At 40.9% G+C, this 63,662-nt stretch overlaps 1 protein-coding gene across 1 annotated transcript; it reads right to left on the bottom strand.

Annotated features, from left to right (window-relative positions):
* Nucleotides 1–30,524: 30,524 nt before the first annotated feature.
* On the bottom strand, nucleotides 30,525–59,571 carry LOC135987952 (tyrosine 3-monooxygenase-like). Its single transcript, XM_065633414.1, has 12 exons — nucleotides 59,374–59,571; nucleotides 58,314–58,488; nucleotides 55,873–55,961; nucleotides 53,631–53,698; nucleotides 52,688–52,738; nucleotides 48,588–48,733; nucleotides 43,596–43,731; nucleotides 42,875–42,944; nucleotides 41,119–41,175; nucleotides 37,929–38,024; nucleotides 32,272–32,405; nucleotides 30,525–30,684 (listed from the first exon to the last, which is right to left on the bottom strand). Exons 1-12 carry the CDS (start codon nucleotides 59,569–59,571, stop codon nucleotides 30,525–30,527), a joined length of 1,380 nt encoding a protein of 459 aa, XP_065489486.1.
* Between the last annotated feature and the right edge of the window lie 4,091 nt (nucleotides 59,572–63,662).

Below are 63,662 nucleotides of genomic sequence, written 5' to 3' on the forward strand. Positions count from 1 at the left end.
ATCTCTTCTTGCAGTACCCCAGAAATTCAGTTATTGCTCCTAGTCCTTCTGTGGATAGGAAATGACACATACTGGCTCAGAGATGCCTCTTCACCCTTATACAGTGTTCTGTATTTTTTGAGGGGCAATACTGATTGAAACAACTTTTGCCAAATGCTGAGCTTGAAAGGACCTCAGCATGTACCTGAGACTTTAATACCATGTGCTTTCCATTGGCTTAAATGGTTAGTTAGACATCTCTTGCCAGAGACAGGCTACTGGGCCAGGCAGAGCTTCTCTGAGCCTGTACAGGTGTCCTCATGTTTTTTAGGATGCTTATGTGAGACTCAGTCGCCTGAGAGGCAATATTTTGCTTTCCTTTGCGGCAAAATCATTTCAAAACCTCCAAGTCCAAAAGAAGAGGCGCTGCAATCCAGCATGGTATGGTCCTCCCACTGTGGGAAGCATGCCTGCCTGTCTCCCTGGACTATGATCTCAGAGGAATCTGGGGACTGGGAGCAGCTGCCTCATGCCAGAGGCCATATCCTGGCTCTGTGGTACTGGCTCTCAGTTCCAGCTGAGTTGAAAGTTTACCATATGCCCTAACTCCCGTAGGGATGGAGTCTTCTCTGTATGAGAAGCAAATTATTTTGGCTCCCCCTTATACTGAACTATACTGAATTCCTATCTTCGCCGCTTCATTTCAGGCCTTTCCTGTATGAGACCAGCCATAAATTATTCCCTAGGAATCCCTTTTTTTAACATATTTCTTCTTTTTGATTGTTATGGTATGTTTTACACAGAGATCCAGTTCCAATTTGAAGACTTGATCTGATAAATATTTCTTCCCCTCCTCAGCATTCAGTGACCCTACTACATATGTGTGTATGTATTTATTTATTCCTTGGCTTTGAGATATGATACTACATGGCCAGGGAAAAGATGTAAATAACGTGCCCAGAGGAAAAGAATGAAAAGAAAACCATAGGATTCTTTACTCAGGTTTTAGTGCCTTTTGAATAAAAATGGGGTTTGACATTTTTCACAATTTTTGGCTTGCTTTTCGTGGTAGTTTACAAAAAACATTTTGAGGTAAGTATTTCTTATAGAGCAGGACTGAAAACAACATCTCTGCATCAGGATAAGATGCTGGTAGTACTGTAGGAACAATATGCCTTTGAGATGATCCAGGAGATCTGCTAGGTTTTTCCCTTTCATCCTATCATTTTTTTTGATGACCCACACAGATAGGTACATGAAAGTTATCTTGGGCTCTGGTCTTCCATAGGCAGCATAATTTTCACCATCAGAATTACCTGCTCTATATGAAGCTATTCTGACCTGATAATTTTCTGCCTTACAAACCACAAAAATATCAGTCTTGCTGCTAGTGTCTGTGTCATTAAGTGCACTCGCAGATATTCCAAAAATAGGCAAATAGAGTTGTTTGCTTCCTCCACAGGCAATCCAAGTTGATTTTTAAACTGAGAGCAGTGGAGATGGAGTCCTGCAAAGACTATGTATTTTTTGATATGTCTAGCAATACTAGATTAGAGAGATGCAATTTCCTGTATTTAAAGTTTTAGCATGCTGAGTGGCGAAGTAATGACTATTTTCAATAACAGCACTTTTTTTTCCAGTGGCAGCTCTTTCCCTTTTCATACAGCAGCTGCTTCCTACAGGACAACTTTAAGGCTGCACATATTACAAAGAGGTATTGAAAGCCACAATGGCTGGATGCTCTTCAACTATGTCAGAAAAAAAGCCTACAGGCCTTGGCATGGGATCAGAAAGTGCAGACTGGTACACCTATTAGATCCAAAGCTGCAAGAGTCCGTCATCTCTGGGCTTTTGTTATTGATCTGTGCATTAGCAATAATTTCACATACATTCTGCCAATTCCCCAGGCTTCTTTGCTAGTAGGGTTCATTCCGCCAGATTTTTCGGCCTGTCTTCTGGACCCCTTCTCTGGGGGATCACTCCCACCTCCTTTATGTCAGAACGGATAACAAGGCACTTACCTCAGTAAGCCAGCAGAGTTTATGCAACATTTCCCAGCAGGCTTCGCTTTGGATAACGAGGCAGGTTGCGTTTGGCAAGGTCTAGTGGTCTGTGATATAGTCCTTTTAAAAGCTATGCTAAAATAGCATTTACAATGATACTGATTGTTGAGTTTGATTTCTCTGGTGCTGTTAACAGGGTTTTATTCTCCTTCAGTTTTTTTGTCTCTTAGCAATAGTATTCATTCATTTCATGAACTTATGAATACTCTTATGATCCTTTTGTGGCCAGCAACAATGTCTGGCACTAGAATGTTTGATTACGGACAGCAGAAGAGAAAGTGAAAAAGTAACCTCCCTATAGAAATTGTAGAGATTTCAAGGGAGAAGATGTATTGAATATACAGGTTACAGGAGAACCTTCCTGTGTAACTGGCTGGCTTCCCAAGCTTTTGCTATTGGTGTAGTATATAATAAATAGCATTATATCACCATTTACCTTCTTTCTGCTGATTTTTTTGAACAGTACCACAACATAATGATTGAAATTCTTGGAATCCTGCACTAGCTTTTTCAGGACCCGGTAGATTCTAGTTAAAATCCTTCTTTATTTTTTTTTTTTACTTTTCTATGCCATCAAGCATTTCAGCAGACCTATGGAACACATTCTAATGGCTTTCTTGACTTTTCCATTACATTTCATAGATGAGAGGAAAAAAGGGTGTTTTAAAAACACTAATCCCAGTCTTGAGGCAGAACTGGTTACGCCTGTTGACATTTTCAAATGTGGAGGTCCCCAAAGTTTAAGAGTTGCTTCCTGCCCTGCTATTTGAGATAGGACAAGGCAAACATGAGAGTTTTATGCTCATTTAATTAAAATATCATTCTAATAAATCCCAAAGCATCAGTGATATAGAGGCTGAATATATTCTTATGGAAGTAGGTGATTTCGTTTGCATGTTATCAATAGGAACTAAACTATGTCATTTTACACACTTCTAGCTAGATCCCCTTTTTATGGCAAGAGAACAAGCTCAGGTTTTTGATTAATGGGAAAGTCAATGAATAGTTTGGGGCAAACCTTAAAAGAGTGCCTGGAGATTAAGCTAATCCTGTGCATTGGGAGACTTAAAAGCTAATCTCCACTGATCAAATCTATGCTTAGGGGGTGACATGGTAAGTTTTCCCTGTACTACTTCCCGATAATGATCAAGCTTGGAGAAAATTTCCCATCTTTCCTAACTTACTTAGCAGATGCAGATGATCTCAGTGAAATCAGAGAGTCTCCTGGCTTCTTAACCAGGTATGTAGGAGCACGGCCTTGTGCATTAAAATCCAGTTGAAACACAGAAGGTTACGTTATGTAAAGGACTAAAGAAGAGAAAATGGTATCATGTCAAAAAAATGTTATTTTCATGGACCTCTCACAAAAAGTTTCACTGCCATTTAGGTCAACTCTTGTCACTCGAGGGTCCTGAGAGACAACATTTGCATGTTGTATTTATACAGGCCTCTGTTAAGACTAATAATTACACACAAGCCTCCTGGCACTGCATTTGCAATCACACATACCTTTCCTGTGCTTCTCTGTGTTGAAACCAGTTAAAGTCTGAATCTGGGACAGAATCATTGCCTTTCTTTGAATAACAACACAAGTTTCATTATTCATTTTTCATGACTAATTTATTCAGAACAGTAAGGATCTCCTTTTTTTCTTTTTCCTTTTTCTTTTTTTTTCCCCTTGGAAATTCCTAATCTGGAATAAAAAGAAGGAATTATGTAACGTTACATATTCTTTGCCCCATAGGTAGCGTGTGGCCTAAATGAAGCCTTCAAATCAGAGCTCCTACAGAAGGTGAACTTCATGCCTGAGGCTAGTCTCTTTTAGAAAGCTTAATTAAAAGTCAATGGAGTGATTAAAACTGCCTCTGATTTCACTGTACTTGGGATCAGGATGATGAATATACATTTCCATTGTAAATCCTTTTATATACATGTGTTTGTAGATATAGTGTCTTCTTTTGTAACACAGGAATACTCAAGTCACAGACATCTGTAACACAGACAGTAGACAAGACTACAAGTAGGCAACTAAACTAAAAAAAAAACAAAACCAAACCAAACCAACCAACCAAACAAAACACAAAAACCCCCAACCAAACAAACAAAAAAACCACAAAAACCCCCCACCAAAACCACATAGACAATATATTTCCATAAAGGCAAGATAAAGTTCAAAGGGAAAGCTGGACTCAGACATTCAGTTATAAGAGAGATTTATGACTGTACTGGAGAAATATTTAAATATGACAGTTCCTATGTTTATGACCAAAATGGCAACTTCTCAATGCAGATAAATAAAATGCATTTCAATATTCTTATGCTAGTTTATATGGGTTTATGCCAGAATTCATACTAATGATAAGGATTTGCTGGTGCAAATAACTAAAGATTAATCCAGATGTTTGTGTTGGTTCTTAGAGAAGTAGAAAGCAGATGTATTGAAAGCAGCAAAGCTGCTGTTGCTGGTTTCTTATCTTTAGTATTACATTTTGTAACGTGTGGTAGGGACGAAAGCAGTTCATAGAATGGATGAAAGCAGTTCACAGAATGGTCGAATGACATTTCAATGGTTGGTATAGAGCAGTTAGCAAGAAACAAACTTTGTGCTGGATGGTGGATTATCATAAAGCATCCAGTCTTTCTTCAGTGCTTTTGTAGAATTCTGTCTTTATTAAAAATCTGACTCTCCTTGTGTCTTTTTTTGTTGTTATAAGGGAAAACATGGTGGCTTTGCTGTTAAGACTTGCTTTTTTACCATATCTGAAAAAAAAAAAAAAGCTGTTGTTTTGCTTTGTGAACCTAAATGCCTTGTTACAGAGTAGGATGGAATGTGATCCCTTCAGCTGTACCATGGATTACAGGATAGTGTAGGGCAAAAAGTACTCTTAGTGCACAGAAGGACAACTACCACTCACACAGTGTAACTTCCTGGGAACCATGGAAGCAGGGGTCACCATTCAGTCCGATAACCAGTTTGTACTGCTGGATCAGATTTGCGTGAGAGAAATACCAACAGCAACTACAGGAGAAGATGAAGGACAGAGAGGAGGGAATGCAGTGAGAGGAGCACCAAAGCTTCACTCATTCTTCCAAAAGTTCCAAACCTCCTAATTTCCAACCTAAATTTAGTCCAAGCCAACTTGCAACCACTGATACTGTTATTGACTTTAGATTTTCAGTTTTCTTCTCTGTATTTATTTTCATACCTTCCCTTATGGCTGCTGAACTTCCAATCATTGGGACATCCAACAGCCCTTGTTTTGTTAGGCTAAACAACCTATTGGTTTAGGTCCTCTTCTGTGAGGCAGGCTGTGATCAGCTGTGTGGCCACTCTCTGTACCTGCTTCATTTTCAGTACATCTTTGTTGCACGTGGGTGGTCAGAATTGTATTGTATTCACAATGGAGGCTTGCCAAAGCTTTTTTGCAATGGCATTAATACTTCCCTTTCTTCAGCAAGACATGCTAGTCATAGCTGTCATCTTTGTTGCTACATTTCGTTAATGACTAATCATCAACCTTTTCCCTCTTCTCATGTCCTGTTAGACTTGTCCTTATAAAATCTATAGCTGTGTGCTGTAGCTAATAAGATGGATTTTGTTGCAAGGCTATGCTTGAATATTGCAATAGAAGTTTCAAATGATAAGTTCCTTCTGTTTGTATTTTTCTGGCAAAATTCACTGCTTGCTCTGACTCAGTAGCCAAAAGATTATTTTAATAGGTGTGGTGTTTATGGGTAAAGAGTCAAACAAGTGAGGCTGGTTTTGTGGGGTTTTCCCCCCTATTTTCATCCTTTCCTTTGATTGTGACAAAAGATCCAGGAGTAAGATGAGTAGAGTCAGCCATGGCAGATGGTCCCACTTCCACTCAATCTGGAGAGCAGAAAGAATTCATCAGCTGAGTAGCAGGACCACATTGTTTAGGTGACCTACCTAGGTCCTCACCTAGTGCGGTGGTGCCTCTTGGCAGCTGTGCACATGGTCATGGCTGGTGCTTGCTCAGCCCTGCCTGCCTTCCCCCACACCTACCTAAAGGAGCTGCCTGGGTCAGCAGCATTATTTTTAAACAGGCATCTGTGCTGTTCTTAAGGAATACAAAAAAAATCACAGGCATGGTGGAGCAGAAAAGCAGAATTTCAGTAGGGGTCTCCTCATTCTCTCACTAGCACACATCTTGATGCCCCCTGCTATTCCAAACCACCATCTGCTCCCTAAAGGGTCCAAATGCCCATCTCTCAAATTTACAGTTCCAGAATGCCTATGCAACCGCAGAGACCATAGAATCATAGAATGGTTTGGATTGGAAAGGACCTTTAAATGTCATCTAGTCTAATTCCTCTAATGTGGACCATGTGTTGATTCACCTTATCTCTGGGAAATGTATTTAAATCAGTCTGTGTTGTTCTCTATGTTGCAGTCATGATCATCACCGTAAGCCTGAGCTTGGAACATTTGAGTAATTGCTGCAAACATACCAATAGTTCCACTAAAACTGTGCTACCAGTATCTGGTTCCTGGTTAATATAATGCCCTGAGACTGTTTCCCTATATTTGCAGGGAAGAATTGTCCATGTTACTTGCAAGGATTCTGGAGAAACCGATCTTTTACAAGGAAAGTGGACATGGTGGAGAGACAGACTGCACCTTTTGTTAGTCTCTAAAGACACCCTCCTCTCTCCCTTAACCTCAGAACAATGGCAGGCATTTCCAGAGTGTACCCCAGTCTTTTTGTGTGTATCTTTCTCCAATGAAAGTATAGAAAAGTAAGAGGAAACATTAGGCCAGAATAACAGTCCACTAAGCCATCCCTGAGGACAGCAGAGGACCAGCACGTACTCCCCCCTACCATTGCCTAACTCTTCACTGGTTAGAAGATTATAAGAAACCTGGATAATCCTCTGTCCCTCTTCCAGTGTCTGGAGCTGAAAAGCCAGAGAAAATAAGCCCTAGTTGATGTTCTCAGAATGAATTACATGGAATCCATTAGCATTCATTAGAATTCCATCAGGAATTCATTAGGAAAAGAGTTTATCTCTTCAAAGCCTATTGATACATTAATGCTGCTACTATTACTACTGTAAGTATCATAGTTTATACAGTATCTGAAGGACACCTAAGGCTGATATAAAATATCTTGTATATTTTGGATAACACTTCATTCAACATTTCATGTAATGCATGTTCAATTTCCTTGGGCATTTGTTGTTGACATTGGTTATCTTTTCACTGTAGCCAAAGTTGTTCTTCAAGGTGTGATCCTCTGCCTTCCTCTCGTGATTACTTTGTTTTGCCTTCCAGTTTTTTTTTCCTATGGGTGGAAAATTCAGCCATTAACAGCATCTGACTCTTTTGCATTTAAGGCACAGGGCTCTCTTTAATGGTAAGAATACTGTGTTTGTGCAAAAGTAGCTTTACTGTGATGCTCACACTCCCATGACCCTACAGCACTTGAGATCAAGTCCCTCAGTGGTTTATCTGCCACTGGAAGGTCCCTGTATTACACCACTCATAGCTCCCAAAGGGCTGTTTCTCTAGCTGAGGAGCAATAAAAGTATTAGGTCTTTCCAGCTAAAACATCATTATCTCACTACCGTGTCCAAGGCAGGGAGGTGAGCAGAATGCTACTATATTCCAAAATTACCATCCTCCAAATCAGAGAAATTGTCCCAAAGGCTGTGAAGCCAGGTGTGAGGCATGTTTATGCCACTGGCCTGCTGCACGGTAGTCTTGTTGGAGCTGGCAGACTGGCCTGGACCATAAGTGTATTCCGAGAGGCAGGCAATTCAGAAACTCAGGAGCCACTTCTCTGTGTGCTGGCCACAATTTCTGCTTCCCCTGCCAATAAGCTTATGGTTTGGCATTTGTAGACACACCGCAGCTGTCCGGTTGATAAACTGACACACTCTGGGTGGCCCTCATCTCTTGAGATTTTACAACTGCTGTTTGCTCCACCAGACATGAATTGAAGTCTTCCAAACTCTCCCACAGAGACTTTCCTGGTACTCTGGTGTCAAGTTCAGAACAAGAATCTGGAGCAGACATTTTATTACTAATAACACTTGTTTTCCTGCACTGCTGCTCTCCTTCAGCTAACTGGTGCCTCTGGTGAACCCACACTTCTGTTCACTGGTTTGTCCTGCTCAGCAGTAGTCAGGAGGTATTTACAGTACCCTTCAATCCAGTAGCCCTCTATGCTTGAAGGAGAAAGGACTGTGTATGCTCTACAGTCAAACTCGGGATTACAGATCAAATGTATTGCTGGGCATGTACATTCATATGATCCTTGGGCCTCTTTCTGGTGTTTCCTGCATGCTCATTGTCCAGGTTAAAGAAACAGCTATCACCCACTTACATACAGTAAAACAGTGCTGAAAAATGCAATGTCCTTAGCAGAGATCTTGAGAAATACAGCTGCTGGACTGTCTGCATTTAAGCTGAATTTTGTAGTAGCTTACAGTGACTGATATGTGTCTTGGATCGCTCATATAATTCTTGCTTTACTCATGCATTACTCCTGGAATATGTAGCTACTTCATCTGGTAGAAAAGGAAAAGAAATTAACACCCATAGGAGATGATGTTTCAAGCACAAGGAACTGAAATAGTTTCAGTTTTTAGTGGCCGCTATCAAAATATTGTCAGTATTGTTCTTTTCTATCTCCCACATCATGGCATTCAGGTAACAGTGAAAATAGATTTACGGATAACTCTAATTTCATGCTAAATTGATACCATAGTAGAGCAACTGTTGGATTGCGGACAGAAGGAGAGGTATTCATTTCCGTTTGCTTCTGCAGTGGATTCATTGAAATGTGTTAGCTCAGCTGTGTGCATATATGCTGATGTAATCAAGCCAGGTGCATGCACAGGATTTTCTAACAGGAGGTGGAGATGAGTCTGGATCATGTAAAGAGGAGATGGAGAGCTGTGCAGGATGTTTAAAGGTCACAAGGATGCTTCACATTTTGTACCAGACATGTGAAGAGGGAAAATAGCACAGGGGCACAGAGTCCTTAGTACACTGAATGGCAAGAGAGGTACAAGTTTGGCATTTAAAGGTCCAGAGTTCCGGATCATTTATGGTGCAAGGGAGAGGGGAGGAGACTCTGCCCCTTTGTGAGTTTAGATAGAAAAGATTAGGGAACCTGGGTTACTTATAGCAAAGGCAGGGAACAGAGTAAGGATTATCTAGGGAACATTTTACTGTGCCACTTGAACCCAACTAGAGTTTTTAGTAGGCAAACATTTGCTTCCAGCAAAATGGACTCAGAAGCAGATCTCATAAAATATAGAAGGCTTTTTTCAGTTGGCCAAATACTACATTTTAGTTCAGTATGTTATTTTTCAAGGGAATGTGGTTTTTCTTTGCCTTCACAGAAGCACAGAGAGATATGGGGCAAGGGTGTACAGGAGGACACATGGATAAACAAGGCTGAGCTTGTAGAGAAAGCTCTCCAGCTTGATTTTTGCCACCAGAGACTTGTATACCATTAAATTTCCTAGATAGCCCCTCAGATTGTATAAGTGAAAAAGACATTACATAAACTGCCAGCATTTTTCTCTTTTTCTCTTTGAGAACCACCCTTGTGGGACGGTTGTAAGGAATTTAGTAGTGTTGGCTCTAATAAGTTTCTGTGGATAGTACTCTAAAAATGCAGACAGAAAAGGAAGAAATGCCTTTTTTCTGGTTTTGTTTTTAAACAGTTATAGGATTCTACAAAAGAGATACAATTATTTCAAAAGTTTTATAGGATACTGTGTAAAACCTTTCAATTTTCATTTCATCCTATTACACTTTTGGTATAGAGCAGGTGCCATCACGTATTTTCAGTGGAGGTGAATATGTGCTTTCAGGTCTCACCAAAAACTAATTGGATTATGTGCTTAATCCCAAGCCTTCCCCATCTCCCTATGTTCACCTTTTCTCCTAGATAACAACTGCTGTTTCTTAATACTGGCATCTCATGAATGGCTTCAGTTCCAATCTCAATGGCAATAGTCTGGGATAGAAGAAATCCTTTTTTTTCTATTATAGTTTCAGTAAAAGTTTCATCACCCATGAATACTTGCATGAAATCTAAATCCAGTTAGTTTAGTTTTCAGGTTACGTGGAGGTCTGAGATCAGTTTCTCCTGAAGAAGTGGAGTTTGACATACCAAGTAATGGGCATGAAAAGCACCACTCTCATTTATTTCAACCTAGAAGCTGCCACACTAGTGCCTGCCACTGACCACTGTAGAGGATGCAGGGCAATGCATGACCTCTCACAGAGCTCTGCCACCAGGTCATGTGGAAAAGCTTTGGCTCTTACCTGTCCCACATAATTTCTCTTTCTTGTTCCCTCATGGGGTTGCTCAAAATCAACTGGATTATGCAAAGAAAGCTGACGGAGGTCTCTGTTGGTAAATCCAGTCTTACAGGCCTTTGCATAATAACACCAGGATCAGACTTTCCATCTTCCAAGAAATTTGATAGTTAAAGATTATGACACCTTCGCAGAGTGACTTTTCCAGATCAGTGACCATTCCCTATGAAGGTTTCATCCGTCGCTGAATGTTCATGGTGACTTCAGAAACAATTTCTTGTATCCCTTTTTACCTATATCATTTTGGAATTACCAGTGTTTCTCCCAAGGTCAAATCTATACCAGCATTCATTTTCATGAGAATCACTAGTTACCTCTTAAAAAAATGACCTCACAAATGACAATATTTGTCAAAGGCATTTGGAGGAGAATGGTACCATAGACACATACACATACACTCTGCAGCTGGGAAAAAAAGAAAAAAGGCTCTTCTCAGAACTCCTCTTCATGTATATTTTTGTAGCCAAAAACTAGAGTGGGAAAGGAAAAGATAACATCTGAGTTGGGATGACCAAAGTACATAGAGAGAACAATTTAGTCTCTTAAAACAACGCAAGAAGTTAGATTCCAGTAGTAATTCAAGTGAAGGCAGGGGTTTGGGCCGTATCCAAATATCTATGCAGTCCCAGTGACCCAAATGATCACATGCAATATACCTCACTTCTTTATTTGCTTGTTTATTCTAAATGACTACAAGGGCACTTGATGTGATAAAATGTGGACAATGTCCTGAGTTCAGCTGGAGAGAGTTAGGATATTATCTTTCTGGAGCTTCTCCCTGCAGTAATGATGATACCTGTTTTGGGGTTAATTTTCTGTTGAATAAGCATGTCAGGTTTTAAAGCACTGGTCCAGAATGTAAACAAGTCAGTCTCTTTGGAGCCTGCCTTGGCAGCTCAGCCGAAGTTACTATTTGTATTAAAATATTTGCTAACCTATTCTTCATAAAGCTAGGTATGTTTCCATGAAAAGGAGAGGCAAGGTTGACATCTGTCCTCTTGCCAGCATAAGCAATCATGTTTCCTTGTTATCTCAGCTAGCACCCTCCCATGCTGATGCACTAAATAAGGGACTGTTGAAATTCTGGGCTGGAGCTGATTACATTTCAGCTCCATACACAACTCCAAGTATCTGTGCAAAAGGTAAGAGAAGTTCGGTCCCATCATTCCAGTGGCACCGAAATCAGAAGAAACCTTACTGCTGAGAGAAATCAGTGATAGAGAGGTCTGGAACATAAATTTTACATTAGGTAGAGATTTTTCACGTGGCTGACAAGCAATTTAAAGCACTAAGGAGAGTTCAAGAGGGAGTTAAGTGGTCCATGTAGATATACAGCTACTAGAATAATTTGGATGCATTTAGGATGCAGGATAGACAAAGAATTCATCTCATCCCCAAGCTGTTTGGAGCTGTGACTACATTTTGGTTTTCTCAGCTTGTACAGAGTTTTCTATAGCAAGACTAGTCCCAACTATAATAGATCATTGTAATAGCTCTGTTCTTGTTATGAGGTTGGGGAGTGGAAAGCAAGCAATCTAAACAATGTAAGACCACTGCAATTACTTCAATTGTTTTTATAGGTTACCCATAAAATTGTGGCCACTTTTCAGGCATAGAAAAAGGCATAGGCTCAGACTTAGATCTTCTAGCCCAAAGCATGCTCCTTGCACTTTCAGAACTACCATTGACTGCGGATAAAATTATCTAGGATCATCTAGATCAACTGCCATTGACCCAGGATAAAATGCAGAAAGTTCAGGATGATTATTTACGCTCCAAAATTAGATGAGGTGTTTGCAAGAAGAAAAAGGACTAGCTATAGGGGACAGAAGGTTGCTGTCCCTTTTGTATAAATGTGCAGTCTCAAGGCACAGGAGTTTTTATCAGGTTGGGATTCTTTGTGTTTTGATACTTCCATTTGCTATTGGATAGAGTAGGCAGTGATTACTTTGCTTAGACTTCCTGTTCTCCATTTCTTTGCATTTGATATAGAGTTCAAAGTCTGATGAAGAAACGTTAGAAATAATTGGTGTTTTACCCACAAACTAGGAGTTAAATCAGGCACTCTATTTTCTGATTTTTAAATGATGGGATATTTACACCTGTAAGGCAGAGAACTTTTTTCTTTGAAATAGGTAAGATTTTTCAAAGCAGCTGGGGCTGGCCTCATCCCGCTCCCACCAAAGTGAAAGGTCAATGCTTCCACTCACTTCAGTCGGAGCAAACGTAGGTAAATGATGAGAACATCTGGGAGCATTTCATGTAAAGCAATTAGAACTAAGCAGGCTGCTGCCTAGATTCTGGAGTGATTTATCAACTAATAAAAACTGATATGCATTCACTTTACTCAGTGTAGCTGGATCAACTTATATCTGACCCTCTGTTCTGGGAATTCGTAGTGACGGTATCGATTTAGCTATGATGGGCTAAGTATACAGACAAAATAACTTTTGTGGGAAGAGGTGGTACATTTGTTACTCTGTCTTATATTGCTGAAATATCAGACAAACCTCAAGGCATACAAAGTCTTTTTCTACTTCATACTTGAAGGCTGGCTGATATTTCTGAAGGCACGCTTGCCTTTTTCTAATAGTATTTGTTGGACTGATGGGAGGTACTATCTTTCTCTGCAAACTTCAATATGGAAATTTCTTCAAGACATGACTGTGTTGCAGCTCTTTCTCAGGTATCTGTCTAGCACAAGGCAGCCTCTTTTTTTACTCACTATTCACTGCTATTAATTACTGCCCTTTTTTTCTCTTCTTCCCACTTCTGCCCGTTCCCATCCATTATGGTTCCCTTCTTATAATCATCATGTTGAACTCCTATTTAACTTTTACCCTTATTTGGTGGTATGGATGGGCTTACTCCACAAAAGACAATACACTCCATAGTATCTTTATTATTGTGTTTTGACATTTTTCAATTTTCATGTAATTATAGGCTGAGTTACTTTGATATGGACCCGGTCCAACAGCTGAGTATTTTATTGGTTTGCATACAGTCAGCGTTAAAAATTACTTTTTTCTTTTAAAGTGACAAACTTCCTTTATTTTTCCCATCTTGTTTTCATTAACTTTACTTGATGGTAGGTCGAGTTAGATTCTTTGCCATCTCTGCAGCTTCTGTCATCTCCTAATGTCATAACTGCCTTTTACAGAGGCTGTTTTTCTTATCTTTGAGCTTTCAGAGTAATGTTTGTATGTGGGGTAGATTTTTTTTTCCTCTCTCTGTCTTCTTTGCTGTCTCTGCTCCGTGTCTTTTTGGTTCGTCTTTGGCTTTTGTCTTTCTGTTTTTTTGGCTCGGCTGTTCAGTAGCAGAGGCAAAGTTATTGTTAGCTCTGGCTGAGAGAAAATACAGGATGGAGAGACGGTTCTTTCTCCCACAGTTTAGTTTGATGCAATTCTTCCATTATAAGCCTGATTTTGAATCCCACCCTGACTTTTTCAAGCTAAAATTAATCCACCTGAAATTTCACAGGCAAACTTTTATGTCAGACTACAATTTTTCAGGAAAACTTGACTGACACTAGGCAAAATATTTGGGAGATAAGAAGATAGTTTTAAAAGTGGATTGATCTCACTTTCTGGATAATTTCCTAATGTTTATTTTAAAGAAATGTCATGGCTCAAAACTATCTTGACCGAGAAACTCCAAATTTGGGTTACTTTGTTTCCCCTGGCAAGGATAGGTGCTTTGGACTCAGTATGGGGATGCGGGTATGATTTAGATATTAGTAACAACAGTGTATCCATACATCAGAAACACATCAGCTTTCTGAATACCACATTCTGGCTTGTGCATTGTTTATAAACCACATACCAGCAGCCTTTGTGCTCTTTAAGCAGCATGCAGTACTGCACACACTTTAGGACGCACATAGCCAAAGGCTACCAGATGCCTGAACAGTTGCTGTTATATCCATCAAGCAGAATGTAAGAAACACTCAGTTTGAAGCATCTTCTGATCTCCACTGGAGTTTCTACAGCGTCTGTCAACCTCATGGGCATTCTCAGGGTTGTGCATGTTGACAAGACCCCTCAGTGCCTCTCTGGGCATATCCCAAAAGCAAGGTCTCAATGCACCCTGTTCCTGGCCTACCACTTGATTGTGTGTAGCTCCCTGCATTAACTATGGCTTTTAGGGAAGCACTTACACATTTTTCTTAAGCCCCAGAGTGCTGAAATGTGGCAGTTCCTTAACCCAGAATTAAGTCCAAGGAAAAAACAGTAGTTAAAAGGTCAAATTAGGATGTGGAGGTGCTTGTGGATAAAAGGGTAATCCTGAAATAATGTCATTACCTGAACTCGGTTACTGGCAAATAAACATATGGAAAGTACAGACTTAGGGTAAACTGCCCCTAAACATCTTGATAGAGAAAATGACTCTGTTATGCCTGAATCTTAGCACATTCAAAGGCAACCTGGTCTACCATGTAAGATCTGCACAGCTTATATATAATCTTATTATTATTATACATTTATTATTTATAAACAATATGTTGATATAATAAATATATAAAATTATTATTATATGTAATAAATATAAATATTCTGGTTTGTAATTCCTGGAGCCCCACATCTGTTGTTTTGGGGTTCTCTGCTCTTAATCAAAACTGATGTAGGTCAGGCAAACACTTTATGAACTGGCATTACTATGGCACATCGTAGGACATCTTAAGAATGAGCTTTGAGTGAGCTTTGATTCCATCAAAACATCAAGGTGGCAGACTTGGCCTCCAGCTGCAGATGAGTGCCAGCAGGGAGAGTCTGGGCATGGGAGCAGAGAATTCAGCAGAGGCTGCAGAACTCTCCCAAGATGGCTAAAGCAGCCCTTACTAAGCTCCTTGCTGGCACAGTGAGACACCTACCAGTGCATAAGAAAGGCGGCTTAGGTTAGGTAAGTTTACATTACAAAACATTTCTGTCTGCCATATGGAGAAATGCTGAAACATTTTAAAATTCCTCTAATAGCAGTACCTTTATTCATAATGAGTCTGGGATATTATACCACCTTGTAAAACCATAGTCCAGACTTACTCAGAGTTTAAATACTTACAGTAATTAAAACAAACTATTGAAACGCAATCTACTTCCAAAAAAGGAGACCAACACTTCTCCAAGATACCACTTTGAATGCTTCTCTTTTGAACATCCCAGTTGTCATGGGGAAAGTAGTGAAACTGGATATGAAATACTGTTTCTGAAATACTCCACAGAGCAGTGAACTTATGAGGAAGGTCTTCTTGTTGTGAAAAGCATGTATTTCATTGTTTTGGACCCAAGACCTCTGTTCCACTCTGTAGAAATGAGAAACAAATTTACTAGACTAGTGAAATGGGCAAATGGGTACTTCTTCAGCAGAGACCTTCTGTACTCTAGGGATTAGATTTGGCAAAAGTAAACGAAGCTTCAGGCAAAAAGTAAATGAAGCTAACAAATTTAAGTACATCTTCTGAGAAGCACTAACTATCTTTTACTTTGGGGAAGGTGAATTTTTTGACAGGTTAGGATTTTCTAGAAAACAGAATATATAAATCCTCCAAAATCAGTCTCAATTGTGCTTGCTGTCTCTTCCAAGCATCATCAGAAACACTTTGGGAATAAAGGATCATTTTCTAGAGAATACTTTGGTAAGATGAGGGGTCTCTAGCCAAATATGACAACAGTCAACATAGTTCCTTGTGTACTTCACAGTTAAGAAATCTTACTGAAAGTTCAAAGGATTGGATTAAATTCTGCTTGGATTTCCTGTGATAATCTCAGTTGGATCATCTGCTCTTACATGTTAGAGCTCAGCAATGTCTGACTCTGTTAAGGAAAAATGACATGTATTAGAAACAACTTTCCTTTACAAACCTTCCTCATCTGGCTGGGACAACTCATGCTGTTTAAAGGACTGTCTTGCATCTAATGAGAGTTTTATATAGAGAACCAAAAAATATCAGATGGGAAAGAATGAACTGCATTAGCCCTTTACCTGAAAAAAAAAAAAAAAAATTTGGACTTGGTTTCTCATCCTCTGTGTGTCTGTTTAATGTATACTGAAATTTCAGTTTTTGTTAGCAAAGACTGAATTCATCCTGCTTTGCATTGCTTTAGGACCTGGTTTTAAACACTCATATTATCCATATTCTTTACCAGCATACCAGAAGTAGTTGCACAGAATGATCATTTTCAACATTTGCACGCCAGTCTGAAGGTCCAAAAGAAGGTTCATGACAAGTAATTTGGTGAACATTCAGGGTCAGAATCTTTGGATATAGATTTGTATTTCAGGAGATGTGGTCTGTGGGTATTGAAAGGTAGAACATGAACCAAATAGGAACTTTTATGCAGAAGATTTACTCTTTGCATTTGCCCTTCTTGTCTTTATTGGTATCCCACATTAGCTGTTTTTAAGGGCATCTATACTTTGGGAAGGATAGTTTTATGTTTGCTCTGTTAAAATCTATGTAGGCAAGTACTAAATGTTCAGCTAATAGAGATCAGCCTAGCCTCACTGCTAAGCTTCTGTTTTGTTCTGTGTGAAGCCACTGGAAGTTTTGCTGTTGACTTTACAGGGCCAGATTTCACTCACTCTTTCAAATATTTCAACAACCATATTTAGGAATTGCGACCCTGATGAATGCTTTGAATACGCCTGATAAAGGAAATAAGTTTGTGATGTGTTGTAGCACGTGCTGAGAATGCATACGTTGTTATTTCATTTAGTTTAGTCTATTTTTATAGAGGAGAGAATCAGTAAATTTGGATTCTTGAGGAGAAATCCATAAGTCTGAATAGTTTAGCCTACTAGTTAAGCATGCGTAGTGATCTCTCTTGGGCCAGGGTATCTTGTTTCCTCTATTTCTAATGTAGAAGTTCTCTTGTAAAGATTTAGCCGTACGACAGAGGCAAAGTTACTAATTCTGTCTATTAGCAGACGCAGATTTTGCTAGAGCAAGATTAAGTGACTGATAGTGATCCATGTCATGACTCAAACACAAGTAAGGAAGAAAGTTTGTGCTGGCTTCCCTGAAATAAGACCTTTGCTGATTTTTATAGGCTTCATCCAAAACCCAATAAGAGAACTCTTCAGTGCCATTAGAGAGGCAGAAGCATTTCCAAGAAAAAGGAAAATCTGAAAATCTGCATTTTCAGCAGTGACTAGTATTGGTTATTCCTCAGTTTCAAAGTTCACAAGCAGAGAATTCAAAGGAAAATTTGGAAGGAAATCTAAAATGGAAAGGGGCCCTGGTTTCAGGTTGTTGGTACTTTCTGCTTTTCAGACTTTTCTTTTGAAGTGTCTCCAGTCAGGCATCTGAATTGCTAGTCATTTTAGAACTTTCAGGCTCATTCTTTTCTTTTTTCCTCAACTTTTTCTCTTTTCCTCTTTTCTTTTCTATTAAGGTCAAATCCTGCTTCTCCTGATGCCAATAATAAAACTCCCATTGATTTCAACATGAGCAGGAAATATGCAGTTTGCTATTTACCACAACCACCACAATGAATCTCTGGGAAGAATTCATTTATATTCATTCCAACGATGCCATGAAAAATGGGTTCTTGCTATTTTATCACATCCAAACTGTTGCTCTAACTCTAACATCCTAGCTGTTGCTAACAAGTCAGTGATGATTTGTAAACCAACAATTTATGGTAACCACATTCCATCCCCATTATGATGTGTGGTTTGGAAATGGAAAAGTAATCAAGACCTCCTGTTAAGAGACTTTATTTCAGTTGAATGTTTCTGTAAATAAAGGCATTTTGAAAGGAGCATTGCTATATGTTTCTAACTCGAAACTGTTCATTTGATCTAGACTCCATCTATGCTCCAAATTCCTGCCAGGCTCTGTCTGTCAGGAGCGTGAGATCCCCAATGGTGGCAGAAGCATACTGGCAAAGCTGTTTCCATCAGTACAAGTATTTTCAGTCAACTGGATAGTTTCACTAGGCTGGAACGGCAGTTCCTTTTCTTGGAGACAGCTACATCCATTCCCTGGAATACTTCGTAATACTTTATCAGCACACTATAGGGGTATTCTGACATAAATAAAGGCCTCCTACTACAGTTACGGTAACAGTTGAAGAATTAAAGTCAGATCCATGGTATGCAGTAATGCCCTTGGGAACTAAGAGCCTGCGTAGTTTGTGCAACACTTTGTCTTGGTTGTAAGGATTGTGGGCAGTCACTGTGACACTAAGGAGGATTTTCCAGTACTTTGATGGAAGACCACCTAGAATTACTGGTAAATAGACTCAAACAAGGGAATTTTGTTCAAGTACTAGGTTCTATTACAAACTAGGTTGAAAACCTGCTTTTGATCTCTTTGATGCTAATACACTCTGTCTCTTCAACCCTGCATAAGGAATCCAGCAGCCAGAGTTTGAGGTTAGAGCCACTTTGTTTGGTAACCTGCTGAAGGAAATATCAAATTAGGCAGTCTAGAGAGTGAACTGGTTCATCAACACTAACTATAATGTGAGATGAAGATAGAGATCACACCAATTAGGAGACAAAGCTCTCTTCCTATGTCTTCCTCTTCACCAAAAGTCACTACTTGATTAGTTTATATATCCCAGGACTGAGCACAATTCACTGGGGTAGGATGTCACCTCAAAAGGTTTGTATGAATGCCCTGATTTTCTATTTAACAAAAGTCTGACTACTAAAAGTCACTCTCAAACTAGTATTAAGAGGTTTTTAGCAGATATGAACCCCCATGAGGTGTTAATTAACTTGGTTATGTTGTAATAAAGTTATGAAAAATTAACAAGTAATTTGTTATTAAGTAACTTTCTAAGTAGTGATCTCCATAACATCCACGTGAAATATATATTTTTAAGGACATTTTACTTCATTTGGTACAACGTACTGAAAAATAAGATGCGAATACTGGCAAGATTGCTCATTCACCATGGAGAACTTCAGCCACAGGTCCATGATGAAAAGTGTTCATGGGCTTAACTTCAGTTTAATTTGTTCCTTCCCACTCCTGACCCTCTGCTGCAAGCACAATGCATTTTCGTTAATGACAGCACAACCATTCATGAGCCTGTGTTATGAGTTAGACCTCTGAAATTTGATTGAAAAAAACAGAGTATGTGTAAGGGGGACAGTAATAATGTTGAAGTAGTTTCCTGGTCTGCCATAGTCATGCTGCCAAGTGTGGTGGGCAGCAATGAGCACTGGAAAGTGGAAGGAGGTTGGTAGGTAGGATTGTCTGAAGCCAGTAGTAGTGTTGCCAAAAGCAGAACTATACCCTAAACTAGCTTTAGAAAACAGCTTTGTTATTTCACTGAAGAGGTGACCAACACAGGATCCTACAAGCTGCTAGATGTGGGTTCTGGTGGGCCTTGAAAAACGTGTGTCTACCACGACACACTTTGCAGCCAGAAAGCCAGTCAAGTATGATGTTAGGGGCCACTGCACCCCAGCCAGTTTCATTCTACTTGAGCAGAATTTGATCATATCTGGCCTCAGCAGTTCTGGAAGCAAGTCAAAATCTCAAAGCCAGGTTACATGATTTTATCCCTACCACTCATTATTTCCAAATAGGCCTTGTGGGCATGGAATAGATTTATGTTTCCTTGATTTTTCACAAATATTTACTATCCCGGTGTATATGTCTTTGGTCTAACATAGCACGCTATTTTATAATTAGAAAGTTAACAAAAAGAAGCTTGTCAACATTTGTCCAGTAGTAGGAGCCTGTCAGGTAACTGGGCAAGAGTTAAGCGAGCCACCATGTCTACAGTTATGCTAATGCTGCGCTACCACCTGGTGGACAAAAGGTAAATAGCACAGAGCTGTTCCACACGCAGATACACTGGCCTTATGAAATAAATACAGCACTGATTGGAAAGGTGACAGTGGACTGACAAGGACAGTATAGTCTGAATCCTCCAGATTGTGCCAGTTCAGAATCTGAGCAGCCAGCAGAAGCCAAACAGATTTTGAAAATCCACTGGAGTTTTCAAGTGTGACAGCAGGTGAAGGGTACCCCTCAAAGGGATATGACCATCTGATTCTCCTTTAGGAACAGAGAGAAGCAAGTAGGAATGAAATCATATTCCTATGATACTAGAGTACCTATGCCTTTAAATAAGCAACTCCTCTGACCTGTCTCCTCTCAACAGCAATCCTCCGAGCTACTTGTAGCATCCTTGACTGTCTTCTACCTGCTAGCTCAAATGACAAGTCCTTTGGCAGTTGATTACCTTGAAGTCTTGACTCCTCCATGGTCATCTCTCCACATGCTGGGGTCACAGCAGCTCTCTTTCCTTTCAATGCTGTGCTTCAGGGAAGGAAAGAAATCGAAACACCACCTAAAATTTCAGTTACTGAATATGTTATTAATAAGAATATTTTTTGTAACCTCTTCATCCCATCAGGATGAAGTGCCCTATGGCACTTAACAGATTCTCAGAGAAGAAGGTGTGTTCAAAACCTTATCTTCCTTTTCCCTAAAACAGAAGGAATCCCCCTGCAGGTCTGAAACTCTGCACAATCAGGAGGAGATATACTGTGTGACATGCCTCTTCACACATGAACTACAGAGGGATTAGAAAAACAAGTATTAGACAGACATCTCAAGTACATGTCAAAGACCATTAGCATGGTCTGATTTGGGTCTTACGTGGCTGAAGGCAAAAGCTTTTGGGGAACTTTGCCTCTTGGCAGTCAATAGGCTAGAGATCCAGATTTATACTGATGTCAGATTCTCTCTGTGGTCTGATGTGACACAAAATCAAACTGAGGCTTTCCATATCCAGAGAACATGTCCAAAACCCCACTTTATTTGATGCTACAGAGCAAGCTTTCCTCTGCTTTTTCTAAGAAAGTTTGCACCAAATGATGCTTGTGGTCCCTTCCAACCTGGTATTCCATGATGCTATGATTTTCTTTGTATGGTGAATTAGATGTCTACTGGAATGAGCACATGAACTTGGGTCTCTTACATGACTACAGATTGCCTTAATGGTAGGCAGTAAAATTCTTTCTGCTTTTCTTCTGTCTCACCTCCCTCATCCTCTACAATTTCGTAAAACATTTTGAGAATTTTTTCCAGGATTGCCTCCTCCAAGCTCAAGAATGGTCCATCCGGACATACAGGAAGCCAAGGAAAGTTGGCAGCAGGCCTGCATGGATGAAACAAGGAGCTCCAGACAAACCTGAAACATAAAAAAGAAACATGCAAGAGGTGGAATTAGTTTCAGATCTCCCATAAAGAATGCAGACACATTATATCATGCAGGGATGAGGTTAGGAAATCCAAAGTACAGGTGGAGCCGAATCTGGTGAGGGCAACAGGAAGGGCTTCTACAAGTATATCTGCAGGAAAAAAAGAAAAAAAAAACACCAAAAAAACCCCCCAAAACCCACCACAAACTGAGGGAAATGTAGACATGTTTCTGAATGGGGTCATGTAAAAGGCTGAGGAACAAACTGACTTCTTGGATAGAGAAATGGGACAAGAGAAATTTCAGGAAACTCAGTGATGGGCAAAATCCTGCACCCGAGAATGATTAACCCCATGCACTAGTGCAGGCTAGGGGGATCCATCAGCTGAAAAAAAGCTTGGCAGAAAAGGTTTGCTGGCCTGGGTGTACTGGTAGACAACAGGCTGACTATAAACCAGGAATCTGCCCTTGATGCAAAGATGGCCAACAGCACCCTGGGCTTCATTAGAGAGACCATTGCAGGCAGGTGGAGTAAGGTGATCCTTACTTACTGCTCATCACTGGTGAAACCCCATCTGGAATGCTGCAGCCAGTGCTGGGCTCCTCAGTACAAGGACATGGACATACTGTGGCAAGTCTAATGAAGAATCATGAAAATTATTTACGGATCAGAGCATGTGACATACAGGGAGATGCTTAGAAAGCTGGGACTGTTCAGCCTGGAAAAGAGAAGGCTCAGTGGTATCTTATCAATGTGTATAAATACCTGACAGGGAGAGTAAAGGTAGAGACAGACTCCTCGCAGCAGTAGCCTGTGAAAGGAAAAAAGGCAATGGGAACAAATTCAAATACAGAAATTTCTATTTAAACATAAAAAACTTTATTTTATTGTGAGAGTGGTCAAACACTAGAACAGGCTGTCCAGAGACTTGTGGAGTCTCTGTCCTTGGAGATATTCCAAGCCTGACTGAACACAATACTGAGCAACCTGCTCTAGTTGACCCTGCTCTGATTAGAGTGTTGGGCTGGACAATCTCCAGAGGTCCTGTCTAACCTCTGTGATTCTGTTCAGTACCACGTTCATTATTCCTGACACAGTTCTGATAGGAGCAATGCTTCTGTGTACAGCTTCTTTTTCCATTTTTGGCAGAGAGAGGAAAAACATTTCTATCTTTTGATTCTGCTTTCAGGATAACATTCAGCCCACAGGTATTGTGGGACATGAGTGACTCCTTGTGCTTGTTTCAGCACTTTTTCATGCCCTAATTCTCCTGTTGCCTAAACAAACTTATTGAAGCATCACAGCTCTCCTCTGGTTCCAGGTTCTGTCTCACAAGGAGATAGGAAAGACCAAAGTATATATACTATTTTTTGGTGTGGCAGAAGCACAGGATAAGCTTAGGACATGAGGGGCAGTAAATGCACTGCAGATGTTCTTCCACTCTAGCCCTGTGGAAGAGTGGTCCTTTAACTCAGGATTAGATCCCTCACCCCTTGCTCTGCCTCAAGCACAGCAAAATTGCTCCACAGGAATACTATGAATCTAGGACTCTCTCTCATTTATGCTCACGTGCTGTCCTTTTGCTCCTCTCTTCCACTGACCAGTACTATGAAATAGCAGAGGTGCCATGGAGAAACGGGTTGTATACCAAAGACCTTAATGTTAAAGATGTGTTAATTTCATCTTCTAAGACCTTCCTAGTGAAAGATTTTCATGTCATGCCAAAAATAACAACTTCTTTACTTAGGGTGGAAATCTGGTAATGTGACAAATGCTGAATCTGTTTCTCTGGAAAGAAGTTGCGAGCAGAAGACTGTTATGGTATTATAGGAGGAATTCAGAGCAAAACAGTTCTTGCTGGGTTTGGTTGGTGCCCTCAGCCAGAAGAGTACATCCTCTCCCACTTCTGTGACTTGGGTTCCTTATGCAAAATCTATTTCTCTGTGCTTCATGTTTCCTAAATGATATAATTTATATTATTCTGTCTTGCACACAAATATGAAGAGGACTCCATAATCTCAAAACTGATACATTAGAAAGCACAAAAGCTGAACTTCCTTTCCTGAATTCTCAGGCAACATAGTAGGCCATGTAGCATAGCCTGACAGCTCTTCTGAGACTGGCGGCATAATAGCATTTTATATCAGGTTAGGATACATAATTAAGTCATCAGTGGGAATCATGCTGGGCCCAACGGTCCTCTGTAATAACTTCAGTTTCCTCAGCTGTTTGTCAGCACCTAAATTTTTTTGTAAAGAGCTGGAATGCGAAGAACAATTTGCAAAAAATAATCAGGAAAGTATTTGTACAACCCATCTTTGCCATTTGAGTAGTAAAGAGCGAGGTGTTCTCTAGCTCTCTGTGTAATGACATCATTGCTTCTTTGCTTCTTGTTTTTGGTCTGGTTCCTGGGCAAATAGAGATGCCAAGGCAATAGAAAAGTCAATTTTCTCCACCCATTTTTTTTTTAATCTTCTTTAACTCCAGTTAACCAAGTAAGATAGCAATGTAGAAACTAATTATGTATTACAAAGTACTGAGAAAATGTTCTTGAGTGGTTTGCCCACAATCCAAACAAGCAATATCATCATGAATCTATTACCACTGTAGTGATGGGGTAGAAGTATAATAAAACTGTGTTCGCACTTGACAGCACTATTGGATAATGCGTTTGTAATAGAAAGTCTATTCTGGTAACCTTTGACTTGTTTCCTGCCTAGGGATAAATATTGGTAATTGGAAGAAAGTTACAACAAGCAACAGTGACCAGCAATATTCATTTACGAAACTCCTTCCTCCTCAGGCTCCCTGCAGCTAAAACAATGTTTCACAAAGAGGGATAAAATTCAGATTCAGTTACAGATTCTGTCTTTGTAGGCCACTAGAGACAGAAGAATCGAGTGAAATCATTTTGTTTACCCAGATTTAAACCAAGAAATATGAACTAACGCAAGAGTCAGAACCAAATTGAAATGTCTGAAGAACAAGACTTAAACACTGTACAAAATTTGTATCATCATCCAACACACATTCCATTTCTAACCCATCAGTTTTGGGATTCGTTCAGGAAATACTTAAAAACAGGCCTTTTTTTTTTTTTTCTTTTTATGGGTTCTATCAAGATTGTTTCTAACTCTGTTGTACAAAACATAATGATGATAATCTGTGTCATCTCGTGAGATGTTCTTGAAAGACAGCATTTGTTAATTAACAAATTAATAGATATTTTCCTTGTATGAGTTCGTTTTAGTTGTCTATTTATGTCAGAATATTTGAAGTGTGCCAGTCTAGCACTTCAAGGAATATTTCTGTAATACTGATAGTTGGGGTTTTTTTCTCTGTCACTATGTACAAGAGCAAAGTACTAAATGCTGCACAGTGATATGACTGTAAATGCATCCTTTATTTTTACTTCCACACTTCAGCTATTAGCCTGTTCAACAGAAATTTTGCTGTTGATTCAGAGTCTGTAAGTGGGATCAGAAAAACTGGCTTCAGTAAATTCAACAGCATATCCTGCTTTATTGCCCATCATGTTCAGACTCCACAATTTCAGCAACAGCTGAAATGGGCCACATAATTGCAAATGGTATCCAAAATTTTTACAAAGCAGCCAGTTCAAATACTGAACTTCTAAACTGGAGGATTTTTCTAGTTACTGTACCTGACAGGTGTTATGTGCTATATATTACATTTAGTAGTTTATGTTTAAATCTATCCTGTGTTATTTTGTGCAAGATGCACCTTGAAGACAAACACTACTGGTTGTGGATGGGAGTAGAGATTTGGTTTGGATATATCAAGTGGTAGTTGTCACCTCTTTTATCCAAGTGTAACCATTTTGCCAGGTCTTAGTTGCCTTCAGCAAGGGCCCAGTTTAAGTTCAAAAGAGTCCATTTCTTGTTCAAATTCTACCCAAAACCCTGGGAAAATAATATTGAACTTTCTCACATTCAGTGAGCTAATTTTCCCTGTTTGCAAGCACAAGTCAAAGAGATCAATAAATAGCACTTTAAATAAAGGGGAAAACAAAACTCTTAACAAAATAGTTGAGAGGGGTAAAACACAGCACCTAGCATACAGTTATAACACAAGCAATGTTACAGTCTTCTGCTGGAGGGACAGTGTTTGGCCAACTACTTGCTTTCCACTCCTAAGGTAGCCTTCACTCTAAATTTAGGACTTTTGTGTCTTGCAGGGCAGCAAGGCCTGGTCATCTCCAGCTTTCCCACACACCATGTAAAAAACTCTTTCCTGAAGACCCCTTTTCTACTTTCTAACCTTTGTACCCCATGCTGAAAGTAAATGCATTAGATAAGGCTATCATTTCTCATGCACAGTTAAAAAGTCTGAACTGACCTCGACTCCTCTACACTAACAGGTACAAGCTTTCCTGCTTTATGCTAAAAAGCTCCTTGAAAAACACAAATGTTTCTCAAATATAATGAAACAATGTAAGCAAAACTGTCATGTTTTAGGTCTGTCTACCAGTCCTTTCCATGCCTTGTCCCTCTGCTTTGCCAGTTGTCAGCCAGACTCCTTTTCTAGTCTGATTTCCTTTCCCCTGAGGAATTCTTGTAGTGAGAGAGAGTGCCAGAGATTTTCTTTCACTGCAGGCCTCAACCACCAGCATTACCCAAAGTTAATGTATATTTAATATAATGCAGCCAGTATCACTTTCTGCCAACCTCTGATCATGTGCCAGCTGAAGAATGCTGCAAAATAATGTCCTCTAACTAAATCTCAAAGCCCATGTATAGACTCCTGATTAGTGGTGGGTGAGATTACTAGGGATGTATGCATATACCTCTCTGTTTCTTTGCCAGCTGGAATTTATCCATGCTGTAGGATATCTGTGGAAGCAGGCTCCAGAGAACCTTCTGGTTTTGCAGTATGTGTGTAAGGCAAAGCTACTGGAGGGTTTTTCCTGGTCGCTTCATTTCCTGTCTCAAGCAGTCATGTAACACTTCTGTGTATGATTAATAGATAGTCATGATTTACTGGGTAAGTTATGGCATTTCAGTGATGAGTGTAAGGAGATCTTCATGTGTATAGCTGTACACGGAACAATTTCATCTTTTTGGTTTCTTCAGGAAGACACTACTATTTCCATTGAAGTTTAATTTTTCTTGTTGTTGTTTGCTTCTTCCTTCATGGATCAGCAGAGACAAGGAAGAATGAGTGTAATGAAGCTTCCTTTCTTGGAAGGTTGGGTTTTTTAAAATTATTTTTTTCCTCTCTGGTATTTCTTTAATTGGGTAAGTAAGGTTCGTGTTCACCAGGTGGTATAAAGGTCGAAATATTAAGGGAACCCAAGGGAAGTGATTGAGAAGGTCTTTCTGAGGATGACAGCTCTGCCTTGTAATACAATACTATTTCTCATGGGAGTGGGCGGGAGGCCTGCCTAAATTTCCTCTTCCTGTCCTGCCAAATTCCCCAAATTGCATAACTGTGTATTCTCCTTACACAGTGGTACCCTTGGCATCCCTAGTAAATCTGCAGGGAAGCAGTGAAGCAGCTGGAGGCTTGAAGGAAGACCAAAATTGGTAGAGAACAGACTTGGTTAGCCAAAAACCAAAACAAACCCAAAGCCACGAACTGAATTTACTAACCCTCCCATGTATAACAGAACAACACAATACAGATTTAATAACATACACTATTTTGTTCTAAATGCACTCCATCTAGGAAAAATAAGTTTATCGGGATAAGCAAAGGACCCATGGGGAGTTCATCAGTTCAGTTTCAAGTCACAAGATGTGTTTTACTTGGCTTCGGAGCCTTCTTGTGCAAGAGTAATGTGAAACTGCTGAAGTGCAAACTGACAAAAAGACACATTTTTACTGGTTGGTGCTTTTTCCTGTGTGCCATTATTTTCATCGGTAGGCCCCACCACTGCCTTCCTCATCACCCCTGCCTCAGACTGACAGGAATATGAGGTACTTATTGGCTTCTGTGAGGAAAAGAAAGAGTGACTATTGGAAGAGCAGCATGACCAGTGTACCTCATAAGGATGTAACCCTGAAGGCCTTTGCTTTGTCACTACACTGAATCAGAAGAGAAGAATTTGGACCTCCTTAGAGGGGAGTGTCAAACATGGCTATCCAGGGGTAGGTTTTGCCTGAGCAAGGCGGGAAAGGTATGCCTTCTTTGGAAAAATATTTATGCTTCTTAAAAGTTCAAGTAACTGAATTCATTACTTTTGAAGCTTTGCTAAGCTTCACTGGAGCCTACCCTAGCTGATTATGCTGGCTGACTGTCATTAAGACAACAAAAAAGCAAGTACACTCACAGAGGTTTTGATAATCCTGCTCTTATTTTCTGTGTCCAGCACCTTAAATAGGCTCAGCACTGTGGCTGGGATTGCTCGAGAGATTGGATACTACTCAGCCTGTGTAAGGGTGGGAGAATCTGGCTCCAAATGGTTTCTTTTTCTCTCCTTGCTACAGGAACTGGAAAAGACAAGGGTGTGTGGGCGGGCCTGGAGTCCCTCCAAGGAAAGTGTGAGGCCTTGGGCAAAACAAATCCATCAGGTCTCTCATTTCTTCCAAATATAGGTCTGTTCTGAGCAATAGCCAAACTCAAGTCTAAACTCCACATTCAACTGTTTCAGAAGGAATACATGAAAAAGACCCTATGGCCTACAGAGTCTGTCTATAGAAAATATTTTGATAGCTCTTCCTCTCTGGCATTATCTTCCACTTAAAAGAAAGAAAAAGAAAACACACAAAACTGGAGCACATGGTTCAATTTTCACTGTAAAACAACTGATTGATGAAAATAATACTTCTGAAAACAATCTGTTGTGAGCTATCGAGAGGTTTTGCCTATGCACCAGTTGGCAGGGAGCAGACAGATAAATTATTACAATATGTAACAAAACAAATTACTCTGAAGAGAAATGGTATTTCTCTGTGTGTGTATGAGCAGGATAAGTAGAATTAAATCCATGAAAGTATGCTGACAGATCATCCTCCATCACAGCAATAATATATTGGAAGCAAGGAACTCACTTCAGATCTATCCCTGTCCCTGAATCACTAGCAAAAAAGGGTTTATGATGTGCAAGTCTTCTCACAGAGCAGAAGAATCCTGGACCTAAATGAAGAAGAAAAAGAGGGGGGGGGGGGAAAAAAAGAGCAAACTAACAAAATTGGGATGTTCCTGCTGTTGAGGGGAAGGGGTCTCATAGCCATTTTTGCCAAGATACTTCCAAATTTTTCAGGCATCATCACATTTTAATGAAATGGAGCAGTTACAGCAGCTCCCCAGATCTTGAATACTCTATTACTGCCCATGGGAAAATTTTCTGAAATGCCTATAGACATGAAGATTTAAGAGACAAAATCCCATTAACTTTAAGTAAGACAGTTTCTTTAGAACCTGGCATGTGGACAAATTACAGTGAGATAAGTGAGTAACATCATGTGAATTGCTCTGTTGTGACTTTCTGTGTACATGCTCCTATCCCACAGCGACCAGTTAAGGCAGAGATGATGACTCTTTTTCTATCAAGAGCCAAACCACCTCACATTCACCTCAGAGTTCAGACCATGTACTCTGGAAGCTAATGGATAGCAGTGGACAAACTTGTTGTTTGCCATGTGCTAAATACACTTTTGAAAAAATAAGTAGAGCTTCTAAGCTACACAGGATAAATCTACCTTGACATTTGTGGATCACTGTCACCCACCTTGAGCCATGAGATCCACATTGTCCCTGCTTATGGCATACCTATAACATGCACTGACCCCATCCATTCATACTGCTGCCAGAAGGAGAAGGAATCCTTCTAGGCGTGAGCCTTGTCTTCTTTTCCTGAACTATTTTCTACTTGTGGATAGTAGAGGAAGGAGGGGGACCCAAAGTGTGTCTAGAAAAGAAAATTATAGGTTTGTTTCTGGGAAACATGACCTGCAGAACGTAGAGAAATTTCAGACCCATCTCAGAGAGAGACTGGAGAAGGAGGCAAGAGGAGACTGGTGCATATATCTGGTACTGTTTCCATACCAAGACAATATGTCTGCTAGTAATAGATCTTAAGTTTTACACTAGATGTTCCACAGACTTGACCTTTTAGTTATTACTACAATCATCATTACATCAATATGAAACAAAGATTTTTAAAGGTCTCCAGCAGTATCTGAATCCCATGAAAAACCAATATGGCTCTGTTTCTTAGAGGCTTCTTTGAAAATCCTTCCTTACGCGCAAATTTCTTTCCCAGAATCCAAATTTCCCTTTCAAATTATGTATCCTTGTATGTGACAGAGTGTCATGGGCCTATTATTTCCTGCTTTTTTTTTTTTAGCTAAGGGACAAATATTAGGTGATCTCAAATATGACAGGAAATTACTTCGCCATATTTGAAGGCTACAGAATGAGATGAGTATCTGAAAAATAAATAACCAGAAGTAAAGGGTTCCTCTTGCAAAGTCTTGCATTTGCACATTGTAAGGGAACCATTCATAGTCTGTGAACACAATAGCTGATAGTAATTTCTAGCAGAAATGGGCTAGCTGCAAGGACTTCTAACTGTAGGCAGCTAGACAATCTAGAAGATTGTGATCATGTCATTTAAGCAGCAAGTAAAGGACCGTGCAGCTGAAGAGTTACTGTGCTATTTAGTGACAACTTGAAAAGGTGGCAGGTGACAGAAAACCCCTGTAAGAGTCCCATAATAACAGATAAATACACTCCAAAGAGCTGTAGCTCCTATCACCTACCAAAAATTGGAGTAATTTGGTCTTTTTTGTCGTTGAAACATACTCAATGGAAACTCATTAACGTGACTAAGTCAGCAGCATAAATTATAGTGAAAAGATTAGCTTGACAGAGCTGTTTTGTATATTGAAGATTTTTGCATGCAACTACAACTTCATCACTAAATCTGCAAATGCTGGAACCATCTACCAATATCCCAGTGCCAGGTGAGAAGTACTGATGTAGTTTTAAGAGAGGTTTTCAAGGGCCAAGCAGAGGTTTTTCAGTTCCTCTTTCATTTGACGGAGTGCCCTCTTGACTTTCTGAGGTGTGTTCATAACCTCTATGCTGCTGGTGAACGGGTCATAGTGCAGAGAAAAAGGTTTCTTGATCTTCATTGCGTAGTTTCTGTGGGTGAAGAAGACAGAGCTGCTAGTTCAGAAGCCATTTCCCTAAGTGTAAAACCTGCAGGACCTAATTTCTCTGTACGTAAGCATGGACTTATCAGGGTGCAGAGGTTGCTGTGACACCTCCTCCCTGTTGCTCCTTAACTTTGTCTGGTACAGTACATCCTCCCCATGGCTGAACTACCTGCAGCCCAAGAGATCTGCAGTGTCTGCTTTTCAGCGTGGCTGGCTCAGACCTGTCTGTGCTCTTAGAGCTCTACATTAACACAATTCAGAGTTATTACAACCACAAGCTGAGGAATGCAGGAACACAGCATGTCTGCTGCCTTCACTTCCAAGAAATAACCTGGAGTAGCACTTTCTGCATAAAATTCTAAAAGCCTGTTGATACTAGGCATCCTGGGCTATTTTGCTGTCTCTATTAAAAGAAAAAAACATGATTGCTTGCCATTTCTGACAAAGTTTCCATTAAGTACATACTGGTAGGAACCCCCTGTACTGATGTTGCCTATGTTCTGACAGATTCTTTTGCCTTTGATTATTTTCAGCAGCTTTGGCTGCACAACTATCTTGAAAAAAATGTATGAAAAAGATTCAAATCTGAGAATGGTCCTTGTCCTCGTGAGTTCTTTTCAGGTTTGCCTGAATCTAATGCTCTTGAAAATCCTCTCTTCTGCTAGTGATTTCTCATCCATGTTTTTACACACATTAATAATTTAATGTGAACCTTCAGATTTAAGATGATGGGCCCAATTTACCATTGTTATGACCCCAGCAGACGGTGCTGCTGGGGAAGGGTTGGGGGGAGTAGGGAAGAAGTCTGGCCCAGGTTCTCTTCCTCTAATAAATTCTTCATTTCAGCTCCTACATGCTCCCCAGTAGCTCCACAACCAGCCTTCTGCCTCCAGCCAGAATTGGTCATGTTGTTCTAACTGTTGGAGATGACAGCCAGAATTTAAACTCTGCTTACTTTAAAAAGAAATAAATTTAAAAAATCTCCTTACTGCATAACATAACACAGTCAAAGAAATGCATTTAGAAACAGCTCAAGCTAATTTGAAGTAATGTTATTTAGATTGCAGTCAACTACTTTGTAGAAATCAGATTGCCTGTGAATGCTGACTCTGCATTTTTGTACAGATATAATCAGAGGAGAAAGGCAATCTTGTTTTTAAGCCCCCTGCTGATCCATGTTAATTCCTGAGTCTGCTATAAAATTTCCATATGTCCTTGAGTAAATCAGTTCTTCATTACCTGCTATTTGTATGAACTAGCACACAGGCACCCCAACTGTGGAATTGTGCTCTACTCAGTTACAGAATTTGCTGCAGAAGTTGCTAAAATGAGGCATTGCTGAGATGAAGCATGGGCCAGAGCATAGCAATATATAGTTATGATTTTTTATGAAGCTTTTCTGAAATAAACAATCTCATATTTAGCATCGTTGTCAAAAAAAGCCGCTGTGCAGATGAAGTGTGCAGTGAGATAGGCTGGCATGGTAACTGCAGTAGTGGTAGATGTATTTGAGATTAGGATTCAAGCTGGTGTGCCCCCACTTTGTGAAAACACCCACAAACACTTTACTTACTGAATCTTGGCCTTGGCATCTTCCAGATTTTCTGCTATGAAATAGACAGGCTGGAAAGCTTGATCCTGATAGGGGTGAACTGCAGTCACTTCTGGATCAAAAGGCTTGTACTCTGGCTTGTTTGATAAAGCGTACTTTGTAAGGGGAACAACACAGGTTAGAGCAGGTGAATGAAAATAGCAAGAACTAGTGCCTAGTTGGCTGTGAAATGCTCTTTGTGAAATAGTTAAAGGTAATATCAAGTTCTGTTCTTTCAGAGGTGAAACCTGCTTTTCATAATCAGCAGTCAATAAACCAAATAACAAATAATTTTTTAAAAGAGGAAAAAAAGAAAAAAAATCTATTTCCTGTATTAGAGTGGTACCATAGCCAAGTTCTCAGACAGGGAGGGAAAAGTCTATGCCACCTCCCAAAATCTGAATATCTAAAATAAAAAATAATATCATGCTGCTTTTTTCAACCAGTATCAGAAAAGATTCACAGTCCTGTGCAGCACCAAATTCTCAGCCCAGGTCACCAATCTCACATTTCCTGCTGCACTGAAGAACAGATAGAATATTCCTGGTATTTTCTGCACAGCTCCCATGCCAGTTAAGCAGCCTAAAAGCTTCCCTGAAACCCAATATGTAAATATGCACTATACCCTGTGTGTGCATGTTTGTGTTTTGGGCCCACAGAGGTTCTTCTATATGTTTTGCTCAGGTTCTTCTACATTGTTCCCTTAGGCAGACAGGAGAATTGTGGAAGCCGCTTATGTCAGCTCGTCTATCATTTGTTTACACATACTGGAGATACATTTAAACAATCCAGCAGCAGAGCTGGTGACAGTGTGATTGTATAGGTATTGGTGTTGGTTGTTTAGTACTTGCACAGGGTCCTGTCAGGCTTAAAGCGAGTTCCTGCACAGTTTGTCTGTCCCTGAAACCCAAATGAGATAGTTTAAAGCTAGCTCAGCTCCTGTGATGTTTGAACTGCACCGCAGTGCCTAAAATCTGGTTTGGCCTCCAATTGGCCAGGTTGGTGAGTGCCATGGCCACTTTGGTGAAGTGTCCTGGGTACAAACAAAAAGGAAAAAGGTAACCCATCCCAGTCAATGTTGAGACCTTTCTTTCCACCTTCAGCCTGGACAGTGGGCACCATCCACCTAGGGACAGTGTTTCAGCACTGACCCCTTCTTTGAGATCTGCCTGTTTGCCTTTCTCTCCTCTTCCCCAGTCTTCAGAAGGCTCCCTTCACTATCTTATGATCCAAAATGCCAACTCGCATGGTACTTGTAAATAACTGGTAAGACACTAGTAAGAGTGGGTGACACTGTGCAAGACTTTCAGCTCAGTCTGCTAACTGGAAAAAACTCAGACAGTACCCTTAGGCAGATTGCAGACATTTCACTGAACTGAGGCTGAACTCTCCATCACTGGAGGCCTGCCTTAACCAGTAGGCCAATTTGCTGCAGAACTGGTGCAGAAATTAATACAGGGCTTTTTTTTTTTAACTAAAAAAGAAAAAGATATAAAATGCTAAAAGATTGTGTTTTTCCTGTTCTTCATTTGCAGTGTGTAATTGAAGAATAAACCTTGGAGAGCACTCATACAGTCTAAGATGAATGGTATACACAATCATGAGTCTGCTCTTATAATCTTAGAAGCTCTGGGGATTAATGGGAAAGATTTCAGAAACTCAAAACCTGACAGGGGTCCTGCTATGCTGTCAGTGTTGAAGCATAACTGAAATCCCATTGATTTCGGTGGAAGTTCAGCTTGAAACCGGATGGCCTTAAAGACCTCTACAAGTTAAGTACTTGTGCTGCAAGAACAGCATATGTAGCACTGAGTTCTGCCAGAAGTGTGATATGAGCCATAGATTTTACTGTATGTAGGACAGAGTCCAGCTGAGTGTTAACAGGAGAAGCATTTTGGATAATGTAGAACAGCTGACAGAATATAGTGAAATAAATAGTGGAATACCGAGAGCTGTTGGGGAGGAATTCTTACAGTTCAGAGGAGGCAAGGTTGGCTAGCAGTCAGACCCATTACAACTATTCAGTTTAGACTTGGGTATGGTTATCCTGTCCCTTCTGATACCTAGCTGCTGCCACTAAATGATTTGTTAGATAACACGGATTCAAGTGCAAGTCTCATGCAGAAGATGTCTAGCTCTATCTCTCATCTCTGCCTTTCTCCCAAGTTACACCCTGAGTTTGGGCAGGATCAGTTCATCCGCAGAAAATAATTACCTGAAGCTGAGTTCAAACTGGTCAGAGTGCATGCTATGGAGAAGAGGAAAACATTTTGAAGATTTCATAATCAGGTTGTGGTTCCCTGGGTTACAGTCACACACCCACAGACCATCAGTCCAGGCTGCAGCTCAGGGATGTTCCCAGACTCCTTGCTGATGCTAAGTTTTCACATAACATCAGTTGCACGTACTGCTGCTGACCCTTTCCAGCTGGTTAGGTGTTATCTTCTTGTAGACAACCACCTAGCCTTAGTAACTCATGCTTTTTTTGCCTCCTCAGTGACCAAATCATCCTGCTATCCCTGGTTCAGAAACCTTCAGTGATGAGCAAACTCCTCCTTTGCATAGGTTGTTGTAACATGTCACCTCTGTCACATGAGCTGCAGTGAACCTGCCTGTCCCAAATATGCCAATCAGTTAAATTATATGGAATCAAGTTTGGGGCCTCCATGCACAAGCCCACATCTGGGCCCGTACTGAGAAGACGGGCAGATGATTATCAGGATGGACAATGGCTTTCTCCTAAGCAGTAGCAAAACTATCCAGAGCTTTCTCAAGAGCCAGTCTAAGAACACAAAATGAGCTTTGCAAGAAACTGAAGACTATCATGCGCCTCACTATCTTCCAGTCTTCATCTTCTCTAACAAAACTGTCTAGCCACTGCTATATTTCTAAAAAAAATCCCTTCTTCAAAATAGACATTGCGCTACATATCTTTCCTCTCTTCAGCTGTGAAAGACACAGTTGGCATACATTTTCAAGTTGCTAGCAGGTGCTTAGGCATAGGACCTCAGCACTTTACTCACACTGCCACTGCCTATACAGAAGTTAGAATCAGATGCTTATGCAGACTAGAATGATTAAATGGAAACATTTCTCTATTTCACTTTCATTCCAATTAAAAATCTGTGACATAATCAGTCAGCTGTAAAAGGAAACTTCAGCACTTAAGGCCATGGTTATAATTAATTTGTCTATGAGAAGTTTCAGATGCTCAAGGTGAAGTGCACAGAATCCACTGAGCTGCTGTCCCAAAAGCTACACAGTGATGAACTCGTCGAGCTCACATAGGGATTGTACAGAGCACATAGCAGCATTGCTGGTGAACTACTTCCCATCTTCAGATTGTCTTAGGTGTTAAGTGAAAGATGAACACACTTTTGGAAGGGACATAATCCTTTTTCATTACTTATTGAATATAAATGCTATCACATCCACATGTAATTTCAGGAATATGATGGATGAAGACCTAGGTGGACCCAGCTGTACCAAAAGTTTATCCTGCAGCATTACCAAACAACAACTGATGATAAAAGTAATGACAAAAATCTACCCTTTATCAACTCGAAGACCGTTACTACTTCCATTTTCAACCTTAGAGGCAGGGAATTTGAGATGCAGTTATAATTTTGTGTTATATAGCACAGTTTTGTGGAAAAGCAGTACTTGCCTACAACTTTAACCGAAAGCAGAAGAGCTTGTTTGTGCCTGGTTAATAAATGTGTAGAAAGAAAAGAGAGAGAGCACAAGTCTGGTACACTCAACTCTAGCCGCCAAAAGTAAGCATTCCTGATGCAACTTTTACCTTCATCTGTGTCAAAATTAAACAGAAAAAGAAGATAATATCATGCAGGTAGATTCTGTGGTGCATATTACTATGAAAGCTATTAATACATAGGTATTGGAGACATGATTACCTCTGCCCTTTAGTACCCTGATTTAAAATTATAAAGTGTTCAGGCAGGTAGAGTAGAATAGAAGTTGCCTTGAAGTGTGCTTTGATATAGGACATTTTCAGTTTTACCAGGTAAATAAAAGCAAGCCTAGGTTTCCTGTTTGTTGGCTGTGAATATAGCAAATATTTAAGGATTCTCAGAAAAACAGTTGTTTCAGCCTTAACCTAGAACAGATAGACATAAAGCAAACGCATTGCACTGGAGTGTAATTTGTAGGGGAGCTCACTGATCCGCTGTTTCACAACAATACTTTCCACTGTTCTACAGATGAGTGCTGCAATAATGCTAGCAGACTTCTGCTTCTGTCCATTAGCAGTCAGGCACAAGATGAGGTTGTTATGTAGAAAGGAAGACACATTTATTTCTCTAGAGGACCAATGAGCATGGAGATCTCTCAGCTTATCAAGAAAGCAAGCTCTACAAATCATATACCGCAGAGTTTGCTCCCAAAAGTCTCCAAATTGCAAATGTTGGGAGAAAAGCAATAATAAACTAGGCAGGTGGTAAAATGAAGGTTGATGTCTGGGAGGATTCCCCTTTCTATATGTTAAATCTCAACTACTCCTCTCTTGGGACTTCTGCTATAAATGCCTTGAGATACGTTAACATGTTGTTGCTTCCTTCTGTCAATCGACTGGGAAGCAGGCTGACCTGTATGCCATTAGGAGAGTTTTGTAGTACATTTATCGTCATGACAATCCAACTCTTCCCAATTATGAGAGTCCAAGCTGTGCTAAATCCAGCCATGGTTCCATGTGAATGCATAATGTAGCTGGCTTTTAAGCTGTTGTGTCTATGTGTTAAGCTTAAACTATATCTCCCACGAAAAAAATCGATTTCTGGTTTATAAAAATGCATGAAAAGAGTGCTTTTTTATTTTCCTTTGCCTCTTACTAATTCAAATAAATCATCCAATATCTGCACAACCTGAAGCACTTGAGGGCTACTAGTACCAGTTTAGGGGTTTTGCACTTAGAAATTCATCATCTGCTTCAGTGCTCTGCAAAACTGAGGAGAAATTAATATCTCCCCTATCAGCTGTTTGTCCGAAGAAGGGGAAACCCATAAGCTTTCTGTAAAGGTGCACAGTCCCTTTTTCCACAGTTAATCTGTCCAGGAATGGCAGTATCAACCTTGTGTATGCAGATTTTCATCTACACAAAACTTCAGCTGGGATTAGTTTTGAAACTTATTTAGGAATGTAAAACTCTAAAGGATTTTCTTTTTGGCAGTGTCCATGCTATTTACAGTTTCTTCACACTTTATTTGCTCCAGTCAGTCAGCGCCTTTCTGATTCATATGTACATGAATGTCAATGGCATGGACAAAGTAGCAGAGTTCATAACAGGCATGATATTGCCCTCTAGTGCATAACTCAGAAAGGTACATGGGTTTTATGTTAAAGTCAACTGTATTGCTACTGGCCAGGAGCTGTAAGAAGCAAATCTATTTCTTTACAGGATGGTTGCTTTTGTTGCATTTCTTCTCTTTAGGTGGAAGACAGGTACAATCCTGCAGTAGTTTTTCCCCTACTCAGTAGCTTCTGGGAAAGGAGAATTAATTTCTTTGCAAAAGATAAATATTTTAAATCATATTGTTATGTGAGGAAACAATATTTTGCTTTTACCTGAGAGTTCAGAAAATTGGATTACAGAAATCTTCCAGTACCATAGGTTTTACACATACCATAAGCTCCCCATAAGACGAAAGCAGTCCTGCCCCATAAGCTTTGATCGATCCATTTTGCTTGCAGAGACCAAACTCCACAGTGAACCAATAAAGCTGGTAATAAGAACAACTTGTGAAAAACAGTCTCAACAGGCAGTTCATTTTTAAGCTGCTCATTTTCCCTTTAATTTTCTTTTATCCTTATTCCTTAACGTCTTTGTATCTTTAAATTTTATAGTTGTATATTTTAAGAAAATTATTTTTTCTCTCAAACACATAACGCACAAATTATAACATCTTTTTTCAAAACTTGCCATCCTTCTTATTCTCACTCCCCGCACACAAACAAACAACCACCAAAAAACCCAACAAACAAACAAACAAACAAAACGAAAAAAAACCCCAACCCCCAACACTAATGATAATTACATGGGTAAATAAAGCCATAAAGTCTTATGACCTTCTTTCTTTGGAAAATGCTACATATTACCTTGCAACCTCTTAGCCCTGAGCTTCATTACAGTCAGTGGAAGCTGACAGATATCAACCCGTAGTCCCTAGAAGGACAGGTAGACCCCTGTAGAGGATTCAAGACCCTAGGAAAGGTCCTTGAAAGGACATTTCTCTCCATTTTTGTCTGTGTGATAGCATTCAGAAGAATTGAAGAATGACATCACTTAGCAGCAATGTGCCCTTTAAGATTATGCCAATCACATCTTCAGCATGCTCCAGAAGAAAATAAAGATACACCTCTCTGGGCTTTTATTGCAATTAAGCATGCTTAGGACAATACTTTCTTTACCTGCTGGACAGCAGTGAGATAAAAGCAACTCTCAGCTCTGTTAACCTATTAGTCCTTCCCTAATTATAGCATCTAAGGAAATGAACAGTGAAGGAGCAATTTTGGACACAGCCTGACACCTGAGCAGGTGGATAGGTGTTGTGCAAAAAAAAAAGCATGGATAACATGAGGCATTTCAAGACTATGGCTTTGTGTCTCAACTCTTCAAGGTTCCTTTAGGGACATATAGCTGTTTGTTGCCTCATAGGTAGGGCTGGACCTTGGCTTCGGTTTTGCCATAAGTGTTGCATTCTCAGCACCCTTCTCAAAGAACTGCAGGCAGTTTGTAAAATAATGTGAAACTATGTTATTCTATCTATTCTGCGTTTTACTTTCTTTCTCACACCCTATCTCACATGTATTGTGATGTTGACAACTTGGTTTTGGCCTGCAAATTCACCTCTAAAGAAACAGCATACCAGGATCTTTATTTCTGCAAAATCCTGAGGTGCTTCCTCTAAAGGTCATCTAATAATTCTGCATTCTTGTGCTAATAATCTTGATTCTTATTATTTCACAGTGAAAAGTCTTTCTGGTATCTCCCTATTTAACAGACAGCCTTTTGGACTGGAGAATGAGACTTGGGAGGAGGAAGAATTTTTTTCAGTGTTTCCTTAGATATCTTGTATTTGGCTTTCAGTTAGTGAGGTTCTTTCGGCTCTCACTGTTTTAACAGAGTACAAGACATGGTACCAGTGGCACTCTGTGGACAACATGAACACTGGCAATTTCCCATTTCTTGTGCACAGATCCACCTGCTTGGAGAAGTCCATGGACTGAATGAAGTAATGGCATTTCGAAGTTTGTCTTACAAATGTTATAGACGATAGCAACCAGCAAATTTGAGGTTCTTTAAATAATCTTTTAGTTTGCTTAAATGTTGCCAAATAATATAATCTAGTTACCTACATTCTCTTTATAATGGATAGAGAACGACAGGAACTTCCAGAGAGAAAAAAGTATTTATGTTAGGCATTTATGTCAGGATAGCGAATACATTACAAGTTCTCCTCTACCTTCACTTTCTAGTGAAGGAACCTAAATAATAAGACTAGATCAGATGTTTAACTTTTAAACAATTGAAGACTGACATGTTAATTCAGAATATGTTTACTGTTTAGAATACTTGAATGGCACTTACAAAATTGTATTCTCACAGATCCTTAAATGCAGATAGTCCTTTCAAAAAGGTGCCCTTATTCTACCTCTCCAAACCCTAGATGATACTATGACAACTTCAGGTATGAGACCTATCATTCTTCTAACCTTAACCCTACCTCTAATCTAGTCCTAGGTAGTCCAGGCTCAGGGAGAGGTGCTTGCAGAGAAATGCTATGTGAGCTACTGGCCTTCACCCAGTCCCACCAAGACCTGGGTAATGATGCAATACAGCTCTCCAGGACCCCTAATTCTTTTAATCTTAGCAAAAGTGTGGATCTTAATCTTACTCTAGCCTCTCTAGACCCAGAGAGGGGAAATTGCAGAGGAAATGTGCACATGTCACTGCATAGTCCCCTCACACCACCAGCCCAGGACCTGGATGATGCTATGAAAAATTCAGCACTGGCACCTTTTGCTCTCCAAACTCTAAAAATACTGCTGGTCTTACCTAGTCCTTAGCCACAGACAGATACGTGCAGGTAGATTTTAGGTGAGCCATGATCTTCTTCGCACAGTGCCTCGTTCCACATCACCATGAGTGGGGCTGTGGGCTGGGTGAGGAATTTAAGGAGTGACACTGTCCTCCCATCTACCCCCTTTCCTGGATGAGCCTCACTCATCTGGGTGAGGGGAAGGCTCCTCTCTTCCCCTGAGAAAATCATCAAGACTAGGAAATGGCTGTCATTATCAGGAAAAAAAAAAAATCATTTTGGTATATGTTATATAGGCTAGTCACTCAGAACTGAAGGACAATATCTGCTGTCAAATTGCTTTAAAGACCTCACCTATTCTGTGAGATTAATGAATACGGGGTGCACCAAATTCTGACCGTTCCTTGCACCTTTCATAGGAGAAAATGCGGGAATCACATTGGGTATCTAGCCTATTAGGTGAATCTGGAAAGTGAGTAGGGACCCTCCTGTGGCTGAAGTTGTAGAAAATCAGCTTCAGCAATATATTCTCACAGAAGCAAAAACTATAAGCATTTTCTCAGTTGGAATCACATACTTCTGGGCTCCCCCAGAGGGACTCCAGTCCCTGCTCCAGCATGTCCCTCACCTGTGGATGAGAAGACACAATCCTGCTGATGCTCCCACTTTTGTGGCTAATCTCAGACACTAGAGAAGACCTTTCCCTGCACAGTAGGGGATATGCAGTGAATCGTTTGCATTTTGCCTTGGATATTAAACTGCCATCTGCACTTACTGTGGCCAGTTTCTCAATCTCCGCTTCAGATGATCCAAGAGAAGCCAGTCCAATATCCTAAAGCAAGTAAGCAAGCAGGCAGTGTTACACTAGTGTGATTATTCAGCCCAAGGGAGAGAAAGAAGGGAAGAGGGAGGACCACATCATTTCTAGCATGAATAGCATGAACTATTCATTGTTTTTGTCACCCAAAATGACCTTCCATGGCTTCCAGGATGCCTACCTCTCCCTGGCTCCCAGCTACATAGCACTGGGAGCCACATTAGATGAGTGTTTAATCCTCAGCATTCTCTGTGTAAACTTAACCATCTCTTGGCTTAATGCTGGGCTGTCCTTGGCATAGATTTATAGGGAAGCATGAGAAGGAAGGACAGCAAGGTGGGTTTTATCTTTGCCATTACCTTTCTGTCTCTCACTCTCTTTCTGACAGCTCTTACAAGTGGGTCAGATCTATGCAGGGAGTATTCTGTTTACTCTCATCTGTGCTCCCTGTTAATTGTTATTCTCACAATAGGAATCTCTAGATGTCTCTTCTTAGCTATCCCAGGAGCCATATCATGCAGCAAACAAACAGAACTAGGGCATTTTCACCATTCATTGTCTTATGTTGAATGGAACAAAAACCAGTTTTCATGGGATGAATTTCAACTGTGAAAATACTTTGGGGAAAAAAAAAAGTGAAATGTGAAAATTAATTTAATGTGATCCCATTTTGTATAGTCTGTGTTATAGATGGGAAAACAGGAAAGTTGAAAGTTTTTGAAATTGCTATAATCTCTTATTTCTAATGAGTATTCAGTTCTGGTATTGAACTAAACTGAAGAGGTTTCTCCCTGAATAAATTATAGACCACTAAGATATTTTAAGTACTACTCAACTGAATCTGATAATAACCAATATTTATGACCAAAATAGAAACTGGCATTTATTCAAGTCAACACAACTGGAAACCATATTATATGAGGTGAACTGGCATCCTTTTTAAGATATTCTGACAAGGACCTGCATCATGTAACCCCTCTGCTCTTATTACCAGTTTCTGTACTGACCACTGACTGATAAGCCTAGAATATGAGTTATCTTCTTCCCTCTGCTATGGTTTTGAGGCACATCGATAGTTCTGAAGTCTTTCATTATATGAGGTCATTGAGTTCACTTGGGTTTGACACTGACTGCTCATACTAAATAGCCCTTTATTGTACAAAGAAGCCCTGTTTGCTTTTTGGAGCCTCCTCACAAGTGTGAGCAATGCTGTGAGAATCTGGTGAGCTGCAGAAGGAAAAACATCTTTAATGAAAGACATGGTGATGGACACAATTAAAGTATCATGTGAGATAGAAATGTACATCTAGAGACAGAATCAGCCTGGGGACTCGATGGCTGTTGCTGGTTAGGTTCTTGTGGTGTAGGAATGGAAGCCAGGGGAACAGCGTAGCGGGTACAGCTCAAACACGCAGCACCGCAGAGGCTCCACTGGCATCCTTCTGCAGACTGACATGGCCCTCCCACAGAGAAGTCTCACAAACAGTGTCTGCCCTTCCTTTTACATCATGTCTCTAGGGAGCAGTACTACCACTCCCTTGGAGTAAAAGTCTCCTGGGGCCCTGCTAGCCCACCCCACTGGAGGTTGTGACTCAGGCGTAATCAAGTCTTACTTAAAGTAGCATTTCAAACATGGTGAGATGCACGCCTTTGAGGCACTTCTGGCCTGCTACCTAGAGCAGTTGGTTAACAGCCAGCAGAACAAGCTTCTTACCTGTGAGAACTGGGCAAACTCCTTGTCAGCTAGCATGGGAACATGACCCAATAACTCATGGCAGCAGTCTCTGGAAAACAAGTGACCTTTGTGTTTAATAAATGTTTCTTTTCCTGCCCTGTGTGAACTTCCCATGAAGGACTTTAGCCAATAGACCCCTAAGTGGAGCGAGTGCGAGTGCTGCTCCACAGTAGCTGCCTCTATACCTGGCCTGGCTCTGGAGGGAGCAGAACAGAACATTTCCTTTTGCCTGCTATATGGAGCCAGCAGCCCCCGGCTACCCTAGCTATTGTCTCACTTGGGATGGCACGGGCACTAGTCTCCTATGTCACAACATCTTTGAAAGGCCCCTGTTTTGTTACAGCATACAACAAAAACGTCTGTGTGAACTTGTAATTTCTCATGAAATGTAATTGCTGTTGTCTGGCCAGCACTTACTGGGAGAGTTTCACAGCAGGGAATCAAACCCCAGCAGATGGTAACTGAAGGCAGGATGAAAAGATTAAACCAGATATTCTCCAGTCTTTTCCTTCCCCAGACAACTTTGCAAGCGAGACAGAGACCCACACCCTCTCATGCATGACTTCCCCTTCTAACTCTCCAGCTACCAGTTTCTCAAATTGTTTCATTCTGTGGACTACTGGATAGTGCTCCAGAGCTGTTCCCAAGAGAATCATCCCCAACACATTAAGGATGGATTTTGCCAAAGCGTCAAACTTACGGTTCTGGGGAATGCATAGGAGAAGAGAAATGCCTTATATACTGTGTGCTCTGGAAGACACGAAATGCCAGGCTGGCAAGGAAGTCACGAGCAGACAGCAGTCCTGCAGCTGGTCTCAGCTGAAAACCTGTTCTCTCTGCAAAGGGAAGTGAGATCGAATTCAGATGTTTCTAGGGTTAACTACATGGCACACTTACTTCAGGTAAGCAGTTTTGGAGGATCTTCGTGCTCTGTTGCAGTAGCTCCCTCCATCTAAGCATAGCATGAAGGCCCTGCCTCCCTGGCTTATCATTACCGATGTGCCCCTGTAATGCTGTGTCCAGTCACTACAACATCAAATCACCTAGCCATCCATCCTATGTGTCTTCACACAGCAATGATATGAGGTATGGGAGTACTGCCTACTCCGGTTTACGTTTTTAGCACATTTACACACATGTATCCACTATGTTTGTCTAGAACTACACAACCTCTCAGTGATGTGATCATATGTGTTTTGCTTTGCATGTACCTATAGAACAGGACAGAAGAATGCAATACTTTTGCACTGTGATCTCGGCTTGAGCTATCACTGTTATCCCAGGGCACCCTGCATTACTATGAAAGGTCTGTGAGGGACAACTCACAAAATAACCGGTCCTATGTTCAGCAGAACACAAAAATCTACATTTCCATGGGAAACATGTTGGTGGTCTGTAAAGCTAAGAAAATTGAAGATCACTGCTTTAAAAGAGAGCCAATGATAATCTTTTTGAAGTCCTATATTCAAAATCTGTGTTGCATTCTCAGCTGCCATAAATGACATGTCATCTTCTTTAAAGAATAAAACTACATTTAAAAAAAAACCAGAAATGGCTTTATTCTCCCTTCTTTATCCATATTCTATTGTATCGTGAAGCCTGGAACCCAATTTATTTTATGTAAACAAACAAAAAAATCCCACCCAGAAACCAGGCAATTTACAAGATTTGGTTTGTTTTGGTTTTTAATGTTCCTTCCAGCATTTCTTGTCTTGCTCTGTCTGGCTATTAGCACTTTTCTCATTATTAAAAAAAAAAAAAAAAAAAAAAAAAGGCTTCGCTGGAAGAATTTGAAGTGACAAAAAAACATCTGAAGCCATACAGTACAAAAAAAGAGCAGACAGCAAGTAATGCTTCTCTCCAACAATATGAGGGACTAGATGGTTAGTATATGCCATGGTTATCTTCTATTGCTCCACTAAATTCAAAGGTAATGGGTACAGAACTGCCTCAAAACTGAATAACAGCAAAAGCCTATGGGGATTATGTCTTTGTCTATATCCTGAGCAAAGACATCAGAGTTAACCAGGAAACCAGAAGAGATGGTAAATCAGCTTACTATTCTCCCCTATCCCCAGTTAAGAAAGCAGGGAGTTTGCAGGAATAAACAGACCATCAGCTGTGTCTCCTTAGGCAGCGGCCAGGAGCTGGCACAAGAAGAGAACTCCCTTGCTACTAAGACAATCCAGAGGAACATGAAAAACTGAGAATCTGGTCATCTTTGGGCTAAATTCTGAGTGAAGCGAAAACTGCACCAGCTGAAAAATATATCAGACAAGCACCAAGCCCTAAGTAATTCAGTTTTGGAAGGACTATGAAAAAGTCTAGGGAAATTTATATTGCTTTAGCATCCATGCTGGAGGAGCAGAAGGGAAAATGAAAATTACAACTTATGTTCCCTGAGATGCCCTTTTAAATATAGGCCAGTGAATCAGACAGTCTGCTGGTGGAACAGACTTGGCTAGCTGCCTTGAAAAGCCATAGGAAAAAGTTATCTGCTGAAGGTAATATCTGCAAAATCTGAACTTCTATTTCATTACTGCAAAAAAGCAGCAATCAGAAGAGAAGTGGGGGTGTGTCTGATTGGACCTGCTGCCCAAAGATCTCTTAAAACAAAATGAGTTGAAGAGAATGTCTTGAGCAGTTGACCTAAAGTGATCTGCAAGGCTTAGCTCTTGGCCTAAAAACCTCATGTATACAGGCCTGTGTGTTGTAGCGTGAGCTTGCTTGAGTTCACTGGCTGTAATTTCTTCCAGCTGTGGAGGACAATGAATGCCTAAATCCAAACATCTTTCCTAGAAAGAAAAATGTGCCTAGGTCCATCTAGTTAACCCTTTAGAAAAACACTCATCATGGTAAACCATTAAGTAACCCTCTAAGTAATTATGAAATACTTATGATATAGAGTTCACTTCTGTTCAAACCAGCCTCACTAGCAGGCCAGGTAACACTAGACAGATCGACTTGTATTGAAGTCAAAAGGAATTTCTTGCTTGAGTTCACAGACATGGCTGAGTAAAAGAGAAGATGGAAGTTTATCTGTCTGTGTGGGCTGGTTATAGCATGATCGCTTTCTCTCCAGGGTATTCCTCTCTCTCTCTTTCTGCATCCCTACAGTTGATTATGTAAAGATTTTGTCATCATGTATGCTAAAGAATGATCCAGTCCTTAGAGGCAGTATTTAGCAAAGATATGTGCTGGGATTTGAGTCCTAACTGGGAGCATGGGACAGTTCAGGGCTCAGTCAGAGATAACCAGTGACAGGGGGAGCTGTGCTATGCATCTCCACATAGGTTTTAGTAGCTGAAACACATCCACTATATGCCAAGGAATCTTGGGAGACACAAGATTCAGCCTATAGTTTGGCTGAGGTTTGTTTGGTTGAGCACTGCACACCTGTAACACAGGAAAGAACCTAAGCACAGAGTTGATTCATGAGTTGTAATGACCAAAATTTCTGGCCTTGCTGATGCTGGTGGTAAAAGCCACCCAAATTGGTTATAAATCAGAATTCCTTATAAATCTTACCTCTCACCTGGTGACTGCTTGGCATGCAATTTAATACAGATTTTACAGACCTTGCAGATGCTTCTGAGTTAGACTGAGTTTGTTACAAAAGGACCTTGCAATAATGTCAATCTTCATGCTATTCTACCAAGTAATCTGGACAGTGAAACTACCTTATTAGAGGTAATTATTGAAGATAAGTAAGATATCAGCTCAAAGCCCCTTATAACTAAAAGGCTAAAATAGCTTACTCACTCTTAATGGTGTCTAGCTGTATACACAGTTCTGAACAAACTCTATTCTGTCTATGCATAATCTTTTACAAAGCCTTTAGGCTAAAATGATCTGGGTTTTGTCTACAGTTTAAGGAGGGTAGGACCAGCACTCCCAAGAACCATTCTTTCAATTTTCCTTAGACATCCATTCCAGGACAGAATAAAATGCCTCTGAATTGCCTGATTCTCATTCCCAGTTAGAACAGTTTGGACAATTAGCTTACGATAGACACCCCATGTTTATGGTAGGTGCATTGAAACTCACTGTGAAGATCTTCCCAACCCTTACTAGCAGAATTTTAAGAATGACCATTTTTATTGCTTTTTTTAAACATTTTTTTTAGGGTAATTTGTATGGGATAGAGAATTTTTAGAACCAGAGCCCACAAAAGAAGTGAGCAGGCCCAGACTCCAGAAAATCAAATCCTGTCCACCAATATGAGTAATAGAAATGGTATTATGACAGGATATTCTTACATTATCCTAAATTCTCACCCCCTGGCTCCCCTCCCCTCCCCACCTCACCTTTAAAATCACCTGATTCACTTAAGGAGTATGAATATTTGTGGTAATCAAATCAGCTTCACATGATTTCTGGAGCTCCCTGCTGTCAGCTACTGTGTAAATGACAGAAGATGAGAATAGCTGCTTCATGAGAAAAAATATTTATAAGCCCAGTTACCATAGGAGAGAAGTAAGATGGATAGCTGAATAGAAGGGAAAATACACGGGAAAATGCAGAACGCATACACAGAAAAATTCCTACAGCTGGATGTGACAGCACTAGTGTGTTCATGAGAGATGCTTTTCACATGCCAAACCTCCATTCCCTTGTACTAAAGGTGTGATAAAAACTTTGCCATCGAACAGCTTAATCTTCCCTTAAAGTGGCAATGTCTTAGAAAACTCTTCAGCAACAGAAAACTTATTCAAGGTTACTAACATCACCTGCTTACACAAGCAGCAGGTCACATGATTTTCTGAATATTGTGTTTAATTGAATTTATTTAAAATTAAGCCATACTTTTTGTTATTTATTTCAGCATAGTGTTGAGCTGTCCTCCACTCTCTGGCACATCTCCTTGTCACTGAGAAGGAGCAAGGACTCTTTAAAGATCATCATTCTTTAGTCATTCTGGATAACAGTAGGAAATCAGCTGTTTGACACAAAGCACCCGGCCTTGGGAACCCACGCAGCCTGTGGCCTCATGAAAATAATGCAGGTTCCCTTCCTCTCCTGCTCCTTGCTAGTCAGCTCCCAGCTAACAGCAGGTAGGTCAGTCTAACAGTCTTATGTGTCCCTTCATCTAAGGCCACATCTTTGTGCATTTACAGACGAGCATTTCAGTCTTTCTGCTCTCCTGTCAGCCATGCGGCAGGTATCAAAGAGTTTAGTCTAGCAAGTAGGGCCATGGAGAACGAGAAGTGTTGTTTTGAGGTAGCTGCTGATTGACTAGCAGGACCTCCTGGAAATCATTTCCTTTAGGAGACATTGCCATCCTGTCTCATGCATCAGACTTGAGAGGTATGTACCTTTATTTGTGTTTGGGTGTTACTAGCAGCATATCTATAGAAGCATAAATTACAGCCAAACCCATAGAAAACCTGCATGTGGCAGTCATGCTGTGTAGTGTGCTGCTGTGGCTGTACTGCTACTGGTACTGGAATTGGCTCGTTAATGCTACACCAACTGCAGCCCCTTACAGAGCAAACACAAATGTAGTTACAGCTTGGTCCCTAGATACACCTGGTATTAGTGCCCAGTGCTACAGCTCATCTTGCACAAGGGAACTTTACAGCTAATCAGCTATGTTCACCAGCTTGGGCCCTATGAGATGGTTTGTGTGTGTATGTGATGTACAAACATATCCAGGAAAGCCTAGAATAAACCATGGTTCATGATGACTGACCTTTTAAAAATCTGGAGACATCCTGAAGTTGAGGTATGTGATCCTCTTGGTAGCCACAGTATTTCTCCAGCTGCCGGAAGGCATCCAAGTACTGCATACAGGCATGAGTAGGGTAAAGGCTGCTCAGCTTCCTGTAGACTTCTCTCCTGAAAAGCAAAAACCGTAGAGCATGACCCACCTCAATAAGGCAGTACTTATCTGCCCTATCTACAGATCCACAGAGAGTCATAATCCCGTTGCATAGGCAATCGTCTTAAAATCTGAACTCAGGACATCTGGTGCTTGGAAGCTGCTGCCTGGATGGATGTAGCAAAACATAAGGGGTTTTGTTTCACTTTTCCTATAGAAGGTGGGCTCTCTTCAGCAAATCTGTTTTATCCCTTCCAATACCCTCCTTTAAAGTAACAGGACTCTAATCCTGATTCAGAAGTGTTTCTTGCTTGGGCATAAGGGTGTTGTAGGCACCAGGGAAACCCCATGGAAAAGCTAAAGCTGTGGCCCTCTCTATGTTGCCCAACTTGAAATACCAGTCCCTTAATCTCCATGCTGAAGCCTAGCCTGTGTTTGACTCTTATCAGCCTCCTCCTAAAAAAGAACATTTTCTGATACTAAAAAGTAATATCGGGACAGGCAAAGAGGTTCATACTTTTGCAGTTCAAAACGTCTGGCATGGGCTATGTATTTGAAAGACATGCCAACTTCCTGAAGCATTTAGCCCATTATACAAAAAGAGATCAGCTGAGGAAAAATATATATAACCAGATTTGGGCACAAGCTTCAAGTGTCTCCTAGACTTGATGGTGCTTGGATTTAGAGCTGTGGTTTGGAATATATTTAGCTGTTGCAAAATAAACAAGTAGTAATAGGATGGCAAAGAACCTTATAGAAATGGTTATTTTTGTTCAGACATGGCCCTAGGGTGTTAACAATTTTATAAACATTGGTTTATGAAAATTGAGATCATTCTTGGAAATGCTGGCTACAGAAAGTGACCTTTTGTTGTTTTTGTATTGTATTTTTTTGTGTGATGCTATTGTTGCTATGGAAGTGATCGCCAGTCCCTGGTACTGGCTCACTTCATTTGTACGAGTCTCTTACACAATGTGGGAGCAAAGAAACAGAATGAAGGGGGGCAGGAAAACCTTAGGAGGAAAAAAAACCTAAAAGAATCAATGGAAACAGTGGCTGCTGTCATTATTGCTGAAGTCACAGAAGACAGGGCCATTTCCATAGAAGAATTAGGAAAAAATGAGTAAAACTGGAGTTCAAGCGTTGCCCTGGCTTATTTCTCTGTAGAATACTGGTGACTTCAGTGGGATTGCATAGGATCTGAACCAGAACAGAGTTCATCCCCAGACTGGAGTCTAGAGAGAGCAGGCTTGTTTACGCTTCTGCACATATGGTCTCTTTTATCAAAGTATTAATATCATTCTACTGTGTGTCCAAACATTGACTACCACAGAAAGATAGGCAGCCTCAGAGACTAGTGATGAATTATCCAAAGCTGTGTCCCTCCTCTCTAAATACCTCTAAGGTGATCATCTAAGTTCATGCCGAAGTCAATAGAGCAGCAGATATTTGCAGACAATAATTAAGCTTACCCTAGTGTAGTGTCTCAAATAGGTGTAATGCCTCACTGTAGGACCATCAAGCTGCTGCTTGATGGTGCTTCAGTCCGGAGATGGAAAGAGAAACTGCTGAAAGCACAGTCCATTAAATATTCTAGAAAGGAACCTCATAACAAAGGATAGAGCCAGCCACTTGGAAGACTTTAAAGGCAACGAGCTTATTTTATATAACTGTTCTTATTATTTTAGAAAAAAAAAAGGTGGCAAAAAAAAAGTGAGCTTTATTATGAAGATGTGACAGGTGCATTCCCATAATTTTCACAGAATCATAGAATTATTTTGGTTGGAAGAGACCCTCAAGATCATCAAGTCCAAATATTAACCTAACTCTGGCGCTCTGGCAACCATGTCCCTAAGAACCTCATCTAGACATCTTTTAAACACCTCCAGGAATGGTTGCCTTAACCACTTCCCTGGGCAGCCTGTTCCAGTGCTTGACAACCCTTTCTGTGAAGAAATTTTTCCTAGTATCCAATCTAAACCTCCCCTGGCACAACTTGAGGCCATTTCCTCTTGTCTTATCACTTGCTACCTGGGAGAAAATTCTGTCCTAGATTCTCCCTTTTTCTTATATAGCCTTTACCCATAAGACATCTTTTGTGACTACTTAGTTTCAGGGCCTTCCAATAAGCCGTCTTGAAAACAGAAACTCAGGTCATCTGTACCTTCTGTTTACTGAAAATCGTATTTCTTCACTTGATTAGTTTTCGTTTTTATAACCATGTTGCTACAAACCGAAGGCATCCAACAACTCTTCAGAGTGAACACCAAGGGAATTTATTCTCCACTACAAATTTCTGGTTCAACTGCACAGTGCTCAATTAATTTGTGCTGTAATGCAGCTGACCTCAGGGCGTAGCCCCCAGGGGCTGTGATAACCATTATGAGGTCTAATTTTGGAAACAGTTTTACATAACAAGAAAACCTGAGTTGCTGTGACTGGCTGTTTGGAGAAATGGGCAGATACTCCTTTAAAGGTCTATTCTCTTACCACAGTGGGACTAATTCTAGGTGGAGAAGAGCTGGAACAACAGACATTGGCAACAAAAGGGAAAAACAGGAAAGAACACAAAATTAAATTTTCTTAAATATGACATTCCCACACATCATCCCATGCCAAGATTATTGGCTGGTGGTAGCAATCACGAGCATGACACTGACCATCAGTCTTTGTCAATTGAAAGATGCTATAAAAAACTATTTGAGGTTAATATAATTGTGACTGCCTGGATAAGTTGGATGCAGGGTTTCTATCTGATTGTGGGCAATGCCTCTTAAGCTTTCTATGACACAGTAGATTTTATTTAAAAGAAAATGATCACCAAAAAATATGGGATGGCCCTGTGGTTGAGGTTCTGGCACGAAGTGACATCTAGTGTATGGATTTAATTCCTGGCATTGACATAGACTTTGTGTATAATTTTGGGCAAATCGCTTAAGCTCTAGCTTTTTCAGTTCCACAGTTATAAAATGTTGTCATCATTCTTCTTCTTTCCCACCTTTAGGCTGTATTTCCATTTAAATTGTAAACTTCTCTAAACAAAGACTCTCATTATGTGCACGCGTAGAACTTTGCACAATCCTGGGACTCTGCTCTGAGTTGGGACATTTGGACATATTTATGTTTGTATTATCATACAAATGTGTAATTATTGCTGCTTACTGTGATTTGGTAAAGTTAGTGGGACAAAGTAGAAACAGAGGTATAAGAAATAAGAGCCCTGCTTTCTTTCAAATCTGCTATGTGCTTCACATAAAGTCTGCAAACACACTGAGTTGAATTAGTTTTGTTTGGTCGTTTGTTGTTCTTGTTGGTTTTGGTTTGGTTTTGATTTGTTTGTTTGTTTGTTTGTTTGTTTTGAGTGGCAAATCTTCAGGCGAAATGAAGCTCCAGTGAAGAAATGCTGCATCCATGTAAAAGTAACTTGCCACTATTTCATATAATATCAAAGGCTTTTTTACAGTGTAAACAACATACCCTGGAATGTCATTCCAAAATTTCCTTTATCTTACTTTGAGAGAATGATATCTATTCATGTTAACAGCAATAAATGCATGCAGGAGAACAAGCAAGGCTCATATGTCCTATGAACATTGATTTAGCCACATCCTATGAGTGAATTTGCATCCTGTGAGTGGGCATTTTCTTCTGGTAACAGAATTGGAAAGGTGATATTTCTGTCACAGCCATAGCTATGGTTATTTAGAGGTCAGTTAGAAGAAGTTATACTACAGGCTCTAGGTGTTTTCTGGTTTTTGATATCTTGATGCAATTGGCAGGCAGAGACACGGTCAGGAAAATTAATTTTGCTGTAGAAAGTGCAGAGTTAAGACCAGCCACTATGAATGGCTTTCTGCAAAACAAATTACCAAAAGGTGACGCTTAACCAAGGAGTAAAATTTGAGATTGCCAGTCTTTCCTGGGACTGCAGTGGAATGGCCCAGGAGTTGGAGTATAAGTAACAGACTCACCAAGTTGCAGTCTCCTGTGCCGTGTACTCGATGTGAGGCAAAGGATCTCCTCTGTAATTAAAACAGGAAATAATATATGTGCCTGAAGTAGATTTCAGGTTCAGTTTCCAAGTATTATTTTCTTTGCCTGCACCATGAATATTTGCTGTAATGAAGATAGAAATGGCAAAATAGTACATAATTAACAACTTCTTTGTCTTGGTAGCCTCTAATGTGTGCATTTTCATCTTTGTTCCAGTGTGGGAAGGAAAAGGGATATTGTAAGAAAGGGAGGGATGTTCTGCTTTACAGAAGGCAAAAGAAGCCTTTAGGCTTACCCTTACCTCTGCTTAAGGCAGTCTAGCAACCAAAATGCAGTGTGTGCCTGGAGGGTCCATCCCTGGAGGATGTGATCAACACAGCATCATTTCAGAGAAACACTCATAAACTCATCAGCAGAGATGCCCAGGCATATATTGCATGGTTATCACTAGCTTCTCTGATGGGCCATCTCCTCTTCCTCATTGTTGCTTCTTCAGGAGCTCTGAGTCAGTTCAGTGTGTGCTTTTGTGCTGTTCTGCACTGCGCTAGCTGTGATATATGGTGGCAGTGAGAAATCTGTCCTCAAATAGAGGTCGCTCAAGACTTGGGAGATTTCACCAGTTCTTGGACACCATGAGGCTGATAAACCACAACCAGCTCTACCTGTACATCCAATTGACTCTGCCAGACAGCAATGTGGTTCTAGTGAAGTTTAACATGTAAGGCAGAAACATTTCTCATCACCCATATGAGACCTGAGAGGGTTTTAGGAGTGAAAGCTTCTGTGGCTGAACTCTCTTTTCTAAAAGATAACCGCATTCATACACTGACAAAAGATTAAGGCTCTGGTATGTCTTGCACATGAAGATGTCTGAAAGCACATATGGACCACTGAAGTCTCTTTCAGCAGCCTTGTACTTACGCTCTGTAATTAAAGGCAAGGTCAGCAAAGAATACTCTCCGTTTCTTATACTGCAGGTCAGCATATCCCTGAGTTGGAAAATAATAATAAAAAAAAAAATTTTACATTAAGAGAGATTTGTGAACATAAGTAAATTTGCTAACAGAAGCATTCAGAAAACCTAGGCCTTAAACATATTGTTTTCTCTGAGGCAATGAATCTTGAGCCTTATGAACAGGGTAAGACAAAGGCTGTTGGCAGCTACATCTCTGACATTTTGATGAAAATTTGGGGTCTGTGACCAGAAAGGAAAGTAACATGGCTTGGTGGGAAATTTTTGGAGCTGTTCAGAAGCACTGTATCAGAGACTATTACACTTACAGTCAAATTTAAATGCAAATCACATTAAAAATGGAATGTTAATAGGGGTGTCACTTCTGCTGGGGAAGAGCTGAATCTCTGAATCATTTATTTCCTGGGCTAAGCATGAAGATTACAATATAGGGCTGTGTTGGACACAACGGTACCAAGCCTAGTACCACCTCATCAGAGACAGTATAATACACCTGCACAATACCCTGAACTTTGGCTGAAGAAGGGGTCCTCATTGACTAGAAATCAGTAGAGCTGCCACTATCTGCAGAAAGTACAGGCTTTCAGCTCAGTCCCCATTTATTACCAAGTTATGATATAGACAGATTCCATGATATCTGTTTAAAGAGGCAGTTTACTTATTTATTAAATACCAGTTTTCTTTTTGCCTCTTCAGTGTTTACTAGAAGTTGAGCTTCAGGCAGGCCTCTCCAACTATTAAATACAAATAGAGATGTGGAATCAAATTCCTTTGAATTTTACATCATTCATAATAGGAATAAAATCTGAAATCTGGCACTGTGTTGCTAATATAACTCATAAAGCAGCGTTGATCAGCATCACTGTACAAATATTTATTATTCTAAAATATTCAGAATTTACTGGAACCACTTTGCATACTGCAAGCCAAATTTTTCCCTTAGGTTTATTCACATAATTTTCAGTGTAGCAATAATATCAGTAATACTGAAGTTAATGAGTATTGTGTATGTGAATCTGAGGAAAGAACTGGATCCCAAGAGCACGTTTATTTTTGTCATGTGTTATGGATAATATGTTCGTTCGGATGCCACCCTTGCTTGTCAGTAGTTGTAACAAGTCCATGCAAAACACGTGGAAAAGCCATGGGGCCAGACTAGCATTGATGCTGTGACCTGTCAGCTTTGTCCCTGCTATTCCCAGAGCTCTGTACCCACCCACTGAGCAGCAGGAGCCTCCCTAGGCAACCACTACAGTCAGTGACAGGGTGCCCCAGAGACTGGTGACAATGTGATCGGTTTGCTTTTCTGGCCATTAAAGTCACAGTAAAGAACAATGTGAAGCTGTTGAGATAGACAGCCTGAATTGCCTATTTGGTAGTAAAAATACATGCAAAATCTCTGCTGAGCTACCTGCACATCAGCCTATTTGGTACTTTCCTCCAACCTGTCCGTTTTTTAGCCATGCTTAGAAACACAGTAAATGAGCCCATGTTGTGCTCCCTCCCACCACAGACAAATGACTTTCAGTGCCTGAGCTAACTTGTTTCAAGCTAGTTTAGGTATTTCCACATCACACTGCATGCTGCAGTGTAGATTTATCCCCACTCGGTACTTTGGTAGCTCTGCGCCATTGGTGCTGTCTCTCATCCTCTTCAGTGCTCATATCTCCTATTTGGCAAGGTAGAAGAGGAACTTAGCCCAGTTCAAAGACTTCTTAATGTGCATTTGTTTATCTAATGAAAAACAGTTTCAAGTCTAGCTCTGGAGAATGACAAATACTTTAGATTGTTGCTATCAGAAAGACATGAGGAAGAATGAAAGATGTCCTGTTTAAGGAATATACGAAGCTCTCCAAGAGCACTGTAGTTTAATAAGTGATTCTTAAAAGTAGAAGATAGACTTGGGAAGTTTTTGTACCACACAGAATTGTACATAGAAAACAACATTAATTACTTCAGCATGTGTCTGATGTTAATCATATGTACCTTGATGAATCAGAACCCATAAGCTTTTCTCATTAAATTATTCATTCTATACTTCTTAATCTTGCTAAAGATCAGCCTTTATCTGATCTCTCACTTTTTCTGTCCTTTCATAAGTATTTCCTTCCTCCTTAAATTTTCCTTACAAAAATTTCCCTACAGAGGGTTTCTGTTTTAAAAATGAAATAACAGTGACATCAAACTTACAGGGTGACCATGGTCCAAACTGGGATCATACTTAGTGATCAGATGATGACACTTGTCCAGATCTTGAATTTTTCTGGGGAACCAGGGTACTGCAGAGAAAGTAGCAAGAGTTAAATGAGAAAGGATCAAATAATTTTTAAAAGATATGGAAAATGAAAGCTGTGCAGAAGATTACAAGCTTTCTTTACATCAATATCTAAGAATATTCACATCCATGTGTTACCATGTCAGTAGTCGAATTCATTTGCCAGCCAAACTGGCAGATTGGATGAAAAATGATCTGAAAGTAACTTGCAATGATAATCTCTCAGTTTTAATTAGTTGAAGCAATTTTTAAAGGCAAAGTCTTTTCCTTTTAGGCCAAACGAGATGTTTTGTATAACACAGTACAACAAATTTCTTTCTATATTTTCAATTTAAGAAAATATTTTGATCAGGACTAAAAAGTAGTTTTAAAATTTCGTATTTTTAAAAGTGAAAACAACACTTTAAAAGGAAAACGTGAAATATCTTGTCTTTGGGTTTTTTTCCTTTTGGCTCTCCTTTTTTTTTTTTCCCCCCAGCAAAATTTCTCTAGCAACAGCTGCATTTCAAAATTATTTCCTTTCCCTGAAGTGGGGACCTTTTCTAGTAACTAAAATAAAGTATGCTCATTTTAATTTAAGTGCTAGCATTTACAATCCATGAATTTAAAAAATACTGAAAAAAACAAAGTTGATACTGCTATCTGAGGTCTGACTGATGCTATGATCAGACTTAGTGTGTTACAGCTCAGAAAAGGTCCATTTGGGGTCAACTTAATCTCATACTTGACAAAAGACCAGGCATCTCTGTACTGAACGGCAAATCTAGCTTTAGCCCTATTATATTATATCCAGACACAGCCAGTTCACAAAGGTACAAGGCTACACATACACACCAATGCTGGGAAATTCCAGTTCTTTCATGCAGTTATGGCCAATTCTGTGATAAGAAGGAAGAAGTACTAGTCTGACAGATGTCTTACATCACCCCAGATTATTTTTGTTGAGCCTTTGTCTTTGGCTGTACCGATGGTTCTGCATGGAGGATGCCTGTCCTACCATCTATGGCCATATCTTTAACCATAAACACACCCTCTTTTAGCAGTTGCTTACTTTTGTTGTAGGTCCCGGTCCCAGCACACCTGTATCTAGTTGCTACTTCTGAGCACAAAACTCTCAAGTGCCAAGAAAAACCTAAAGAAATGCTTCTTCAGCTTCAGTACCATCTTTGGCTTTCTAGTTTCCCTGATGACAGTGATATCCTTTTGATATCCCCACAGTTCCTGAGAACAGCTTGCCTGTCATCACTAGCCTGAAGGTGAATTTCAAGCAACACACAAAGGTTTTCAGACAAGACTGTATTAGCTAAAAGGGTCCTGGGGATTTCTGCCTGGCCTTGTCAAAGGTGGCAAACCTCATGGCAATTCTGTATTCAGATAACTCAACCTGTGAACTGGTCCCTCAGCCTTCTCATCTATCAGGGACACCTCTGGCATCCTCAGGATTATACTGAAGGTCTCTAACATCTTATTGTACTCATCTATCTCCTACCTGTCTGTAAACGGGAAAAATACCAGTCTACCTCTGGCGAACTCATTTTCCATCCCAATGACTGCTGGAAATAGTGATTCAAATACAATGGAGGCAGAGGAGTAACTACTTGCAGCACTTTGTCAAGTGAAATACTGTTCCTAAAGTACAGCCTTTGAAGCTGCACAATCTCCAAAGAAGCTTTTCAGGTGCCTGGGAAAATGCCTGATGCTCTGTTACTCTAAATTTGGTAGTGGGTCTGTGCTCTATAAAAAGCTCATCCCCTGTTTCTACCAGCCTGCCCTACAAGGCTTTCTGCTGACCCTCTCTCCCTCTTGCTCTCTGGAAGCTTCTTTGAGCTGGTTGCATCTAGCTCTTTTCAGTGGAGGAGCAATCTACCTACAGACTATACTACTTGACTCAGATGGCAGTGGACACTTAAACAGAGAGCCAATGCTTCTTTTAACAAAACTAACACAATACTCTACAAGCAAATGAAACATTCAGACCCTCTGCTGTATCATGTATTCCTATCAACTATCTGTGCTCATCTCAGAGCAGTCGGTTCTCTGCACATCTCTCAGCCTACAATCTTCCTGTCATTGAGAAGTTCCCAGTTTCTCCTCAGCTTCCTGGTTTTTATCCTTCTCATCTCCCTTTTTGCTGGAATGCTTTTCTCACTTCGTTTCCACCGGCTATGATGAAGTGCCTCTGTTTTCACACCAATGGGAATGGTTTCAATTCAGGGGAAACAGTCATGCAGTGAAGAAAAACAAATGCATGCTCACTTGCTTTCCAGACTAATTAAATTACTGCTATGATGCTAATGGTAAAAATGTTACTGCACAAAGAAACAAAACAGGACTAACAGATGCATACATTTCTTACCTTTTTCTTCTCTGCTAGTTTTCACATCCTCTGCTACTCTCTTTAAGGAGGTGATAATGACAGCAACATCGGCACTGTGAACTTCACATTCAACAAAAATGTCAAGATCATCAGCAGAGTTCTTGGGCTTTTTGGCTTGTCTGGTTTCAAAGTGATGGATCTGAGTTTCAAACATCTGCAAGAGCCAAATGTTCATATGATGAAGCTTCTCCAAAGACTGAAAATCCAGGTAAGTCTAGGTACACTTCTACAATGTCTTTAAAAAGTGGCTAAAAGAGGTCTTAACAAGAAGTGCATGTTAAGCAATGAAGCCTAATAATGCCCAGTTTAGAATGAGCTTAAAAACAGGCAGAGATAAAGATTAAACATTGTACAATTAGGTAGAGATAGATGGAGATGAAAGATGAGATATTGTTGACTAGCATTTCATCTGTGCCGGAATAACAAAGGAGTGGCTGGATCTATTGATGTATAATAACACCCTAATCATTAAATAATTGCAAACAGTTAAAAATAAGTAACAAATATAAGACTTTTGTTTTGAATTATTCATTTTCACAGATGAGAGTGAGCACCTGGTAGGGATACTTCAAGTGCCCAGAAGATATAATGCCTGTATGGTTTACAGCTCTTGCGTTCTCTGTATCCCCTGCCAAATATGCAGAGAAAATTAATCAGCTTCTAATATCCCCACAATCTGAGTGTTTGATATGCTGGCCTGTTGTTTAGTCATGGCTGGCCACCACAACTGCTAGAAAGAAATAATAGATTGGTATCTGCTCTAAACAGCCCTTATATAAAATGGTGATGCTTCTAAATGACCGTGTCCAGCTGCTCCCTCTCTCCAGAGCACTCTCCTCCTTTACCTGGAGAGGTTAGTCAACTGCTCAAGGCAGCTGTAGCAAAACAGGGACAGTGAGAAAGGGGGAAGGCAGGTGGAGGCACAAGTCAGGCAGGGAGCAAGAGAAGGGTGAGAGAGAGGGAGGTGCAAAGTGGGAGAGGTGAAGGCAATAGGGACAGAAGAGGGCTCAGTGAAGGAAGGGAATGGTGATGTCTGTACCTCAAAGACTTTGGTTGCCTTAGAGAGCTCAATCTTCCTCACATTGGAGAGGGTGAGGGTCAGGGTGAGACTGGCTCTGTCATCCTCCTTGTTGGAGTCCATGCTTCCTTGTCTGTTCAATGACTCCATGCCACGCATCTCCTTCTCCTTGCTGGCCTCTTCCTTTTGGCCTGAGTTCCCCACCAAGTCGGTCTTCATCGGGAGACAGAGGAGTGGATTGCAATTGCCAAATGTTGAGTGGAAACTGCCTGAGGATGTGAGTGTTTCTCCCACAGCAATGGCCAGGGGATTTGGTGAGACTGGAGATGCAGTGCGTATATGTGCGTGGTGAGATCAGTACCACCAGACAGCAGCAAAGTAAGATGGTTGCTATTGTGTTAGGTGTAGGGATATTTATGCTGGCCATGCCAGACACATCAAGGGAAACTGCCTGCGTAGGATATGCGCAAATACCTAAGAGAACCCTCCTTCTCTGGGTAACTTCAAAGCGTGACCCTCCTGCTCTGTTTGAGGGTGTCTGCAAGCTGTTCAAATCTGAAGATGGGCTCCTTTGTGGAGAGGCAATTAGACTGAGCCCCATTTACATCTCCCAGTCTGGACTGACCTGTACAATGTCTGATATTGCCCTTCTTCCTCCTCACTCTCTCTTACCTCTCTGGGCTCCTCTCTGCATTGACCATGGCCCTGGGGAACAAAAGGGGCTCTTCCCCCAAACTCTAGATCAATCCAAACCATGTCCCCTCTGCACAGACACAATTATGGGAGTGCCAGAGAGACCTGAGCCAGTGACAAAGTTCATTGCCTACTTCTGAGCTTTTCTTATCCACAGGATCTGACCTGTTCTACCCTAGCCCTACAGGAGCTGAGTACTGCCTCCAGGCTAAGTTCCTCTGTTAGAACTTGTTTCTGTCATGATTTCATCTCCAGTGAAGTAGACTCTCAAAAAGACCAGGGTCACGTCTTTCTCACAGATGGCAGGACAAGCTCAGGAAGGGTTCGGCTCTACTTCTGTCAGGGCACGGCATCCCTTGATATCCGCAAACGTGTTTCTGGGTATGAACAATGGTATCTTCATACCCCAACTTATAGTGTGCTGGAACTCCTGTGAAAGTCATCTTGCCGACCCACAGAGAACACCACCTCTCTGTCCTCCCTTTGCAGATGGAGCCATTTCTAATGTGACCCTTAGCTGAACCTGGCTGGGTCATACACCCCAGTGCTGTGTTGCTCTTGCCTCCTCCCTGGCCAAGGAAGATAAAGACAGTGCAACCAAATCATGTTCTCTAGAGACCATTGACGGTGCAGTGTTTGGCCTTGGCTCAGGACAGAGCACTGGGAAGGTCTTGATTTCCCCATCTATTACCTGGCTGAGACACAAAATCCGAGGTGAATTTTGAAGCACCATGACCAGGCGGCAGGTCTCAGTGTCCTGAGGAACATCATCCCATCCAGACCACGGGCACTGCAGGCTTTGCAGAACATGGTAAGTGCCAGTCCTGGAAGAGGCCTCCCCGGGGCTGTGCCCAGCCCGGGCCCGGGCCGGGGCAGGGCAGGGCAGGCCGCTGTCCGCGGTGCTGAACCCGGCCTGGCTCCTGGCTGAGGTATCCTTCGCTGCACGGGCTGCCCTGGGGCCCCTGCCTCTGGCCCAGTTCATCTCCCAGGGAGAACCGGGAGGGCAAAGTGGCACTGCAGAGGTGGGTGAATTGCAGCTGCAAAGTGAATGGGACAGGCGAGAAAAAGTGGGCTTTAAGGAAGGGAAAAGGCTCCTTCCACTCCCGCATTCCCCCAGCAGTGGTGGCAAGTAGAGTGGAGAACAAGCTGAGCTGAGCTTCGCTGAGTCCAGACTGGACCTTTCCCATGAAGAGTGGGTGCATGCATCTGCATATCCTTGGAGGGACTAGGTTAATGATTGGACTCGATGATCTTAAAGGTCTTCTCCAAACAAAACAATTCTATCATTACGTTCTACTATTCTATTTAGGCCACAAGCATGGCGCAAACAACAATCATAGAATCATAGAATAATTTTAGTTGGAAGAGACTCTCAGGGTCACTGAGTCCAGTCATAACTTAACTCTAGTACTAAACCGTGTCACTAAGAACCTCATCTATACGTCTTTTAAACACCTCTAGGGATGGTGACTCAATCATTTTCCTGGGCAGCCTGTTCCAATGCCTGACAACCCCTTCTGTGAAGAAATTTTTCCTAATATCCAATCTGAACCATCCCTGGCACAGCCTGAGGCCTTTTCCTCTTCTCCTTTTTCTTGTAACCTGGGAGAAGAGGCCAGCATCCTTCATGCTACAACCTCCTTTTTCAGGTAGTTGTAGAGAGCAATAAGGTCTCCCTTCAGCCTCCTCTTCTCCAGGCTAAACAGCCCCAGTGCCCTCAGCCACCTCTCATAAGACTTGTTCTCTAGACTCCTCACCAGCTTCGTTGCCCTTCTTTCAACTCACTCCAGCACCTCAATGTCTTTCTTGTAGTGAAGGACTCAAAGCTCAACACAGTACTTGAGGTGTGGCCTCACTAGCACTGAGTACAGGGGGATAATCACTTCCCTCATCCTGCTGGCCACACTAGTCCTGATACAAGCCAGGAAGCTGTTGGCCTTTTTGGCCACTTGGGCACACGGCTGGCTCATGTTCATGTCGATCAAGACACCCAGATCCTATTCCACCAAGCAGATTTTCAGACACTGCTCTCCAATCTTGTAGCATTGCCTGCGGTTGTTGTGACCAAGTGCAGGACCCGGCACTTGGTCTTGTTGAACCTCATACAATTGGCCTCAGCCCATTTATACAGATGGTCCAGATTCCTCTGTAGAGCCTTCCTACCCTTCAGCAGATCAACACTCCCACCCAACTTGGTGTCATCTGCAAACTTACTGAGGGTGCACTCAATTCCCTTGTCCAGATCGTTGATAAATATATTAAACAGAACTGGCTCCAATACTGAGCCCTGGGGAACACCACTTGTGACTGGCCACCAAGTGGATTTGACTCCATTCACCACAACAATTTGGGCCCAGCCATCCAGCCAGTTCTTTACCCAGTGAAGAGTATGCCAGTCCAAGCCACGAGCTGCCAGCCTTTCCAGGAAAATGCTGTGGGAAACAGTGTCAAAGGCTTTATTGAAGTCTAAGTACACAACATCCACAGCCTTTCCCTCATCCACTAAGTGGGTCACCTTATCATAGAAGGAGATCAGGCTGATCAAGCAGGACCTGCCTTTCATAAACCCATGCTGACTGGGCCTGATTGCTTGGTTGAAAAGTGGCTTGGTGAGTACCTCCGCCAGCTCCCTCAGTAGCCTTTGGTGGATCCTATCTGGCCCCATAGACTTGTGCGTGTCTAAGTGGTGTAGTAGGTTGCTAACCATTTCCCCTTGGATTATGGGGGTTTCATTTTGCTCCCTCTCCCTGTCTTCCAGCTCAGGAGGCTGAGTACCTGGAGCACAACTGGTCTTACTATTAAAGACTAAGGCAAAGACATAATTTATTACCTCCGCCTCTCCCTTGTCGTCTTTCACTATGTTCCCTCCCACATCCTCCAGAGGGTGGAGATTCTCCTTAGCTTTTCTTTTGTTGCTGATGTATTCATAGAAGCATTTTTTTGTTTCATTTTACAGCAGTAGCCAGGCTCAGCTCTAGTTGGGCATTGTCCCTTCTGATTTTCTCCCGGCATAACTTCACATCATCCTTGTATGTCACAAGGTCTCCTACTTCAGCTACATGTGGATGTGCAGATGAAAGCCCTAGAGCTCAAGATGCTTGTTTAAGGCACTGGTCACAAATACTGGCAGAGCAGGTCACCACGCTCCTATAGCTGTCTTTATGCCCTAGTGTCAGAGTCCCATCTCTATCTGCTGTACAGCACTAATCGTGGTTCTGTGTACGAATTGAGGTTTCTCTATAGAGCTAAACTGGACTCATCAGCCAAGGTAACAGTTGAAGCAATACAGACAGAGCTTACAGTACAACTTTGCAGCCCACTGCAAAACCAGCACAAAGAGCCTTGTCTCTCCAGGTGGTGACAGGCCCATGCCCAGCCAGTGGACACTCTAATACTACCTTGAATCCATGTTTGGGGCAGGCCCCAGAAGGCCTCACCCATGGTGTCATGATGTCTCTGCTGAGACATCCCAGAGTCCTGCTTTCAGCAGTTCTGGTGACCTCTAGGAGTGCAGGAGGAGAGATTTGAGTTCGGGTGCTACAGTTTAAAGGGCTATGCAAGGGCTGGACCACAGTGTGTCATCTTTTCCCATGGGGACAGGCAACTTCTCCCTGCGT

This window comes from Caloenas nicobarica, chromosome 1 (assembly GCF_036013445.1).
Source record: "Caloenas nicobarica isolate bCalNic1 chromosome 1, bCalNic1.hap1, whole genome shotgun sequence".
Taxonomy (NCBI): Eukaryota; Metazoa; Chordata; class Aves; order Columbiformes; family Columbidae; genus Caloenas; species Caloenas nicobarica.

Coding starts and splice junctions, on each gene's coding strand:
- LOC135987952 (XM_065633414.1), bottom strand. CDS start 59,571: ATGAAGACCGACTTGGTGGGGAACTCAGGCCAAAAGGAAGAGGCCAGC. Junction 53,699..55,872: donor GTTTGGACCATGGTCACCCT/GTAAGTTTGATG, acceptor TTTCCAACTCAG/GGATATGCTGACCTGCAGTA. Junction 32,406..37,928: donor CGTCTTATGGGGAGCTTATG/GTATGTGTAAAA, acceptor CCCCTTACAAAG/TACGCTTTATCAAACAAGCC.